Source organism: Genypterus blacodes, unplaced genomic scaffold (genome assembly GCF_046128005.1).
Source record: "Genypterus blacodes isolate CSIRO-AG114 ecotype Tasmania unplaced genomic scaffold, CSIRO-AGI_Gbla_v1 ptg000332l_1, whole genome shotgun sequence".
NCBI classification, from domain to species: Eukaryota; Metazoa; Chordata; class Actinopteri; order Ophidiiformes; family Ophidiidae; genus Genypterus; species Genypterus blacodes.
In genome coordinates, this window is record NW_027467117.1 from 319897 (window position 1) to 386314 (window position 66418).

Consider the following 66418-nt stretch of genomic DNA (forward strand, 5'->3'; position numbering starts at 1 on the left):
CCTTGTTGGAGATCACAGCCGCTGAGCCGAGCGTCTGCACAGAGGGGAGTGCCTTGCTCAAGGGCACCTTGATGGGAGGGGCTGGTTTTTACTTACTCGTTCACTTTCTACTTCTTAACTCAGCCATAGCTTCTCTGTCTCAGCCTCCTGTTTCCTCCTGTTCCCTCCTGTTTCCTCCTGCTTCCTCCTGTTTCCTCCTGTTTCCTCCTGCTTCCTCCTGCTTCCTCCTGTTTCCTCCTGCTTCCTCCTGCTTCCTCCTGCTTCCTCCTGTTTCCAGGTTGTTGCTCGTATCTGTCAGGGAGACCTAGACTCCTTGTCTCCTTCCTCCTGGTCCTCTGACAGCCAGCAGACTTAGAATCTCTCCCTCTTACATTCACACATGCGTGACGCTGTGCTGTGACGCACTAGGACACATAGCATGCCTCCACCCGGGCCGAGGAGTCCTGCTGTGCTATGACTCCCCTCTCCCACTGAAGCACTGTAACAGGTCAGAGCGTCATCGGCCCCCGTTAGAAATGAATGAAAGATGAATAATGACTCATTTGTCTTGGTATGATTCAGTGTGTTTGTGGTGCCAGTGAATGTGAGTGTGTGCCAGCAGAAACCCACTCACACACACACACACACACACACACACTCCTAATTCCCATTTCCGTGGAGTTTAAGCTTTCAGACTTGAATAAATCTCTTCTCATTTCCTTCTGTAACTGTTGCGAATGTTTCCTTATGAAACTAAAGTCGTGTGTGTGTGTGTGTGTGTGTCCGCAGCTTTACAGGCTTAATGTTGTACCTCAGCGTTGAGCTCTACCTGTCATTGTGTTCCCGCTCTAATCTAGAATGAGCTTCCCCTGCACACGCTACAGTGAGTCGCTTAGAAAAACAACCTGGCAGCCGAGTACTTTATACTAAAGCAAACAGACACAACACACGGTGCTTATGTATTCACAGACGCCGCTTCATTTCCATATAAATGTGTGTGTGTGACCTATGGGAGGCTCCTTCCTGCCTCAGATCGGCTCAGTGTGAGCAAACACAAGCTCCAAATCTGAGCAGGGATCCATCGTGTCGCGTTCATCATCATGTGTGTGTCCCGCATGGAGGCTCACTCTGTGTGTGTGTGTGTGTGTGTGTGTCTGTGTGTTTAAGTGCTTTTTGTAGGGACTCTCACAATACTGAGTCACAGCTGCTATTATGTCTCCACTTACTCTCAGGTGCCACCTTGTAACTTTGACGGCAGGAATAGAAAGCGTTTTATCTTCTGGCAGATGGCGACACTTTCTTTCTTCTAGGAGAGAAACGGAGCGATGAATAACAGATTGAATCATAAGTTGTTTATTGAGTTTTGGGGGTCCAGCAGTGCTGAAGTCTGTTCTGAAGCGGTTCTCCTCACTGGGGACGCCTCTGTTCCTCTGGAGGCTTCGGTTCTGATCCAACGTCATATTAGGGAGAGCGGCATGGGACGGCTGGTTGTCGTGGAGACGGACTGATCAGCGGGCAGCGTCATTCTTATGAGTTAAGATCCCGTCTGGAGGAAGGATTGGTTTCCTGTCAGGAGCTGCTGCTGCTGATGATGATGATGATGATGATGATGATGATGATGATGAAGGCCCATGGAGCTCTGGAGCTCTGCTGGCTCGTCTGGCTGCCTCAGTCAGATGGAGACTGCTGTGCCTGAACTTCACAGATGTTTGCTGGTTCCCTCTTGCTTCAGTCAGCGTGTGGATTCATGACTGAAACATCTATTATTAGTAATTCTTTAGCTTTTTCCGTTGAGAACACAAACAAACAAACTAAACAAACCCAGTGGCCCATCTGTGCCTCCACACCCATCTCAGCGCCTCACACACATCAGCACCTCATGATAACACAACTAATGATCTGGATCCTTCCAGCTCTCCTGGGATCTTTTAATTTTAGCTTCAGCAGAACGTCATGTTTACAAAATCCAGCTCCAGGTTTCTTCATCGGAGGATTGAAGTCTTTTTCATTCACCACCTCAGTGCCATCTTCATCACCTAAATGTCCTAAATGTCTTTCTGTCTGTCTGTCTGTCTACCTGTCTGTCTGCAGTGAGCGGCCGGATCATGAGGCTGGTGTGGAAGTCCGTGGACAAGATGAGGTGCTTCAGGAAACGATCCCTGTTCCCTTTCCTCTGCTTCCTCATCACCTTTCTCCTCTTCTTCAACCTCTACATGGATGAAGGCTACGTGCTGGTGAGGAGCTTTACTCAAATCATTTTGACACCAGTGTGAAAATCTCCTGCTGACACTCTGTAATGATTGTGCTGTGTGTGCGACGTGTGGACGATCTGTGCCGTCTGAACCCTGACTGGCTGGTTTGTTATTTTAGGAGGCGGAGAAGAGACAGCTGGGAGAGACGCTGATACATCCTGCAAACTCTGAGCGATACGTCCACACCTTCACAGATCTCTCCAATTTCTCTGGGAACATAAATGTGACATATCGCTACCTTGCAGGAATTCCTTTGCCACGCAAAAGTAAGTTTGACTAAACTCAAATAAATATCAGGAACACAGGACAGCATCTGACTCACTTTACTCAGGGTGGGAGTTTGTTGTTGTTTTGTATCTACTAACATAAAGATCTTATACATACATGTGTGTGTGTTCACAGAGTATCTGACCATCGGTTTGTCTTCAGTCAAGAGGAAAAGAGGGAACTACCTCCTGGAGACCATCAAGTCCATCTTTGATCAGTCCAGCTATGAGGAGCTGAAGGAGATTGTGGTTGTGGTCCATCTGGCCGACTTTGACCTGGTCTGGTGCGAGAACCTGGTGCAGGAGATCACCAGGAAGTTTGCCCACCACATCATAGCCGGACGCCTCCTGGTGATCCAGGCTCCTGAAGAGTATTATCCGTCTCTGGACGGGCTGAAAAGGAACTACAACGACCCGGAGGACAGGGTCCGGTTCCGCTCCAAGCAGAACGTAGACTACGCTTTCCTCCTCAACTTCTGTACGAACCTCTCTCACTTCTACATGATGCTGGAAGACGACGTGCGCTGCTCCAGGAACTTCCTGTCGGCTCTGAAGAAGGTGATCACCTCCAGAGAAGGTTCCTACTGGGTCATGCTGGAGTTCTCCAAGCTGGGCTACATCGGGAAGCTCTACCACTCCAGAGACCTGCCGCGTCTGGCTCACTTCCTGCTCATGTTCTACCAGGAGATGCCCTGTGACTGGCTCCTCATCCACTTTAGGGGTCTGCTGGCCCAGAAGGATGTGATCCGCTTTAAGCCCTCTCTGTTCCAGCACATGGGCTACTACTCCTCCTATAAAGGAGCAGAGAACAAACTGAAGGACGACGACTTTGAGGAAGACTCCATAGACATTCCTGACAACCCTCCTGCCAGCCTTCACACAAACATCAACGTCTTTGAGAACTATGACGCCACAAAGGCTTACAGCAGTATCGTCGATGAATACTTCTGGGGGAAGCCTCCGTGCACCGGAGACTTCTTTGTCATCGTCTTCAATAAACAAACTAAAATCAGCCGGATCAAAATCGTGACGGGAACCGAGGATCGACAGAACGACATTCTGCACCACGGAGCTCTGGAGGTGGGGCAGAAGATGGTGGAAACCAAGCAGGGCAGGCAGTGTGCCTCCTACATCACGTTAGGAGAGTTTAAAGGAGGAAACATTGAGGTGAACAATGTGGACCACAAGATTGGCTTTGACATTGAGTGTGTCCGGGTGGTGGTGAGTGGCAGTCAGAGCGAGTGGCTCATCATCAGAACTATCAGCTTATGGACGACACAGCCAGTCAGTCAATTAACAAAGTAACAAACCAGCCTTTTTCATTGATCTAGATGTGTACGTGTTAATTTGGATGCACTCAATATAAGTTCATTTTGGACTAATGAATGATGGAATATTCAACCGATCCATATTTTAATGGGTTGTTCAGAGATCTATGTTTTTAATGTGATGTTCTGTACTTAATACATTAAATTGGCCGATATGGAGCGTTTATATTTCTGTTCACGTTCCTAAACAAAGAAATCTCTACACAAAATGGTTCATACTTCCTTTTTACTCTGGTTTATAGCATTTTAAAGGTTAGAACACAGAAGTGAACTGTTTCCTGTCGGCCGGCCAAAGTGCTGTTCCTCAGTGAAAGTGTCTTTCCAGGGTCGGACTGATTTAGCTTTAGCTGGTACACATACATTATGCTGTTTACACGTCTGAGAGTGAGGGAGGACGGAGTCAGTGCAGCGTGAATCAACAGCCTCGCAAAAACCATTCTCTGTGGGAGGAGAGAAATGGAAAAAGGATCGGACGGCTCATTAAACAAACGAGATGTGATGTTTCCTGGAATCCAGAACACGTCGAAATGAACAATCATTCCAAAATTAAAAGCCTCATGATGTTCAACCACTATGAATATGGAAAGAAAACAATTAAGTCACATCCATTATGAATGCATCAGCACAGAAATGAACACAGACATGACTGCAAAATCACAATCAAGCACAAGACACAAACATCCAGACGTCTGTTTACAAAGGAACCTGATTCTCTGAACAGGAGTCAGAGTCAAAGCTGCAGCAGCCTGGACGATGATTTTATCATCTCGGGGTAAAGGAGACGTTTATAGCTCACCACTTAGGCAGGCAGCTGAATGTTTCTTTATGCAGCGTGAAATCAGTGAACATCTTAACAGCTTCACACATTATTTGCAGCCTGTGACTCTGGTAGCAGCAGCAGCAGCAGCAGCAGCAGCCTCTCCTGTCTTATTCTGCGGCTCCTTGTCTGTTGTAAAATGCTCCAATTCTTTCATCTCTAATGCTCTAATTTCAGTTTCCACTTATCTTGCTCCTTTTTCATGGTTCATTCTTTGCTGCCATCTGCTGGTAAAGTCTCAGCCTGAGGTTCAGTCCTCAGCTGAACCAGAGATGACGATCTGCAGGAGCAAACAGAGGAATGCAGTCACTGTTTACACTGCAATGTTACATTATTACTCTGAAGCTGAAACAAAGTCTGACTCTGGAATAAGACCACAGACTAGGACAGATAAGAATAGCATCACATTGTAAAGGTACATGACTTGCCTTTTTGATAAAAGATGAATATGCTTTCAGCAAGATAAGGTTAACTCTGAGACACAATAATGCTGGAACAGGAAGGAAACACTAGTTTGACCAGAGAGACGGATGATAATTCAATATTCAACACTTTGCCAGTTGATACATTGTTTTGGATTCACTTGTTTTCATTTAGTTTTCAATCCCACAAGTTATTTTTCTCTAGATTAATATTTCATGCTGTGGTGTGTGATGGACTGGTGGACACTGCCCAGTGCCCAGTGGGAGAGGCTCCAGTCCCCCCATGGCCCTGAAGCAGGTGGGTGGATGTTCCAAAGCAAACTCCTCTCTTCTCTCCCTCTAATCTGCCAGGAGCACAGAGTGACATTTATTTGGAAAAGCCTTTCAATGAGAATCCTTCTTGAAGATGGAGTGTAACAGGTGTCATCGGTGCGAGCTGCTCTCTCCCTCTGGGTGAGCCCCCTTCAGGTACCGGGTGAGCCAGCTTACAGCAGATGGCCGGGCCACAGGCGCAGCCAAACCTCAAGTGAGGCCTTGGACGGAAAATAGAATCTCGTCTCATCCAGAGGACAGAGTGTGTGCACATTCAGACTGGCCCTGACACACACACACACACACACACACACACAGTCTTCTGTTCTGTAATCAGTATTCTGCCTTCAGTAATGGGAGACAGAAAAATCTTTCTGATTAGAATAAACACTTTATAATGCCAATTACAGACACAAAGTGAAGTATTTACTTATCAGAGCTACATGATTACAGCTTAATAACAAATAATAAAACACATAAAGACACTAAATGTTTTTTAATTTTGATTAGAAGACAGACGCCAGCAGGTGTTAACGCTCAGTGTGATCAGTTGATGCAGTGCTGCGCTTCATCGCTTCATCACCACAGCTCGCACAAACAGGTACATCATCGCCTGACGTCATCAATCGGCGGCGAGTGTCTGTCAAAACAAACAGCGGCCAAGTGCGGAGCTCGTGCCGAAGTTTGGAGCCAAACTCCCGCCGCTGATGAGCCTCAGCTCGGTAAGACGCCGCCATCTTAAGTGAACATAAAGATGTGGAGATAGTTGGGCTTCTGTCTTTAACCCGCCCCGTTTGGAACGATTAGCCGAGTGCTAACTGCTGCCAGAGCCCGTTAGCCCGCCGCGGTGGAGCAGCAGCCTGTAGCCTCCATGTTCTTCAGTGTTATTAAGTGTTATGACGTGAACAGAGAGAGAGTGAAGCGTTGCCAGAGCCGCGGTGATGGCGGAGTTCATGTCGGACTGCTGCGACACAAACGTCAGCGCTTTAGCCTCCAGCTACACGGCGACATAAAGCCTGAGTGCGGCCGGGAGGTGACGTCTGTGCGCCGGGCCGCTTACGACAAAAGCACCGGTGTAGATCCGGACCGGAGCCATAACTACAACATGACTTTAAAATTGTGAAATAAGAGGATAAAGGTTGAGGACTTTGATCTGAAACACTGTGTTCAGAGTTTACTGTGTAACAATCTGAGTTATTTAGCATTCGACCCTCCTGGTTGTTGTTTAGTTAAATCGCTGTTCTGGAATAACTGTAAGCATTATTTTGTATTCAAAATGATCTGCAGGTGTTTATGGAGTCATTTAAGTTTCTGTTCAATGCTTTTTATTTGTCAGTAAGCTGCACATTTACACAGACATGTCTTTATTTACTTTAGCTTCAAATCGAGACTGAAGCGGAACAAATGCTTACATTTAAATGAAATAGACTACAATAGAGTATTTATGGACAAAAATATACAACTATATTCCATTTCAACAACACTTGGATAGCTACTATTTTCGTTTTTGATATTTACTTTGATAGTTACTGTCAAGAAAACCGCCGTTTATTTGTTATGTTGAAATGCAGCTCAAAGCAAAGTGACATTATAGTGCCAGTATCAAGATTCAATAAAGTAATAAGGCGTTAAAACTGCAGAGCGCAATGAAGAGTCACATGATTTATAATTCACATGATACTAAGTATAAAGTATTGGACCGGGCGTTGCATCACATGAACTTCTCCATTATTGGTGTTTATTGAGTGAGTTGCCGTTGTAGTTGTGTAACGTTGTACGGTGTCAAAACACACCGCACGGTCATACACATATAGTATTAATATAGTATTAATGTAGGATTGTAGAATAATATGTGTGTTACAAATTCCCCTTTTAAAACAGAGGACACAGTGACATCTAGTGGCGGTGAAGTGAATTGCACAGACGCTCATATTCGCCTCTTCAGTGTCTTAACAGGTTGTTCCCCCCTCCAGGCTTCCCTCCACTGAATGAGGTGAGGTCTTCTGCCTGTGCTGCTGTGTTCGTGCTGCCGTGAGGATGGGCCAGCAGATGTCAGGCCAGGCGGTGATGACCCGTCTGCCTGAGAAGCTGGTGAAACACGTTGGACTCGTGCGGGACAGTGGCTTCCTCACCTACGAAGAGTTTCTGGCCAGGGTGTCTGAGCTGAACGACGTGTAAGTCTGACACAGTGTGTTTGCTCAGCAGGACCTTTAGCAGACGTCCAGCTCGGGGGAGGAGGTGGGAAGAATGTTTGCTTTTGAATTAAAGTGTACATCAACAATATTACATTTGTATCTGATAGGTTCAGGTACATGGTGTACTTCAGAAACATTCTTCCCTCTATCTGTCTAACTGGATGCTTTGTAGCTCAGTGTAAGCTCTCGTGTTTGAAAGCAAGCCTCTGGGGAGCTGTGGTTCTGTTGTGCCATTTGGGACTCAGCCAGTTATTCACTCATGTTGTTCCCCAGACGCTCTGCCCCTGTGTGTGCTGCTTTAAATATAGACTCCTCGCTCTCACAGTGAGGGAGTGGGGAGGGGGCGGGGGGGCAGCAGATACACCCACAGTACAGAACACACAAACATGCAGTGTAAACCTTCCTCTTCCTCTCAGCACTGCCAAGCTGGCGGCCGGACAGCAGAAGCACCTGCTGTTTGAGGTGCAGCCAGGCTCCGATGCCTCGGCCCTGTGGAAGGTGGCCGTCAGGATCGTCTGCACTAAGGTGAGACTGAGGATGAAGCATGCACACACACACACACACACACACACACACACCTGCAGCTGTGGAACACACAGGCCAACACTGACGACTGACCACTCTGCTGTGTTGTGTGTGCTTGAGTGTCAGTGATTATATTCTTGAGTATCTTTATGTCTTTGTATCAGGTTGAGGCTCATAGCAGACAGATGCTTGCCTTCTTTAACCCCTTGTCTGCTCCATATTCACACTATCCTCCTCAGCTCCATGCTCACTCAGATACTAAGTCATGTCACTGCTCTGTAGATCAACAAGGAGAACGGAATGCTGGAAGCGTCCCGCATCATGAACCTATACCAGTTCATCCAGCTGTACCACGACGTCACCAGTCAGGCAGCAGAGATCCTGTCTGCAGAGGGCGCCACTGAGGGCCCGTCTGCCCAGCTGCCCTCCACCGACTCCTGCCAGGCCAGCATGTGGATGGGCAGGTCAGAGGAGCGGCACACACTCACCTGGAGCTCTCTGGAGTTATCATCCCAGTAAGGTCTAAGGTTGTGTTCTTCCCTCCTGTGTTTGTGTTCTCATGCAGAGTGAAGCAGCTGACTGATGAAGAGGAGTGCTGCATCTGCATGGACGGCAAGTCTGACCTGATTCTGCCCTGTGCACACAGCTTCTGTCAGAAATGCATCGATAAATGGTGAGAGCGACTTTAAGATCAATCCTTTTATAAACCCTGTAATGTAATGATGTAACCTTCATCATCATCCTCATCATCAGTCCCTCAGCACAGTGCCCTTTGTCTCTGCAGGAGCGGGCAGAGCAGAAACTGTCCCATATGTCGTCTGCAAGTGACCGCAGCCAACGAGTCCTGGGTGATGTCTGACGCTCCCACAGAAGAAGACATCGCCGGTTATATCCTCAACCTGGCTGATGAGGCGGGGCACCCACACAGGCCTTAACCCTCCACGCAGAAGGGGAGGCGACCTCTTACATGTAGATACACTGACTTTACATGTTGACACACAGAGTGACTGAAGAGAAGAAAGGCTGATCTCCTGTTGGTTTCCTTATTCTGAGTCAGAGACCTGACAGTTTCCTCCTCCTCCTCCTCCTCTTCCTCCTCCTCCGTGTCTCATGAAGCTCCGGCATCCCCGTGTATTGGAGCCCACACACGGTCCGTGTGGTGCATTGTGGGAAATGTGTGTGGTATAAACAGTATCTCTAATGTCTAACTGCAAATTCAATGTTTATATGTTTTAATAGATTGTATGGACTAACTCCACACACACACACACACACACACACACCCAGGTTGATCTGAACCTAAAGCTGGGCGGGGCGGTGGAATGTTATGTTCACATTCTGATGACGTGAACAGATGAGGGAAGGGAGGGATGAAGTTCAGTACTCTGATTCTTCAGAAGTTCGACTCTTGCCTGAATTTCTGGCACAACTTTAAAGCCAAATGTTTCTCCAGGTAAACGTCTGTCCTGTCTCAGCTAGCATGAGGAGCTTTATGAGCTGTGGGATGTGAACCTATAGTGTTCCTCTGGTCCAGGTGAGGCTCTGACACGGGGACCTGGAGCTTCTTGGTGCACAGGACTGAAGGGTGGTTAAGGCTGATTGACCCGCTGTCTTCTTCACTGTTGGACTTAACCACTGCTCACTTATCTTCATCTTTGTACTGTTATTTTTTTACTTTGTCTAGATCTCATTTAAGATGAATTTAAGTTCAATCAGATTGCTGAAGAATTACTGTGGCGTCTTTAATTTCAGATTGAAGTGAAGCAGCGTTACATGAAGTTGTGTTTAGTTTATGTGAATGAGTTCAACGCTTAATCATCTCATAAGATGTGATGATGTAATAATAACCTTAATCAGGATTATACATTTATATTCTGTTGAGTGAAATGATGCATCTTCAAAGTATTCTACACAAAATATAACAGCGACTAGATCACAATGTTTACTTCTCCTGCTCATGTTTGTGATGTGATTGTTTTCTCTTTAGTTCATAGTTAAATTATAATAATAATATGAGGTAATGTGTGTGGGGGGAAAGTGTCATTTTAGATTGTCGTTGTTGACAAACGGCGCTTTGAAGCCTCCACACCTTCCTCTGTGTTTGTGCTCTACAACTGGGAAGTCTCTAGGTTTAGAGCAAAGATGACCTGTGACAGATATGAAACACTAAAATCATTTTAAAGCTGTTTATACAAACTGAAGCGTATGCAGCTATACACTTTCCTCACAAAGATAACCAGCTCCTTCAGATTCCACTGTATGTCTAAAATAAGAGATTAAAGCTTCTGATCATGAACTCAAAACAATGTTTAAGCACAGGATGTATTCAGTCAGTGCTGTAATGAGATGTTTCCGCCTTTAGGTGGCGGTATCTACTCTAATGAAAGTGCTGATGATCGTGAAAACATGAAAACATGAAGAAAATAGAATCTTACTGCATAATAAAGAGAAACTCAATTTTTTGCACCTTGGCTTTTTCTTCTTCTTTAGAACAGATCGACATCACAACATTACTATAGTGTCTTATCAGGTTTATTAAAAGATTAACAAAGTCATACAAATACGGGTGAATTGTTTTTGTATAAAAAGACATTCATCACATTTCTTTCTACGAACACGCGGAGTAAAGCTTGAGTAACAAAAACATCAATGTTGTCTTACTTCAGTGGCGATCATGACGTCATCCCTGTACTGTGTGTGTGCGTGCACATGTATGTAAAACTTCATATGAATGCGACAGTAAGCGTGAGGTGACTGCAGCAGGACGGAGGTGAAGGAGGTACCTGTTTTGAATTACATCCCATAATGTGACTTCTGGCGTTTGTGTAGGGTTCTAAACCAGCCGCTAGGGGGCGCGCGATACTTAACTGCGGCCATTGCTTTGTGAGGCGTTTGGGTACCAAATGTTTACACTGGGTGTCTGTCGGTGTTCGGCACGTTCACACAGTAATAAAAGTCTAATACTATCTCTGAAAGCCTCAAAATGACTTTCCCCAGTCGAACTGTAAGCTCCTGTGCTCCGTGGGTCTGAGGACAAAATGCAAACAAACCGAATTTAACCGAATTTACAGGTGAAAACAAAGCGAGAGAGAACGTAAAGCTCCGTGGCGCGTTCAGGCTCCTACTGACCATGAAAGAGTTGTATGTTTAGTTAAGTTTGAGGAAAAAATATACGTATAGAAAAACAAAAAGGAGCAAAAGCTGAATACTGACATGACTGTGAGTGTACCAGGGGTTAGACAGTGACACTGAATGTGTCACACACACACAGAGAACCCCTCATGGAATCAGCTTTAGTCAAATTGGAAACAACATTGCAAACAAATTGCCGCTGACACAAAACGCTGTGCTGATAACAGATAAGATGGAGACGACCACAACCAGTCAGCCTCCACCGCTTAGCTGCAGCACAGTGGCTTTATCTGCACACACACACACACACACGCACGCAAGCACACACACAAACACACACATTATTAGCACAGTGAATGCAGCTCTTCCTCCCTTCTGAGGCGGATGGTGGCTACCTCTGACCTGATCTGAAGCGGCATGAGTGCACTGAAGCAATTCTTCCTCTCCTCACATCTGTTAAAACAACAACTAAACTAAACTAAACTATACCATTAAAGAGAGGTACACAATAACTAGGAAAGTGGATAAGCATGTCATAAAAGTCAAGTTTTCATCATGAGACACTGAAGTCAACACAAAATGGTATGAAGCCCCTTCTGTAGAGATGGGTCAGGAGGATCTTCTTACCCATAGCTGCTGTCTAATGTGTCTCTTTATACCTGAGGACATACCCAGTTTGTTTCTGCTGCCTTGCTGGATCACTCAGGGAAAACGGGGCTCTCCTCTGCCTTCACTGCCTCCACTAAGAAGCTGAGCTCATTGCACAGAGTCTCGTGACGGTAGGCCATGCGGATTTGGGCCACGTTGGTCCGCCGAATGTCGTTGCCCGCTGGTCCATCCTGCAGGTAGTTGGGACCAAGGAAGTGTTTCTTCTCCTGTGGGTGATGGAGGAAGTGGATGACATGTTTACATATTGAGCTGTAGTTGAATGAAGAGATCAGCACTGAGTGTTTAGACTCTGTGTTGTTGATGGTGAGCTGTGGTTGCACTGACCTGGTGTGAGAGGCCGCTCTGCAGCACACTGTTCCTGGCTATCTCACACAGATCACAGGTGCTCAGCTTCCACAGCTGGGCTGCGATGGCGTACTCCTCCATCAAGGCCTCCTGAAAGCATTCAAAGGAGCAGAAGCCAGTGAATCATTAAGAATGAGATCAGATGTAAAGCAGACTCATTTGTCATTATAGTCAAATCTTAGGTTTGGTCAGGGTCGTGTTGTTCGTTCGGACCTTGGTGTAATGGAACTGCATGGGGTCGTCAGTAGACAGCGACACACACAGGCCTTTGTGGAGAAACTCTCGCAGGGGGTTCTTGGAGTATTCCAGGAACAGGCTGTTGTTGCTCAGTGGGGACATGGCGATAGGGACCTGGGCCAGGTAATATAAGTACTGCAGCACAGGACTCTGGGGAGGGAGGGGAAAGTGTAGACACCACAGGAATGTCAAGGCAATGATCTGCAGTTTGTCTCCACCTTTGCTGGAGGTACAGTGCAGGACTTCACCTTCTTCAGGTTGAGCCCATGGGAGATGTTGTCCGCCGTGAGGAAGGCAGAGACCAGGTGTGTGATGGAGCCGGCCTCGCCACAGTGGGGACGGAACTGGAAAGTGTTCATTCCTCGCTCCCTGGGGAGGCACAGAGAAAGATACACTCTTATCACAGATAATAAGCAAAAAAGGACAATTAGCACCTGGCAGTTAACGGCAGATTCTGGGGCCTAAAGAGATTTGGCGTTGGTTGGCCCTGCTGACTCACTTGCGCAGGTTGTTGAGCACCATGACGTTGGCGTACATGTGGAACAGGTAGTAGCTGTAGGGGGGGTTCTCCCCTGTGGTCCAGGCCTCTGGTTTGGGGCTTTTGTAGGAGAACATGTGGTCGCTGTGTTTGGACTCGTCGTCCACGCTGTCGAATCCTGTCAACTACACAACAACAACAACAACAACAACAGGAACATAGAGATAACATTCATTATTCATCAGTATTGCATGAATCAGTAAGACTTTGTCCTCTTGTGTTTAGGATGAAGCTACAGTTTAAAGCCTGGATGCTGGATGAAAAGGTTTATAGGGGAGTGCTGTGCTTCTTTCATCTCTTTCTGTTTCCTTGGTTCACTGAACAGCTGAATGACTGAAACAACCTGAGGGTGTGTTTGATCCTACCGGCATCAAACACACTCTACCTATTCCACAGCATTGATTATTCTGAAATCTGACTTCCTGTCTGGTATGGATTTACTAAGTTTCATGCTGATGACCAGGTTACCTTTGAAAGAAGCACTTACATATTTCAGGAACACGTGTATCGCTTTGTGCTTCTGTGGGTTGACTGTCGCCTCAAACAGGGGGAGGAAGATGTTCTCCAGCATCTTAGAAAAGTGTGGGATTAACTTCTTTGACCTGAAAATGTCACTGCAAGACAAAGAGACTCAAATCAGTATCAACACAAACATTTAAAATCACAAACATTCTAAATCAGCCCTTGTGGCTTTAGCTGAGCACTCACTAGATTCTTGGGACCTGGATCATCCACCTCATGTTGGGTGAGTGGACCTTATGCTGGATGAACCAGTTTGCCAGGCTGTCCCACTCACTGGCAGAGCGTCCGTAAATGGACAAACGAGGCTCGGCGTGCTGGTACTTGCTCTCCTCCAGCTCGCCGGCCACTTCCTGTAACAGACGCCAAACCACAGACATGTCGGTCATGTGAGGTCATCGCCCAAATTCAAAGAAATCCCTTTGTTGGCTTTGTTGTTGTTATGATTTGTTTCTCAGTACTACACCTTGACGAGGCGTGCAAAGTACTCTCCGTTGATGTAGTTGTCTGTTTTCAAGTAAATCTCTCTCAGCTCGCTGGCTCCCACCGGGTTGTATTTAGAGTTGAACTTGTCAAAGCGATGAAATGTTTGCCTCCCCTGAGAGAAGCATTTTTGTGTTAGAGGGTGAATCTTATTGATTGAAGATGGCGTTTCCACTCGGACAGCCTGATTGTATTGATCTTCATCACATTAGTCATTATGCTGACTCTGCATGCGAGTCCAGACTGAATTGCGTAACACCACATGAGGAGCAGGAACACTGGTAATTGCATCCGTGTGTCAGCCAACACAGGTTGGTGAAACATGTGCTTTAGCTTTGTACAAACAGCAGATTCCCTGTTGGCAGGCACACTCAGTCATTATCTGATATACTATACTTATCAATTATCAATACAGGAATCTGCAGCCTGGATGGAGTTATGGAGTCCAGACCTGAGTGAGGACTTCAGCACTTTGGCTGGACCGGTGTTACATTCTAGTAAAGAAGGCGTTCTTACAGCGTGGACGTCCAGTGAGTCCACGGTGAGGTCATAGGGGTCCATGGTCAGCGTGTCGAACACTTGCTTCAGGGTGAACTTCTCACCGCCTTTCTCCAGGATCAGCCGGTCCGCCTCTGTCTTGTAGGTCGTCTGAATGAATCTGAGCAGATGCTTCTGGTTCATGCAAGCAGCAGCGTGTATGTGTGTGTCCACCTGTGTTTGACACACAACACACACAGTGTCAGTGTGTACGGTGTACACAAAGCAGCTAGCTCTACATGAAACTGAGTCTGACATGAGCAGTGAGGCAGAAGGGAAGCCTGAGGAGTCAAGATCTAGACCAGGAGGATGGGATTTCATTTAGAGATTGACCAAAACATACAAATACTATAAAAACTCTATATTTAAGAGTAAGAAAAGTCAGTTATTATCTATCTACCAACATGGTTTGACCTGGAATGTCAACTTCCTGTTTTGGACATGACAGTTGGAGCGCCAAGTTCCTCTTCTGTTAAACACTGAGGTTTGTTATGAAAGACAGGCGTACAGTGTGTTCAGTAAAACGCTCATAAAATAGCTATAAATTAATATCCAGACAGAAACAGAGGACATGAAGGATCAAATAAAGTTGAAGAGAGGAAGCTGAGGTCAAACAAATCTAGTTTGTACTGTCTTCTCTCTCTATCTGCTCACGTATCTGTGATGAAGACACGACTGAGTGCCCACAGACCGGTTCCATTGTTGTGAAATCCATCTCAACTGTAGTTTTGATACGGTACTTATGCCACCTGCCGACCTTTCTGACGTTGTAGAAGTCTCTGTGTGGAACTCCTTTGAGCTCCTTCAGCTCGGCCATCTCGTTCAGCATCTCGTGGAGGTAGAACTTAGAGCCCAGGAAGTTGAGACGCCGGTGACAGTAGGTCTTCCTGTGAGAGACACCAGACAAGAAGACAGGAATCAAACCTCTCACCTGCTGACTTTATGAGTTTCATGAACACACTCAGGCTCACAGACTCACAGCTGAGAGGCTACAGGCATCAGGGTGAGACACAGACTCAACTAAATACAAAGAGAAGAAGTTATCTGTTGTTAATAAACTGTTTAACACAGAAGTAAAGTAAAAGGGCATGGATTCTGAATGTCAATGTTGAGAGAAATGAGCAGTAAGTCATGGATCCTTCTCCTAACATGCTGAGGACTGAACTTATCTGCTTTTCCATTCTAAATTCAAGTTTTAACAGTAGCTTGAACCAGGATGTAAGTCTTGGGTTGAGTTGTGTTCTCACGTTGGGCCGTCAGCGATCATGGCGAGGACGTGGCTCATGTCGATGGCGAAGGTCTCCAGGTCTGGGTAGGGGAGGCCGTGGGGCTGCTGCTGCTTCAGAGCCTCCACGCTGTCATAGACGTAAACCATGCCGTCCTTCATCTTCAGCTCATAGTTGAGGTCCTCAGGAATCCCCTCCATTGAGTACGGGTCCTCTCCTTCATGAGGGCAGGGACAGACGTCTGAAGAGACAAACACACGTCTGGAGTTATAACATTAAAATGAGGCTGCCTGTGTTTACTGACGCTGCAAAGAGTTTGAATTTGATTTGAATGCACGAGTACCAACCTGACGCTCAGCTGTGTTAACTAAACAATGGAACACACACACACACACACACACTGTAACACAAGTGTTCTCTGCTGCTGAACTTTGGAGATTATGAGATTATTGGCTCTAGACGCCATTTTGGATCTGCACTCATGCACTCATGCTGCAAGCAGGAAGGCTTTACTCCAGGAAATATGAGTGAAATAATGCAACTAAAGGTCAGTCATTACAGTAAAGAGGCCTCTGGAGTGAAGTCAAGTCACTGAGGGAGATCTGAGGCGACTCATAAACTTTTAAACACCTCATGTAGAAAGATTATTACTCTGAACAGAAGAATAGGATGTTAATACAGCATGATTGGCAGCTTCAGTGGGGGCAGGAGGTGCAGTGAAGTGAGACACGACTGGAAGAAACCAAGTCAAGCAGAGAGCAGCTGGAGACGAGCAGTAAGGAAAACAAACTCAATAAATAAATAATGATAAAGATCTGAGATGTTACAACACGCCTCTTCACTGTCCTATAGCTCAGGAAGGATGTGGTAATCTGTCTCTGGCTCCGTGTGTGTGTGTGTGTGTGCCATGGCTGTATGCCCCCCGCATTTGTGGAGTTGTACCTGGCAAAATCTCATCCTCCTCCTTCCACTGGTTGTCTTCTGCTTGGCGGAGGAACTGAGCGGTGGTGCGGTGGAAGCGGTGGTAGGCCAGCCTGGAGTACTTCTCCCTGATGAACAGAGCTCTCAGGAGGCTGTTAGCCGCCTGCTCATAGTCGTCAACCGCAACCTGTAGATGTGAACACATTCAGACACATATCGACTGGTTTAAGTCCTTTACCGGACTGTGAATGATGAATCTATCCTGTGTCTGTAAGTGTAACACCATCTAGAGCTCAATAGATGCTGGTTGAAGTTTATAGATTAGATTCTGCTCAGTGTTCCTTGTTGTTGTGTCCCATAGTGACACTTGTGTGTGTTTGTTTGGAGGCTGGCGTCCATGTTTACCCCGGCACAGTAATCTCCACTGATGGTAACTCTCTGGAACTCTGGGTAGTTCTCTGGGAGGCTTGGTTCAGGCGTGGTTGGAGAGACGGGTGTCATGGCAGCCAGGGGCCAGTCGCCACAGACGGGCTGAGCCACCGACTGAGAACGCTTCATCCTGAAACTCTTCTTCCTGGGGAAACACAAGCAAAGATAAGTATGAGGATCGTTTTGGCTCTGAGAGGAAACACAGAACATAAACAAAGTGTTCTAACCCCACCTCTTCACGCTCGCTTCTGAGAGCTGCTCGGCGATCTCCTTCATCAGCGTCCTCTCCCTGTCCTCATGCAGGCCGATGGGACAGTCCTCAGGCACGGTGAACAGAGCCAGAGCTTCTTTGGTGTCCTCCTGCTGCAGGGCGGAGGCGTACACCTTCTCTGCAAGCAGACGCACCTTCTCATCTTCCTCAGTCAGGGAGACCTTTGGGAAATGCCGGGGAGCCTCTGAATGATGAAGAAGAGAGAGAGAAGACATGACATTTAAAGGTTTAGTCAAAGATGGTGGAGATGGAGTCGGTTTAGATTGATGAAGACTTTGCAGAGATCTTCATCTTCTGATCTCGTGTGGATCAGACCCTAAGCATTCTGGGTAGGTTTGGTTGACTAACTCTTGAGTGCTGAGTGGTGATGAGATGTGGCGGCGTTAGAGGAGGAGAAACATTATCCCAGTGGTGACAGGAAGTCAAACTGGCAGCAGGATGAAGAGGAGGCCTCAGAGATTGAAGGTGAGCTGACTGACTGACTGATGACCTGAGCCGGACCTGTTTTGCAACTCTTCCTCTTAAATCAGAGCAGTAAACACGTCTAGAGTGGCCGAGTCGGGTTTCAGTGTCGGCCACATGTGGGGACGTTACAGTAAACATGATGAAGATGAAGACGAGGCTGCAGGCTGGAGTCTCACTGAGGCTGAGGAAGACACGCAACCCAGAGGGTGTGTGTGTGTGTGTGTGTGTGTGTGTGTGTGTGTGTGTGTGTGTGTGTGTGTGTGTGTATTCTTTGCATCGAGCTGCAGTTTTTTTCAAAGCATGGTTTGTATCCTGACCTGATTCTGGCTCATAAACAACAACACTATCTTCTGTGTAGATGTGTTGTGATTCTGATCATCACACCATCACAGCTTCTATTAATAAAGGTGTGACTGCTAATGTGGGTCACTTGGCCAAACACACACACACACACACTGACACACTGCTGCTAATCTGCACTCCCACCAGAAGCTCTCATGTAACTGGATCCATGTAAGAGCCGGTGTTCGCTCACAGATGACACCGTTCCATCACACTGGATCGGTTGTAGACTTTTCCTCGCCAAGAATTTTTCCGACGCCATCATTCCTGACAGCATGTGTGTGTGTGTGTGTGTGTGTGTGTGTACAGTCTGCATGCATGAACAGCTGCCCAGACTCATGCTGACCTTGACCTTACATCCCAACCCCAAACACTGAGCCTGACCTGCATGAGTCTGAGTCTGAGTCTGAGTGTGAGTCTGTCAGCACGGCACAGATCAGTGTGCGGCCGTACTTCACCTACATGCTCATTCATCACTTTACAGGATCTTTGAAATCAACACATTCAACATTCTTAGTTCTCAGCCCATCACGTATTTGTGTTTCACGTCTTTGGTGTGAACCTTATTGATGGCGTGGGAGTGGAGCGGCGTCCCCTCAGAGCCTCTCAGAGCCTCATGCTTCCTCCCTGAGCCTCACAGTGTGAAGCATCATAACACAGCAGCTCAGTCTGAGGTGGTTGCTCTGTTTGTCTCTTACCTTGAACAGCTTTGTGGCTCATGTCTGGCTGTGTGTCTCTGTCTGTTGGTTCTATCTCCTGGTCCCTCAGCTCTCATCTGCCTCTGTCTCCTAGGCTACCGAGCTCTCAGCTGTGGCTCCGGTGTGTTACTGTCTTTGACACTGTAAAGACTCCTCAGGTCTGTGAGGTTTGCACTCTGTCTGCCTGTGCGTGTGTGTGCGTTCCTGTTTATAAGCTCCTGCTCCTGTGTGTGTGTGTGTGTGTGTGTGTGTGTGTGTGTGATGCAGCTGTTGGTTGTTGCTGTCTTGAGTGTCTGTCCCTGTCTCTATTTTAGGGAGTTGACAGCGACCTGTTGACGGCTCGTCTTATCCAAGCTGGCATGTCACAGCTGGCAGCTAACACGTGAGACAATACACATCTCTGTGATTGGTCGACGCGGAGCAGCGTCGACCAAATCGTGGGCTCTCTGAGGTCTGAACCAGGAGGGGGAGAGGCTGGCTGCTTCTGTGTTTCCTGCTGTGGTGCAGTTTAACTCAAGCCTCAGTGTGAGAGAGCAAAAAGCTGTTTAGTCATCATAAATAAGGTGTGGCTTTGAGTTTGTTACATCATCTCCTAACTCAAATATTGACTCGGGTCCGCACAAATATCACGGCTTGTGAAAAAGTAAACAGAGACTTGTGAATAAGGTTCTTGGTATTTAAACACAGTTGCAGGCGTCGCAGCTCTGTGTGCACAGTAGAGACTCAGTAGAGCTGCTGTTGTTGTCGTTTTGGGGCAGATACACACTAACACGGTGTAATAATCCACCTGGTGACTGAGAGGAGAGCAGCTGCTGTCACTCACCTTTCCCAAAGCACGGTGTGGACTGCTGCTTGAAGAGCGGAGTGTCTCTCCTCTTCATGCTGACGTTTGGTGATCTGGAGGGAACAGGGAACAATCCACACTTTAATCATGTCACTGTAATGACTCAACTCTCCTTAGGTCATTCATCCTTGGGGCATTTATGATGTCATTGTTGTCATCAGGAGCTGCTTTGGTGATATCAGGTAGGAAACAGGCAGCGAGTCTCAGCCGCCGTGTTGGTCTGAGTGTTTCCTGTTGTTTCCTGCTGCAGGCCTCAGTCGAATGTCCACACAACACTCACTGTGGTGTAAAGTGCAGCCTACTACAGTACACACTACAGTACACACTACAGTACGCACTACAGTACACACTACAGTACACACTACAGTACGCACTACAGTACACACTACAGTACACACTACAGTACGCACTACAGTACGCACTACAGTACACACTACAGTACACACTACAGTACACACTACAGTACGCACTACAGTACACACTACAGTACGCACTACAGTACACACTACAGTACGCACTACAGTACGCACTACAGTACACACTACAGTACACACTACAGTACACACTACAGTACAAACTACTGTACACACTAAGGTACACACTTCAGTACACACTACAGTACACACTACAGTATGCACTACAGTACACACTACAGTACACACTACAGTACACACTACAGTACACACTACAGTACGCACTACAGTACACACTACAGTACACACTACAGTACACACTAAGGTACACACTTCAGTACACACTACAGTACACACTTCAGTACACACTACAGTACACACTACAGTACACACTACAGTACACACTACAGCTCTTCAAATGATGAAAATGAAAATGGACACTCGAACGCTTGGATATCAGCTCAGAGTGTTTTAACAGCTGAGTGCAATGAAATGCGACTCAGCATCAGGATGAAGAGAGAATCTGCATCTAATGAGGCACTGAAGTCACCAATAAGAGCAGAGATGCACATGTGACATGAACATACAGACTGTAAAGAGAACAGAGTGACAGCCTGAAGAAGTCATTTGTTTTTTGTTTCTTGTGCTGAAATGCAAATAAAGTCTGACAGCTGATCTGCAGTCTCCTTCAGAGCAGAGTGTAAACACTAGGACATGTAAACATTCCCTTTTAAGGAAGTCTAATGTTTAAGAACTGCTGCAACCATGACGATGTATAGCTGCATTCTGACTGATCTCTTCCAGTTTAGATAGGGTTTAAAACCACCTTATCTTATCTCTTCTTTGGTTGGTGTTTCCTTTGTGACTGTGCGTGTGTGTGTGTGTGTGTGTGTGTGTGTGTGTGTGTGTGTGTGTGTGTGTGTGTGTGTGTGTGTGTGTGTGTGTGTGTGTGTGTGTGTGTGTGTGTGGGTGTGTGTGTGTGTGAGCGAGCGAGCGTGAGAGCGACACGCCTCATAGAGAGAATGTACATAAAGGCAGGATTCCATTCGGCTGTTTTTCTGGTCTCTGCCCCTCTGTCCGTCCCTCAGGAGCCCCTCTATACAGAGTCGATGACGTAACGAGCTGCTTTCAGGCCAAATCTGGGCATTTAGTTTGAGAGTCAGGCCGAGCTGCCTCTGTCTGAGGAGAAGCCCGGACAACAAGTCCTGTCTTGATAAAGACATGGAGTGCAGCGACCTGCAGCTGAAGCCCCGCCCTCCTCTGCTTTACCCTCTAGCTCTGCAGCTCTATGTTTGACTGTAGAGTCATATAGCAGAGGCTCTATACAGAGGGATTAAAGGTTTAGATACAACACAAGCAGAGATCCAGTCTGCAGAGAACAACAAGAGAGAGGAGGAGGAGGAGGAGAAGTTCAAGTAAACAACAGGACAGAGGCAGATAGACAGGTAGACAGGCAAGACAGGTATAATTTATTCATCTCCCAGGGGAAATTAAAGCTGGATGTTCTTCCAAGAAGTAAATCCTGGAGGAGGTGTAGATGAAGGTAGACAGGAGTGTGTGTGAAGGTGTGGAGGTGTGATCAGTGTGTAGCTGTACAGTGATCAGTGTGTGAGCTGTGATGTTTCTGTCTCTCTCTCTCTGTGTGTGTGTGTGTGTGTGTGTGTGTGTGTGTGTGTGTGTGTGTGTGTGTGTGTGTGTGTGTTGGGTTGAGCTCAGTCTAATCTCCACCAGAAGAAAACACCGTGACTCAGAATCCAAACAGTGACTCCCTGGAGACCCGGGCCCAGATATGTGTTCCCACGGGAAAGAACCAGAGACAAGAGAAATAATAGAGACAGAAAAGAGTCTTTGATCAGATAACAGACGACTGAATACTTTTACCTCCAACCTGACACAGCAGCTTTAACCCTAACCCTCCTGGTAAAGTCAGACTGAGCTGTTTGTGGTTGAGCGTCTCCAGTTAATCCTCACTAACAGCAGACAGACAGGAGCCTGCATGTGTGACACGTGTACTAACACTAAGTGTGTGTGTGACAGGTCGGTAACTAATGAGCCTCACAGATCAATCAAAGTACATACTAACTTCATGATGTCGTCTGTTCTGCACTCAGACAAACATCGGCCGTCGACTTCATGAGGAAGTCACTTTGACTTTTACCTGTGAGTTATTTCTGAAAAGGAGGAAGGAAGTGCAGAATCTGTTCATATTCAATAGGAAGCAAAGAGACACAGCGTTCTACAGCTGTAAGTGCTTCAGCCGGTGGGCCTGTAGTACTTTAACACACATCCACACACATCATAAACACATCATAGACATAGAAACCTTCAGTAGAACCTGACAGACACACACAGATCAGATCAGAGGAGAAGAGTGGAGCCTGAAGCATCCCAGCAGTGTACTCACCCTGTGTTCACCTCTGTGTGTGTGCGAGAGGGCCAGTGGACAGGAGAGCAGGCTTGTCACAGCAGAGTGTGGAGGCATGCAGGCACACAGACAGGTTAACTATTTCCCTGCCGCTGAGGTAAGTCTGTCAATGCCAAAGGCGGAAGTCACACAGATGAAAAGTCGTGCGAAGACGCGTCGGCTTCACACTGGTTTGCTGAGTCGATCTGATCTGCTAAAGGGAAACTTCCTGTGGCAACGCAGCTTCCTCACCACGCTATCTAAAGGCAGAGGAATCTATTTATAAACCACTCGTTTCCTGATTAAGAATGAACGTGCAGCTCCATTGTGCCGCCCACAGCAAAGGAAAGAGGCAGTGAGCCCTTTGGCCTGTGAGAGAAGAACTCCCTACAAACCCGCTGCACTTCTCTCTTCTCTCTTCTCTCATCCCCCTCTTCCCTTCCATGGTGTGTGTGTTCTTGTCTAAGTTGAGCTTGGACACACAGTTGCTTTGGCTGCATCAAATAGTGCAAATGTTCTTAGATAAGCAGTGTTTCTGAGGACACACACTTAAGGAAGACCTGAATAATCATAATAAGACTTCGATCAATTCTGCCTCTGTGTGTAATATAGACACAGGAGCAAAGATAAGACAGAGAGGAAAATGCTGCTGTAAGAAGTAGAGCTGTGTCTTCAGACCTCTCCTGCCTGCTGGACTCACTGCAGCACCCCCTGCTGGGCGCTAAGGGGAACTTCTCCTCTAAATGATTCTGTGCCAGGTGAACTCTCTCATCACTTTGTTTTAAACTTTAGAACAGAGAGTTTTTTGGTTTGAGGCCTTCAGGTTCAGGTTTGTCTCAATGCTCCCTCGTACCGCCATGTGTTTCCTCTTCCTCCTCTTCCTCATAGTTAATGATCCTCTGAAGGCCAAAAGAAGAAGATGAGAGCCGTGCTTTCATCTAAAAAAATTAAATTCCACGTTTGCAAAGTTATGGAGAAAATCACTTTGATGAGCCTTTTATTCTCTAATGATCCAGATTAGCTTTGCTGACTGAACTTCTTCCATCTCAGGACAACATGGCCGCCCTCCGCTTTGCTCCGTGTCAGCAGAGGTGAAATTCCAGAGCGATGAACGTTTCTATCCGGTTCTTATCGGCGTGTTTGTGATTCCAGCTCGCCCTCTCTCCCTCTCTCCCTCTGTATTTATCCAAATTGGACGCTCTTTGCCGGGGGGATCATTTATTCTGTTGAAATACTGTGATTACACAAATTCAGAACATATTGACCTGGGGCTCACTTCACTTGACGACATGTGTTCCTCTGATGCGATGCAGCTGATCACAGTTATATTTAGATGGAATGTGCGGCGCTGCTTAACAGTGTAGTTTATAAGGAATCACACAGGACGCAATTAGTTTACTCAACATTTTGTCAACACACACACACACACACACACATGCAATAGCTTTAGAATGATGTCACCAAATGACCACAAAATTCCTTCCTTGTTTCATTTATTTATTGATTTGTAAGATGAGACGTTCCAAGCAGCTGAAATCTATGATCTGATTTATTAGATATGTTTGTTTTATTTGCCACATTTACCACAATGGAACATAAATTATGTCACTTTAGTACGATTTCAAGTAATAGCAGCCGATGTTATGACTCAGCTGTGATTTATTACATTCATATAAAGTTGATGATAAATGTCAAAGCCAGAGATTCAAAGATCAAACGCTTCGTTAGCATAATAACGTTACAGAAAGTGCTTTGTTTTGAGTCGACTCGTGTTGTTTACATGTAATGGAGCAGTGAGCCGCTAGATGGCAGCACAGCGCTTCTTTAGTGAGAAGCAGCGGCTCATTGAAACAGAGACTAAACTATTTGACCCTTTACGTGTTTGATCAGTTAACACATCGCCTCCTTCCGATTGATCTACATTTGCTGCATGATTGAAGACATAAAGGTCACACTGATATGATTACACAAACATACATTAGATTAGATTACATCACACTTAGATACAGGACAAAGTCATTATTATTTACACTTAAGATACTTCATTGAAGTTTACAATCACAATGAGACATAAAGTGGAGTTTGAATGTATAAAAATATAGTAGTATTATAAGTTTAAATATAAGGTAAAGTAACTTCATATATTTCTCTATATACAAATTGATTTTCAGCTTATTTCTGATGCTCTTTATGATTCACTGCTTTAGTCAGGAATCTGTGTGTGTGTGTGTGTGTGTGTGTGTGTGACAGTCCAGTAATTTCAAATATTTGAGATGAGTCCTGTTCCAGCTTGGCCCTCCTCCTCCTCCTCCTCCTCCTCCTCCTCCTCCGTCTCCGTCTGTGTGTAATGGGGTTCATCAGTTCATCGAGGATCGTCTCCTTCCTCTGCTGCCAAGTTCACCTTGGAAACGGAAGAAGATCCGTACATCACTCACTGGTTGAAGCTGACGCAGACACACTCTTGCGCTGCTTCCATGATGGGAATCGCGTCCAAGTCTTCCCAATCTGTCTGATAAGTTTCCTCTGACGGGCCGAGCCGCTCTGTCTGATAGTAAAGCTATGGAATAGAACCTCTGAGTGGAACTTATCTTCATCTGCTGCCTGCAACGAGCCTCCAGCAGCCTCCTCCTCCTCTGCCTCCTCATCCCTCTTCATCTCAGGCCTCTCTGGGTGGGGTCCGGTGTCCGCGGCCTCCAGTGATCCTCCTGCGTCTCCCCGTCCTGAGGCCCGGCTGAGCGGAGTCCGGCAGGGAGCGTCTGCGGCGCCCGTAGCCCCCAGAACCGATCTTATCCCCGGGAGCTCTGGCCTCTTTTCTGACGTCGTTAAAGATTTGCAGGCGATGCAGCAGGTCCTGGTAGTAGCAGGTAACCAGCACACAGCCCATGGACTTGGACGAGGCCATGGGGGACCTCCTGCTCCTGGAGTCCAGCTGAACACTGGGAAGGGAACGGAAACATTTCTGTTACATTCTGTCTGAACTTGCATCATATCCAAACCATCACAGATCGTTCAGGTCTAGAGATCATCTGTGATCTTTCTTCTTACCTTTGGGCGCCCGGCTCCTCCGGCTCCTGCGTCGCCTCAGCATGGACTTGCTGGCAGATCTCTCTGACCGCCTCCAGGTCCTCCTGCAGGTCTCTCCTCACACGGCTCTGCGGCCACACTCTGAACCTGCCACATAAGGAGAACAGCGTCTGTGTGAAGGAGGAGTGGAGGTGATAGACGTGTTGGCAGGTTGTGATGGAGCTGCTGGCTCTGCTGTGGGCTCACCTCTTCTTCTTCTCCCCTGTGGCTCCTCTCACCAGGGGCAGGAGCAGAGTGAACACACAGCAGCAGAGGAGCGTCTGCAGGGCTAATCTCATTTTGGCTGAAAGCTCCCAGTGGTGAAGACAGAAAGATGAACCTGGGGGCAGGAGGGGGTTAAGATGGGACGAGAGGAGAGATCAGGTTTAGTCTCCTTCACCTACAGAGGATTCAGCAGCACCATAAGAAGAACGCTTGGATTACACAACTTCACTACAATATCAATTGCTTTGTATCATGAATTATCCTAACATCCTCAATCCTAACATCCTCAATCCTTACATCCTTAATCCTTACATCCTGACATCCTAACATCCTAACCTGCTTACCTCCATGCATCCTTAAATCCTTACATCCTAACATCCTTAATCCTTACATCCTTACATCCTTAATTCTTACATCCTAACATCCTTAATCCTTACACCCCTACACCCTTAATCCTTACATCCTAACATCCTTAATCCTTACACCCTTACACCCTTACACCCTTACATCCTAACATCCTAACATCCTTAATCCTTACATCCTTAACACCTTTAAATCCTTACATCCTAACGTCCTTACCTCCTTACATCCTTACCTCCTAACCTCCTAACATCCTTGCATCCTTACATCCTAACCTCCTAACCTCCTAACCTCCTAACCTCCTTACATCCTAACATCCTGGCATCACTTTCCTTCTCAGCCCGTATCGTCCTTCAACCCTTTGTGCCAGATTATCAGGATTATTCTAAACATTAGTCCCTGAGAAACTTAAGATAAATCCATCTTGTCTTTAAATAATACTCCGTCTGATCAAAACGATCGCCTCAGAGTGGTGTCAGATGTTTCCTACCTCAGGCTCTCAGGTCAGCAGGTGTAGCAGAGCCCAGCTTGGTGCTTTCCTCAGGCTGAAGGAGCTTTACCATGAGTGGAGGTCTGGAGTTTACACTGCTGACATGAGAGGCTTTATAGAGGGAGGGAGGGAGCTGTACCTGAATGCCAGACCCACTGGGAGGGACTGTGGGACAGTTCATGTCAACCCCATCCACCCCACATGTAGACGTTCAAACCAGAAACATGCAGGGATTCTGGTGAAGTCAGCTCTCCAGGAACGCTGCTGTTTACTGGAGCAAAGAGTCCAGGATCGTCTGGACTCTTTGCTCCGCAGCTCTGACTTATGAGATGTTTCCTCTGCACATAACCAACCTGTCAGCCTGACCTGTCTGTCTGTGAGAGGTGTGTGTGTGTCAGACTGTAGCCAGGGTCAAGTGGGCAGAGGAAAGGTTCTGCTCCTTTTGATGGAACGGTGCCAGTGGCTCACACCTACGTCTGCACACACACACAGCTGGGGATTCGAACAGAATACAGCTAAGATTAGATCCTCAGGGGGTTTGTGGAGCGAGCTCTGTGTGTGTGTGCGTGTGTGTGTGCGTGTGTGCGTGCGTGAGTCACAACAAGTATTTTGGAGGAATGGTCACATGAGTGTTTTTTGCTTCTTGCTTCACTCTGAAAGAAATTCCAGAATGATTTTAGCCTCCTCTTCTTGCGTCATCTGTGTGTGTGTGAAGAAGTGTTTATACGGGGCTGTTGTGCAGTTAATGGCGTTGTAAATTGAGCGATGCGCCTCAGCAGTAGAGATGGTTTTATTGAGGCCCTGTAAGGAAAGAGTAGACGTGTGCCAAGCTTCATTTGCATGTTGTATGTGTTTCAGTGTTTCAGTGTTTCAGTGTTTCAGGTGAAGGCTCTCTGCCCCTTCAGCCTCCAGGTGATGCTAATGGCTGAAGGACGTCAGTTGTCAAGGAGACGCCTGTCTTGATGGCTCAGAGTCAGTCATCTGTGAGCTCTTAATGACTACAAAAAAAAGCAAAGTGTGTTTAAATTTGTTTTCCCCTCCTTGCTGTTTCCATTAAAGAGCGCTGAAGCTTTAATAATGGAACACTGGAGTGAGCGACCTGTCACAGCTGACGGCTCACACTGAGGGAGAGACGCACACACACACACCGACTCACAGGGAGAGATGCACACACACACACACACACTCACAGGGAGAGATGGACCGGAACAGGAGAGGAAGCATGCAAGCTCACTAAACTCACTAGGGATCCATTCAAGTTTAGTTAAGTTAAAGAATGACATCACACTTCTGAACAGATTCTGATGTAAATTAAAGTGTGTGTGTGTGTGTGTGTGTGTGTGTGTGTGTGTGTGTGTGTGTCTGTGTGTGTGTGTGTGTGTGTCTGTGTCTGTGTCGGTGTCGGTGTCTGTGTCTGTGTGTGTTTGTGTGTGTGTGTCTCTGTGTGTGTGTGTGTGTGTGTGTGTGTGTGTGTGTGTGTCTGTGTCTGTGTCGGTGTCTGTGTCTGTGTGTGTTTGTGTGTGTGTGTCTGTGTGTGTGTGTGTGTGTGTGTGTGTGTGTGTGTGTGTGTGTGGTGACCTCTGCAGTCATTATCAGAATGCTTTATGGATGTTCTGGCCCGATCCATCATGAGGTCTTATGTGTTCATGTCTGCGTTCATAAAACACGCTGATTGTGCGTCACGCGTCGTAACTTTGAATTCGAGCGCTGGTGTGAAAGAATGTAGCAGATAAGCTGCGGTCGTGCTTCTCTCAGCGTGATGTTTCCTGAAGGAGCTCCTCTCACATCGCCCTCTCCTCCTCACAGTCCTTCTTCTTCTTCACTTTATCTGAAGTGAAGGCCACAGGCTGGACAGTTTGTTCTTCCTTCATATTGATAAACCACACTGATCCATCCACACTGCTCCGTCCATGAGCTGCTGGGTTTGTGCCCTGACTCTCCCTGGAGTCATGAGAGTCTGTGTGTGTGATGAAGGTGTCTCTTTGTCTCTGGGGGAGGTGTGGCCAGATTGCATGATGACGTCATGATTGTGTCCAGAAACAGTCAACAGAAAACATCAGGACTTTACAAATCTGTGGTAGAGGGAAAGCACATTGTGTCACAATAACACAAAGATCCTGGAAGCTGTTTGTAGTCAACATCTTCCTGCTGGAGTGTAAAATGATTGATTGACAGTTATGCCAGTGTTAATAATGGATCATTCTCTGTTCGATGCCCAAACCTTTGACTGTTTAGTCATTCAGAGGATTCAGGTGACTTCATAGATGTGTGTTGCTCATTCTCACATGACTCTTTGTGGAATTGAGCGGTCTTTTCTTTCAGTATACAATTTTTATTTTAACCCCTGCATCACCTGGGTTTCTGATAGTCTGAACAGTCGAGTCCATTCCCTGCTGTCTCGTATTGACTCACACGGATTAATGTGAGAGCTGGCAAATTCATATTGCCACCATCATCATCATCATCATCATCGTCATCATCATCATCATCATCATCATCCTCACCATCCTCCTCCTCTAAGCATTCTTATCAGATTAGTTTTCACATCATTTTACAAAACCGGGAGGCACATAAAGCTACGCAGCAGTAAACGAGTCGTGCATATGGATGTGTGGACAAGTACACAGAGGGTTGCCATGTCAACAGGAGGCCCCGTTCACGGGCCAAACTGTGATTCAGTGATACGTGTTCTAACATGATCCCTTCCAGTTGTCTTGTTTTTGCTCCGTTCTTCTCTGATGCTGCAGAATTTCAACATTCCAGCGCCGAGGCGAGGCGAACACACGATCGCCATCAATCTAACAAACGTTGTTGTATTCATGTCCGTTAGCCAGTGGACATTTTTGAGATGTTTGCTTCTACATTGCATCGTGGAGAAATCAAGACAATATGGAGTTCTGGTGTGGAATGGAACTGTGATTGATTTCCACAGTCAGGGGGTCGGCGTCCATCTGAGCTTCGGCACAGGCACGCACACATTAGGAAGTATTTATAGATGCTCGCCGCCTATTTATAGTTTCCTGTTATTTATGACTGCTGGGGTAGAAGAGGCCGCAGATACAGGGTTTGATTAGGTTTGCATTCCTGCGATGTGGAGCATCAGAGCTGTGAGAGGGAGCGAACACTGAGTGGACATGAGTCAGGCTGATATGCATCACTCCAAATGTGAGGCCCAAACATTCCTGCTTCTCTTCTTCTTCTTCTCTCTAAACAATGGAAAAACACAGCCTCTTGTTTTTTTTTGCGCCTGGAAAAATACCGCATCAGATATTTTTGCCATTTCCAGGTGGAAAATATCAACGTTCCCGTGAGGAAGAGGAGGATTAACATTTCCCTGACTGACCTGGATGGAGAGAGATGTTTGAGCGCTCTAAGACGCGTCTCTCTCTTTATGAGTGACGTTATTAATTGGTTGTAACTTTGGGAGAGGATTCAGTTTTCTGTGCTCCTTGTTCAGCCAACGCACCTGGAAAACACTTAGAATATGAAAACAATAGACAGCTGTGAGCGATTAGACTGTATCTAACATCTGCACGCATCACAGGCTTCATTAGGATACAGTATTTGTTGTTTTGTTGTGGAAAATGGCTTCACACACACACTTTAGTTTTTGCTTTTGCTGCTCTTTGTTGTTAGTAAATTAAATTGCAATGAACTGAATACTTCCTAAAGCCAGAAACCAGAGAACCAGGAGGCAAACGTGATGTCAGCAGGTGTGACCGTTCCACTTATCCAGCTCAGCTTCTACCTTCTTATCCTCGAGTTCTCTCAAGATCTCATCCATGTGTTGCTGTTGTTCCTGAACACTCAGAAGGAAAAGTCTCCAAGTTTCCGATTTACACCGAGAGAGACCTGCTAGTCCAGAGAAGTTTGCCACGGGAATTCCAGCGTGGTGCGATGTCTCAACAGCTGCCCTGGGAGAGAAGAGTCCATCAGAGCCGGACCAGGCTGGACTGCACCCTGTGTCTCTCTGCCAGCAGCGCTCATAAGCTGCTCTCTAACCCTGATCTCTCTATCAGAACATGTGTCTTTTGTTTTTCTAGCTCTGCATACGACCGGGATTACTCGCATTTAGTTTGGTCTTATCCGTTTCATTTTTCATTTTATTATCCGCTGCTCACAGTAGATTTGATTCGGGCTTGAAATGTTGACCCGAACCCAAATCTGTCAGCCAAGATTGATTTCTAGGTCCAACCTGGCCTGACGCATCCCATGATGTTCTCATTCTGAAGCGGAGGAATTCATTTTCGTGTCTGGCCCGGCCCAACACGGAGCGGAGAGTTTGTCAATCCAGACCCCCGAGTCTCCGGCTCAGCATCTGTCTCATCACAATCTAATCAATACAGGAAGTCTGACTCTAAGAAAGGATTTCACTCCCACTGAATAGACTCAAGTCAAGACATTCAGGTCACATTCATCACTACCTTCATGCTGTGAATAGAGTGAAGGCTTCAGTAATGAGCGGTTGATTGATTGATCCCTCCAACGCCGCTGTAAACCTTCTTTTCTGTGAAACCTCTAGGGAGCCCTTGAGCAAGGCACTTAAACGCCAACTGTTCCAGTCGAGCTGCCCAGTGGCCAGCAGCTAAAGCTCTCGTATGGAGACTCTATGTGTGCCTGAAATCCAGCTCAATCAATCATGTGAATGGGAATAACAGCGCCCACTCACACATTAGGAGTGAGGGGGCGGGGTTAACAGCTATTATGAATCTTCTGTGTGTGTGAAAGACTCATGGAGTCATAGTCATTAGTCATTATCTTTACTGAAGAAAATGTGCCGTGATTGCAAAACGCTGAACATTTTGCCCCAAAGTTTGAAGCCTGAATGTCTGAAACATGTCTGAATGCCTTCTGTACCTGAAGGTTACAAGCAGTTTGAGTGACAGCTAAACCTTACACTCTTTGAAGCTACCAGTTGTTTATAAACAACAGGTGCAGCCATTTAAGCAGAGACACAGCGCTGTCTGAATGGTGTCTGTAGGTTTAAGTATGCTGAAGGAGTTAACTGCCTATGGAAGCTAGCAGACAGTGCTGTCGACACGTTCTGTCTACGCGTTGCTCCTTTGTTGTGTCGTCCTCCATTGTTCAGCGGCTGAACCGGCAAATTCTCACTCACATGGCAAGTAATCATGCGTATTGATCCACAACACTGTCACCACCAACCCACAGTGTGAGTCACAGCATCGCACAACGACATGCAGAGAGCAGAGAAGGCTTACGGGACACAGGAAGAAGCCTCATTATGTTAAATCTGTCCTCTGACCTCTTTATTCAGGAAGTCTGAGTGTTTACATGTAGGCACATTCAGCCACAGAGCAGCTTCACCAGAGGGACCGACGCTCTGTCCTCCCTCAGCCGCTTGCCTCTCTAACCTCTGTGCACCACTCTAGGATTTATGAATGTAATTACACGTTCACATTTTTCTGCCTATTCAGCTTCTAACATCTGAAACACGGAGGCTGGAAATTTATAGTTTTTTCTCGGAAGTCTGTGTGGTGGAACAGAGCAGAAAATCAAACTCCTGGTCTGTGGAAGTAAAACAGACCGAGCTTCCTCCTGCTCTGAGTGTGAGCAGAGGACATCAGTGACCTGGAGGATCACACCTTCAAGATATTTGGTGCCTCATTCCTCCTCTCCTCTCCTTCTCTCTGATGGACATCCCTCTGATGGACCTTCCTCCCGTGGCCCATAAACGCCTCGCCAAATCACCATGTTTACTATTCTTATCCGCCCGTAGTGAGCGCTCTAATTACGATTGATGTTTCCTGCACCGTCACATTCTCCCGCCCTGAATCATCCTCAGTCACGGAGGCATCACACGCTGAACAGTCACAGTCTTCACCACCGATGCTGGGCTGATAGCGGTCGGGGAACATAACAATCTGGTTTCCCCCCCTCCGACTGGTCATCACTCAGCCTCAGTCTCCCTGCTGAGCTCCGTCTGGCGCTGTTGTTGAGCTCCATGATTGTCTAAGTCGTCATTAGGAGAGGAGGTTTGTCTCACTCTGCTGCCAAAGGATTACTGTCACGTTGTCCTCGTTAGGACTTTAGGGTTAGGAGACAAAGAGCTCCGGCTCTCTGTTAGGATAACTGGATCAGGTCCTTGTTCCAGTAAGAACAGATTGAACATATCTACACACACACACACACACACACACATGCAGGGGAGCAGGTATGTTGTGTTTGCTGTCCGTCTGTCACAACAGCAGCGTGGATTTATGGCTGCAAAGACGACGTAGAAACATCCGAACCTGTAGGAACATCTGAACCTGTAGGAACATCTGAACCTGTAGAAACATCTGAACCTGTAGAAACATCTGAACCTGTAGGAACATCTGAACCTGTAGAAACATCTGAACCTGTAGAAAACATCTGAACCTGTAGGAACATGTGAACCTGTAGAAACATCTGAACCTGTAGGAACATCTGAACCTGTAGAAACATCTGAACCTGTAGGAACATCTGATCCTGTAGAAACATCTGAACCTGTAAAAACATCTGAACCTGTAGGAACATCTGAACCTGTAGGAACATCTGATCCTGTAGAAACATCTGAACCTGTAAAAACATCTGAACCTGTAGGAACATCTGAACCTGTAGAAACATCTGAACCTGTAGGAACATCTGAACCTGTAGAAACATCTGAACCTGTAGGAACATCTGAACCTTTAGAAACATCTGAACCTGTAGAAACATCTGAACCTGTAGGAACATCTGAACCTGTGGAAACATCTGAACCTGTAGGAACATCTGTAGGAACATCTGAACCTGTAGGAACATCTGAACCTGCTGGATAAACCTGCAGGGAGGATGGAAGCTGCTGTTGCAGACCGGCCCTGCTGACTGGAGGATGTGTTCTCCTTAAAGCCGACTCTCTAGTATTTTTAGTCTGCCTTCCTGCTGTGGGTGAAGTTCAGTCTGATGCATGTAAACAATGCTCTAGGAGGAGTCCAGCTCTAAACTTGGCTCGGTCCTGTGAGCTCAGACGGTTTCCAGTGAAGAGGAGGAGCTTGATGTGCTGGCAGGAGCAGAGCGGCGGTCCAGAGGGGGTTGCAGACACTTGTGTTTTATATTTGCGCCTTGCCACACATTCTTCTGTGTTCACGGGGGAGGAGAGGGATGAGACGCTCTGACTCTGGAGTCTTTCTGTCTTGTCACGTAAAAGCATTCCACTCACGGAGACGGAGGAGGAGGAAGAACTAATCCTGTTAGTTTAAACAGGAACGCCACAATGAGGACACGCATCAACAAATCAAACTCAGGTTTTTTCTGATGAAAACACAAAATGTAAACAAATGTTGGACATGAAACATTCAAACTAAAAGTTCATGTTGTAACTTTGAACTGTCAATGTGCTGAAATGTGCAGGAAGTCCACACACACACACACACACACACACACACACACACACACACAACCTAATCAGCATGCCGCAGAGTGGTACTCAGAGTGAAGGAGTCACAGTGCTCCTCCGCAGACGAGTCAATACAGACTCACCACTGCTTCTTTCTCCGTCCACTGAAGCTGGAGGATGCGTGCGTGCGTGCGTGCGTGTGTGCGTGTAGGTGTGTGTGCATGTGTGTGTGTGTGCATGTGTGTGCGTGTGTGTGTGTGTGTGTGTGTGTGTCAGACAGCTGGCAGAGGAAAGAGTCTGCAGTAAATTAATTCAGTTGTCAACAACACGTCCCATCATGTCCTTTACTTCCTGTCTGAACCGATGGAGACATTTCTGGATCATTTGTAGCTGAAACGTGATGTTTCAGCTTCTTCTTCTTCTGCTGTCTGAACCTTCTGACTCAAAGCTCCTTTAACTTCAAGCTCAATCCATGTTCATCTCCGTCCCCCTGTGGGACCACGACCCACATTCTGAGACACTGACATAAACAAACAGGTTTTTAATCCGGTTCAGACGGATCTGGATCAGAGGGACAGCCTCTGGTTCAGTGCTTCACTCTGGGTCAGGACCCTGAGATGCTGGTTGGGCTTCAGCTGTGTTCAACCTTCACCTCCATCTGTGAGAGGAATGTGTTCTATAATTATTCCCTCTCTTATTATTGATCAGCAGATGAGCGTGCTTGGGTTCCAACCTGCGTGTTCTGACAGTGAGTGAGTTATTATTAGTGTGTGTGTGTGTGTGTGTGTGTGTGTGTGTGTGTGGAGGGGGGGGGGGGGGGGGGGCTTGACTCCATTCACAGCAGCAGATGAGATGAATGATGTCATTTCAGTCATTTCTAAAGGATTTGAGGATTTTCATTGATCTGCTGTCACTCCAGTATTGATGAGCCTGTTGTGATGTGGTAAGAGTGAAGAGTTCTCTCTCTCTCTCTGCTCCTCTTCAGGCTTAGGGCCGCACATAAAACAAATTCCTGGGGCTCAGACTGAATGTGAACATTGTGGTGGACCGAGACGCCAAGACGGGTCGGGATCTGCGGAACTACCCCGGCTCTGATTCAGGTGTGTGTCCAGGTATGGGTGAGGTCATGTAGCGACAGTGTGTTTGTATCCATAGTAACGTCTGACCTTTTAGTTTGTTTCTGTGCATTAGTCAGAAGATATTTATATCTGGAATGAAGGATTGTGAAAGATGGGTTTGATTTCCCCGCTGAGGCCTGGGGCTCGGCCTTCCTGTGGGTGCACACACACACACACACGCACACACACACACACACACACACGCTCAGCCTCAGTCAGATGCGCTGATTGGAGCCAGATCCTTTTGTCCTAAATTCCCGTCTCCTTGCACCCTTGAACCTCACGAAATCTCTAAACTCAAACCTTCAGTCATTGGTTTGAGTCCCACATTACACAAATCCAGCTCTAATGTGATGTTGTGAAATGTCAGGCGATGTGGAGAAACACGTGTCGGCGGACGGGAGGGAGGGTGTGGGGGGGGTCGACACGCAGGTGAAGGGAGGTTGAAGGTGAAATTCCGCGGGGCAGAGCCGAGCTTTACAGTACGAGCGTCTGACGCTGGTGAGAGCCCGAGCGCTGCTGCGTCTCCTGTCACACATCTGTTTGTGTCTTTGGCCCCTGCAGGAGTCCTCTGGGGACCCTGCTAGAGATTTATCATGTAGAGATGCAGCGATGTGCTATTCCTGTCTGCTGGCTCTCTAACCAGATGCTCCTCTGAACTCATACTCCGCTCCTATCGCACCCCTGGGCTCCATGAATTGTCATATGTGATTCAGCAGAGGAAGGTAAATGTGCTGCAGACCTTTTATTAGACCCAAAGGCCCCTCTGCTCTGTAAACCTCCACAGGCCCCCGGGGCTCCGCCACAACCCCGCTCACCGTTAAATGCCCAGAATTCCTACAAGTTTGGAACACTATATATTTTGAATTCCTCAGACACTTTGTATCTCCGATGCTCCGGGACTCCAGGGAGCAGTGAGACCCCTGAACCCCCCCCCCCCTCCCTACTGCCCCTTTAAGCACGCACACGCACACACACACGCACACGCACACGCACACACACACACCCACACACCCACACACACACTCACCCCCTGCGATGGATTCCAGATCGGGAATTTAATGCATTTGTCTTTGGCGTCACCTCTCAGGAATGCAGAACGCGTGCCACAGGCCTCATAACCCTGAGCTGATGAGTGTGAGGATGTTTGAAAAGAGAGAGGGATGATGGGATACAGACGCTGCTGGGGGTTATGTGGATGTTTGAGGGCGGAGGGAGGAGGGGGGGGGGGGGGGGGGGGGGGGGGGGGGGGGTTGATGGAGCGCATCCGGCGCGGCACTTGGCGTTAATGACAGGCCATCTTGTTGCATAAAGCAATGTTAGTGCAGCTGTGGTATGTGCTGCATCTGGACAGCAGATCTTTGGGAACGTATTTTGCGTGTGTGTGTGTGTGTGTGTGTGTGTGTGTGTGTGTTTGTTTGGTGTGTCCCGTCTCACTCAAATTAACGACTGTTGCACGATACGGAGGGAGGATGGAGTGAATTAAAGTTGTTGGGGATCAGATGGGGCGGGGGGGCCATGGGGGGCCGGGGGGGGCCAGGGGGGGCAGGAGGGGCCGGGGGGGGGGGGGATTTAGATGTGGAAAGTTTAGAAGCAGCTCTGTTCTGCAGTGTTTGGACGCTGCCTTTGTGTTCTGGCAGCTCGGCTCCTTCACGCTGGATCTGCTCAGGTTAGGAGGCTCAGCATCAGGGTGAGTGAAGGTCGTGACCTCAGCAGGATGAAGTCCTGCGTGACAGCACAGAGCCGAGCCGGGCCGGCGCTCTGGATCCATGTGAAGGATCGGTTCTGTCAATACTGGCATGCAAAAGGGAGATTTAACAATCAGAGAGTGACGTTCTTTAAATACACACACACACACACACACACACACACACACACACACACACACACACACACACACACACACACACACACAGGGAAGGACGGGCCGGTGCAGGTCGACACGCACCCACACACACACACACACACACACACACACACACACACACACACACATTTGTGCGTGTCGACCTGCACCGCCCCATCTCCTGTCCTCTGTGTGTGTGTGTGTGTGTGACTCTGGACACACAGGTCCAAACTCTCTGCTGTAACAGAATCAAATCTGTCAGAAACCACGAAATCAGGAGGCCGAACTTTAACCCTGTGTGGATCAATGTGATCTGAGTCCCAGTCTGACTTTAACATGCTTCATACATGACATCTCAGTGATTGACACGTGTGTTTCATCTGCACACTGAAGCAGAGTATTAGTTGACTTTGTGTCTAAATGTATTGATCAGGTGTGTGAGGTCGTGATGGCGATGCTCTGGCCTCAGCTTCCTGTTGATCTGATGATTGTGTTTCACTTGAACTCCCATCTCTTCTTCTTCTTCTTCTTCTGTCTCTTGTTTTGATGCTCCAGTGTGTATTAGAGGTCAGAACGACACGATACTGATGATGATCTGATGAGAGGCGGGGGGTCAGGGGGGGTCGGGGGGGCCGGGGGGTCTTGGTTTGTTGTGGAGAGAGGAATGTCCAGACGGTGAAGTCATGGAAACAAAGTCACGGCTCTGTCCCCAGATGATGACACGTTCTACTCCAGTCTGACAGGAAGCGTGACTCTGCTTTATCCCCTCTCCTCCTCCTGCCGACACACGGGGGCGCTGTGTGGTGCTGCAGTGCCCCCTGGTGGAAGACGTCAGTCATTACCTTTAAATTTAGCATTGTCAAGTAGTTTGTTTCATTCTCTGTGTTCCTTCAGTGGAGCTTTAAGAGTGTTTGAGCTTCAGGACGGAGGGAAGAAGGCTTTCTGACCAAAGAACAGGCGGCAAAGACGAGGTTACTCAGACAGGAGTCACAGGAGTCACAGCTCAGTCTTTATACAAACACCAAACAGAAAATACAAACGACAGCGTTCCCTCAGGACGCTGCAGGTTACAGTATAAATACTCTGTAGTTAGTTCCTGTGTGAGGCCCTCAGGCTGACACACTGATTACAGGCAGGTGAAGTGTAAGGGCCAGATACTTAAGAGGTCAACCAAAAGGCACAAACATTAGAGTTGAGAGTTAGAGAGTTATACCGTCACGTCCCCTGTGTTCTCCTGTGTGAGAGACGAGTGTGTCGCCGCTGAACCAGCTGCTCTGTGCCGCACAGCTGGAGTCAGTGAGCAGACACACACTTACAAACATGACGTCAGTACAGACAAACATTTACCAAACATCATGACACTTTAAAGTTCTCTGCCACACTCTGCTGCCCTGTGTTTACACTCAGTCACCACCAGAGGGCAGCAGACACCAACCGCACTTCAGCTGCCAGATACACAACTCTCACCGCCGTCTAGCTGAGATTGTGCCGACTGACTGAAGCAGTGACGCTGTAAATGTGTCTCACAGCTCCAGAGCTCAATCCAGAGGAGTCACACAGTTATTGATTAGTAAAGATAGAAAGTTAATCGTAAGGTTTGGAGGTGAGAGGATTCAGATGATTAAGGTCGAATGTAAACAGAGTAGAATGTTCCGGGTGTTAAGCCGAGTTAGAGAGAGATGTTGCCTTGGCAGAGGTGTGCCTGCTCCCATTAGAGTTACATGTCTACCTTCCTGTATGTTCATGTTGGATGTGCTCTGTTGTGTTGTGGCTCTGTTGTGTGACATCATAGTGTGTGGTCACTTACAGCCGTCTGTAGCTTTAAGGATTCTTCTGTAAGTAGAAAGCAACGAGTGCTACAGGTGTCGTTCTACTTTCTACCGGCACATAAACTCTTTAACGCTGCTGCTGCTTTATAAAGACTTTGATTAGGGCATCGATCTAACGCTTGGATTTTACATTGGAATTTTTTTTTAAGATGGCATCTCGGCAACATCCTGGCAATTTGTGTTCTGCTGATATCAGATACCAGAGAATCCATTCAGTCAGTAGTTAGGCGTCGGAGCTGGAGCCTGGCTCTGGTTCTGGTTCAGGAGGGTGGTCCTGACCCGGGTCTACTGGCTCTGCTGGGTCTGCTGGGTCTTCTTCTCCTGCCACGCCTTCTCCCTCAGGCTGAGCTCCGCCTCCGAGAACGCGGCGGGGCCCCAGTTGGTGATCAGCTGGCCGGCCTTGGAGCCTGGAAGGAGGGAGGGGTTAAGAGAGCTGGTTCACCACAGAGGAGGAGGAGGAGGAGGAGGAGGAGGAGGGAATACTGAGGAAGAGGAGTAGCTTACCGGGCTGAATGAGCCTCAGCAGACCCTCATGGTGATCCACTTTGTGCTTCCAGGTCTTGGTGTTGTTGGTCGCGTCCTCTAGCTTCTTTATCACCGTCTGGCTCGCGTCAAAACACAGGGACAAAACACGCAGTAGAGTAAGAAAACACTCACAGGATACACACTAACACACACTTCCTGTTCTCTCAATAAGTCTACAAACCTGCAAACTTTAATTTAAACATATTGTGCTGTTTCTCTCCATGTAACCTCTCCCTGTGTGTGTGTGTGTGTGTGTGTGTGTGTGTGTGTGTGTGTGTGTGTGTGTGTGTGTGTGTGTGTGTGTGTGTGTGTTGCTGACCTGGTATTGCTCCAGCGCCCCCTGCCTCTCCTGCTCCAGCTCGTCCAGCTGCTTCATGGCGGCCTGCAGGGCGTTCTCCTTGGCCAGGCGCTCCTTCTCCAGCTCCTGCTTCTCAGCCTCCGTCTCTGAGATGGCCCGCTGCTGGCTCAGGTGGATCTTCTCAAGCTCCACCCTCTTTGTGGCCTCCTCCTCCAGCAGCCTGGGTCACATGGGAGCGTCGTCATGAGCAACAGGAAGGATTTTGTCTTTGGCAGTTACACATGATGTCATAGAGCTCAGAGTTGTGGTTCTTCTCCACACTTTAAAGGTCAAACTCCTCAATTTCCTCTGTAGGATTAATTAACAGGGAGATTTGGTTGCACTCATAGGTAACATGCCAAGCAGTAAACACATGGTTCAGTCATGTATTCTGTCCAAATCATTAATTGACAAGCAAGTGCAGGAACTTGACTGCAGCACAGCTCTCCGTCAGCAGATGGCGCTGTTTCCCATTAACGGACTGAGGTTTCCTACTCAGCTTTTGTCATTGTACTTTTGTTGCAAATCACATTTACAGATCTTTAATTTGTGCCTGTTGGGTTAACAAGTGTGTCAGTAACTCTCATGGTGACCTGAACTCTGACCTCTGACCTCTGACCTCAGCCTAAACCAACACAGAGTGTAACTTTAACATGACTGAAAGCTTTAAGAGAGACAGACAGTGTTGGTTTGATTTCAGTTAAAGAAGGAACACTGAGGACAGAGGGCTGTTCTGGATGATCGGTCCTTTAAACACTTAAAGGTTCTGATCCTCTTGTAGCTCAGAGGTTCACTTTAACAGAATCAGGTGGAAAATAAATGTCAGCAGAGAGGAAGGAGGGAGGAAACGTGGTGTATAAAAGGAACTAGACCTCTGTGTGTGTGTGTGTGTGTGTGTGTGTGTGTGTGTGTGTGTGTGTGTGTGTGTGTGTGTGTGTGTGTGTGTGTGTGTGTGTGTGTGTACTAAATTAAGATCAGCACATTCACACACAAACAAACTTTACCCCCACAGATAAGAGCCAGACTCTGCTCCTGTGCTTATATGGGCTTTCTTTCTTTACAAGTTCTTTACAGCCTGTTTACACTTAAACATGCTCACACTTTACTGTTATATGGAACTTATCTGTGTTTGTTATTTTCAATACTGTGTTCCTTGTGCGAAGACCCGTGAGTCTTCAAGAGCTTTCACGCTCTCAAATGTTTGCTTTGCTGTGTAACTTCGCTAAGGCCTGTATGTTTTTAACTGTGGAGGCCCGTGTGTCTTTAACTGTGAGGAGGCCCGTGTGTCTTTAACTGTGACGAGGCCCGTGTGTCTTTAACTGTGGAGGCCCGTGTGTCTTTAACTGTGAGGAGGCCCGTGTGTCTTTAACTGTGAGGAGGCCCGTGTGTCTTTAACTGTGGAGGCCCGTGTGTCTTTAACTGTGAGGAGGCCCGTGTGTCTTCACTGGCAAACATTCACGCGTTGTTTGCTTTGCTGTGTATGTAACTTATCTGTGTTCATGTTTCTCATACATGTCAAACGTTCAATGAAAGCTCAGGGTTTCTGCTTTCCACGAATGCTCAGATCTGAAATTCCACTTCACTATTCACAAATTCTAAGGAACATAAAATGGCTCCTATTTGAGGGGGAGGAGGACAAAATGTCCCTAATGTCTAATGTTGCTGTCAGTTTAGCCAGTTTAGTGAACCGGTTTTTACTGCAGCGTCCTTCCAACCTTCTGACTGAGACTGAGCAGAGTTTACTAAAATGGATATTAATGAAGTGCTTCAGCTGAGCTGAGTAAGTCCATCATGTGATCTCCCTACATGTTTACAAGCTGCTTCCTCCTCTAGCTGCTGTTTCAGGTAACTGCCTCATGGTGACGGCTCATTGTTTGTGCATTCAAAGTGTGATGTGACATTAAGTCAGTTGTGTTCACAGACCGTGCCTGCAGCCTGCGCACCATCTCTTCATCCTGCCTGGCCCGCCGCTCGTCCTCCAGGGCGTCCTCCAGCTGCCGGTACATGTCCTCCAGCTCGTGGACCCTCTGCAGGTACTGCTCCAGCTCGGTGGACTTCTGAGCCACCTCCTCCTCCATCTGCTTCCGTACCTGTTCAGTCAGAAGGTAGAGAGTTGTCATTATGCATCAGGACTGTAGTTCCTGAGTGAGGCCCTCTGAGATACAAAGGCTTCAGCATTCACCAAGCACTTGAGTGTTTGTGGGGCTTCAGCCTAACTTGGTAGCAATGTTCATGAATGATGAGAAAGGAGATAATGTTGTGTTTTCAAATGACCTTTAACCTTTGCCAAACAGAGACACTCTGGATGCTTGTTTTGTCTGAAGTACGTTTGTGGGTTAAATGTGAGGAATGTGGTGGAGTTTGGTTCTTTGATACTGTTTCCCTTGACAAGGCTGAGGATAAAGGAGAAGCAGGTGCTGAGGTCTCGTTTCACTGTGGTGAAACGATGAATGACTTGAATTTGTGTCACAGACGGGAACAACATGATTCATGATGTTAACCCTTATGTGACCCTCTCTTCCTCCGCTGTGGGGAGGGGGGGGGGGGGAGAGGATAAGTAACGCACCATTTTCTCTCTCTCTAGGTCGGTCTTGTATCGGTCCTGGAGTTCAGTTTGGGTCTGGAGACGCCGCCGCTCTTCCTCCGCCGCACTTGTCGCCGCTTCTTCCAGAGCCTGAAACAAAAGCAGACAGAAGCTGAAATCACAAAACTCCAACCAGACAAATCCCTTCTCTCTGTTATGTGTTGGGTCTCTGTACATGCTCCTGTCTGTAACGTGCACTGAGAGAAACTCACAACAGAAATAAAGCTGACTTGATTCTACTCAGGTAGGTGTGTGTGTGTGTGTGTGTGTGTGTGTGTGTGTGTGTGTGTGTGTGTGTGTGTGTGTGTGTGTGGGTGTGTGTGTGGGTGTGGGTGTGGGTGTGTGTGTGGGGGTGTGTGTGTGTGTGTGGGTGTGATGGGTCTTCACGTGATGTGAATGCATGTAAATGAGGGAAAACACCTCGGTGTGTATTTCAGGCTGGGGATTTCACAATCCACTGTTAGACGACGACAAAACCCCCGACCTGAATAAACATAAGAGAATCTGTAACCCCTAGGTTTTTAGATAATACACTTCTATCAGCTACTGGAGATGAAAACAAACCTGGAGATGAATTGAGAAGAAGAAAATAGAAGCTGGTGCTAAATATTTCTGACCATCACAAACAAACCTAGTAAAGTATATTTAACAAACTGACTCCAGCCTTTTCTCGTCACACAGACAGGCCAGGGACTCGTACCAACAACCGTCTGTGGCAGTGATCCAAACCTGTGCTCTTATGAATGACAGAATGTAACTGTGTAACGGTGTGGGCGCTGCTTCATGTCTGCTTCACAATTTGAATTCTATCAGCAACAGGAAGTAGCCACCAGGAAGAAAGTGGAACTGCTTCTGCTCCCCAAGACTCACAGACAAAATGTGACGTGTTAAAATGTGTGGCGCTCCAGTTTGTCCCCATGTGGACCGATGTCACCCAGCTGTGAAGTGCCTGCACACTGACGGGCCACCGCTCACAACAGGTTCATGTGGAGACACGGTGCCCATTGTGTGTGTGTGTCTGTGTGTGTACATGTGTGTACATTGTGCATTCATTTAAGCAAGTATGTAAGACAGGACGGCTTTGCACCTCAATGGTAGATTGTTGTGTATTCAGGGAGAGCAGAGACGTCCCAGACAAAGACTCACTGTCTCGGTCAAACCACCGTCTGTCCTTGTCCCCTGCTGCTGCTGCTACTGTGTGTGTGTGTGTGTGTGTGTGTGTGTGTGTGTGTGTGTGTGTCTTCATATGACTGCACTGTGGTTTGACTTCAGTTAAAGGAGATTGTCAAGATTGTTTAGAGCAAAAAGTTCTTAAGTAATCAGAATGACATCATCCTTTCTCGTGTAGGAAACACACTCGTCGTTATCATGAAGCAAGTGCTCAGTCACTGAGGATGAGTCAGGTCGAGCCAGATTATCTGGTAAAGCGTGCAGTCAGTCATGACAAAGGTCTTTGCCTCCACAGCCACAAGCCACATTCCTCTGCTGGGAGTGGGCGTGGCCAATCATTAGTGGGAGGAGCCAACGTGTGGCTCAGACGTAGTTGGTATTAATAAGCGAGTAGTGCAGGTGACCTACTTTGTTATCAGGAATGAATCTGTGTGTGTGTGTGTGTGTGTGTGTGTGTGTGTGTGTTTGGTGATTCTCTGGAAAGGTTTCTGCTTCTCTGGTGGTTTCCAACATTAAAGATTTCCAGGGAAATGCAAATAGGGGTTCTATTCTCTTTAGGATCAGTGAATTGCAGAGGTCAGAGGTCAGGGATCCAGGACACTTAATCACTCAGTACATTTACAAAACAATGGCAGCAGTAGCTTTGCCTTTTCCACGTCTCCTCCTCCATGTGAACAGGATTCACCTGGACTCTGTGGTCGTAGAGGCACAGGTGTCCGTGTATGTTTACATATCAATCACATGTTGGAGCTTCACACTTTTCTTCCTCAGTTCTTCTGCCTCATGTTTACTTTCTGGTCTTGCCTGTATTCATACTGAAGAAGATAAGAGGAGATGAAAGGAAAGAAACTCCAGAGCCGATTTAAATTTAGCACACTGGTAAAACCTGCAGGCCCACAGAAGATAATAAAAAAAAGACAAAAGGTTCCAGACTGACGACATGACAACGTTTGTTTGTGCACTTCACCCTTCCTCATTCTCTCTCTTCTATTCTCTTCCTCACCTTCCTCATGGCCTCCAGCTCGTCCTGCTTGGCTTCGTTGGCCGTCTGCAGCTCACTCATCCTCAGCTCCAGCTCCTCCTGCTCGGCCTGCTGCCTCAGACGCTGCTCACGTCTCTTCTGCCGGGCCTCGCGGTGCGGCGCCGGCCGGCCCAGCCTCAGCAGACTCACACTGGTCTGGATAGCTGCAGAGAGAACACACACACACACATATGGTGTCCAGCATCTCAGGACTGTTACACTGTGAAGAATCCTGCAGTTAAATATAAATAATCTAAGTTCTTGTAATAACTTGTATTGATTGATTTAAAATGATACTGAAGAACCACGATTCAAAAGTCCAAACACAATGAAGAACAGATGATTGAGATGTTTTCCATAAGATATAAATAACTTTAGTGTGTGTGTGTGTGGGCGGCGGCTGTAGGATGGCTTGAGTGAGGTCATGCAGAGAGGAAAGTCACTGAGGCTCAGCAACAATAGAACCCCATCAGGATCTGCTGACTCAGCGGAGCAGCGACTCACCCTGGATCCACTCCTGCTTCTTCTTCTTGTCCGACGCACTGATCTCAAAGCTCTTCTGGGAGCATTTGATATATAAGAGGTTCTTCTTCCCTTCTTTGTCTGGTAAAGACTGAAAAGAGAAAATGAATGAAGTCAATCTTTATAAACTGAAACAGAAGCAAACACAACTTTCTTATATCTGGTCTACGACTGATTCATCTCTCCGTGGTGACTAAGCTCCTGACACATTACACACTTTCTTCTTCATCTAGCTGTGCAGTGCTGAATGTTTACAGTTAGGATGGAGGTCTTCTTCATCCTGTAACATTTACTCCATCTTAGGTCATCAGACTGTGAGCCTTCTTCTTCGTCCCTTATCGTTTCCGTATCCCAGCTGGTAGTCGGGGGTTCGTACCTCCACACAGCAGTTTCCGTCCAGCACGATGTCGCCCTTCTTCTCCGTCAGGTCCTCGCCCATGTAGTAGGAGATGGAGTCTGGTTTCAGCATGAACCAGCGCTCCGTCCAGTTCTTCCTCTTGTGGCCCTTTTTCATCATGAAGCCCTGCAGGGAGAAGGTGAGGTGGGCGTGAGTGTGAAGTCCTGCTGTGTGTGTGTGTGTGTGTGTGTGTCTGTGCGCGTGTGTGTGTGTCTGACCTGCTTGAGCACGTCCATGATGAGCTCCTGGTAGACCTCGTTGATGCCCATGGACAGCGCCTGGCGGTCCATCCCCTTGCTGAAGTGTCCCGAGCCCATCAGGCTGATGAGCGCCCACACACTCAGGCACTGCTGCTTGGCGTTCAGCTCCAGCCTGTAGTCCTCAAAGCGCTCCTCCACCCAGCTGCCCCCCATGGCCTCCGTAAGCTTACGCAGGAAGTATTCAATCTATGCAGGGCCACACACACACACACACACACACACACACACACACACACACACACACACACACACACAGTTACACGTGATCTGATCTTTGTCAACCTTCAGTATTTTTCCTGACACTGATCGGTGACGTCATTGTTTGGCGTGTTCGTTTGGCCGACAATGAATCCTGCAGCGTTTGTGTAAGAACAGGAAGCTGTGAACTTCCTCTTCTGCTCTTGGGCAACAGTCTGGGTGTTCCTCTCATAGAGTTAGAGTGAGTGAAGCCCCACATGTACACAATGAAATGACCACACGCCCAAAAGACCCGTTTAGACCTTCAGACCGTCATCTGTGTGTGTTTCCTGTGAGCGACTGAGGATCAGACCTCTGCATCTAAAGAGAGTAAAGTGTGTTGTTGACTCTCAGAGGTGCTGCTGTGTTTCCCTCCCTCCTCCTTCCTCCCTCCCTCCTCCCACCCTCCCTCACCTCCTCGGTGACCATGATCAGGGGGTAGCAGTCCTCAGACAGGAAGTTGAAGATGCACCAGATCTTGAAGGCGTCGTCGTTGGTGATGAGCAGCGACGACTGGTCCAGATTCTTCCTGGCACACAGCGTCCAGCACATTCTGTTGAAGTCCTGACGGTCAAAGATGTCCTTCACCTGTGGGGAGGCGAGGACAGAGGACAGAGGACAGAGGACAGAGGTGGTGAGGTGGCGAGACGCAGACGCTTTACCAACAAACCTGAAGCTGGGCTGTGTGACCTCAGAGCGTTTCTCTCTTGAGCTCCTGCTTTATCAAGCTGAGCACGACTGTGAGGCACATTGTCAATAAGAAACTCCAGGCTGAAGACAGGCTGCCAAATAGTGCTCCGGTCCCCAACACACCACATGCTGCATGCACATGAGGCTCAGCTCTCATGTCTATGTTCTAAAGTGTGTTTGTCACACACACACACGCACACACACACACACACACACACACACACACACAGGAGTGAAACAGCGAAGTTGTCCCGTTCTTCCTCTCTGACCTTCAGATTCCAGAGCCAAAGTGGGAGTGGAGCCCTTGAAAATGTTCAATCGGTGCCGTGGAGGGGGAAATGTTTTCCTCTCGCCGGTGAACAGCGGCGTCGCCATGGAGACTCCTGGCAGGCTGGCAGTGCAACCCTGCAGATCTCCTGCTGGCAGCGGTCCGAGCCCACCCATCATCGCCCTGACAACGTGTTCCCGACCTTCGCTCCAATCAACAACTGAACACTTCCAAAGATTTACAAAGATAAATCCGACGGGAAGAAACGTGAGCGGAGTTTAAATCCCTGATAGATGACGAAGATGTTAGAGATCAGTCACAACATCACAACATAGCTGCTGATTGAACCTCCTCTTCATCTTCTGCCCTCCTCACTGTCCACACATCAACCAGGGTCATCATTCCATATGACAAAGATCTTTGGGGGGAAATTTACATCCAGCCTACATCACTGCCTTATTGGACATCAACCTTCATGTAAATCTACTCTAGGTGAGGTCAAAGGTCACACGTGATGCAGGCTGAACCTCTGATCCTAACAGACTGTGATCCGATCCTCCAATCACAGAGGAGTCATCTTCACTTTAACCTCTGCTGCTGTTTCCCTAAACGTTTAACAAACTATGGCCTCTCCTTCTGTGATCACTACGCTGCAGCATGAGTGTGTCTCTGCTGTAACAATGGCAGCCAGGAATGACAAATATGGAGCTGTAGTTGTTGTGTTAAGGAGCAGGTGACTGAGCTTCACTGTGTCACTCGCTCTCTCTCTCTCTCTCTCTCTCTCTCTCTCTCTCTCTCTCTCTCTCTCTCTCTCTCTCTCTCTCTCTCTCTCAGTGACTCAGCGTCCCAATAGTCCAGTGTTTCTCCAGTGGAGGAGCGTGTTGAGGAGTTGTGACAGTGTGTTTTGTTGTGTAGAGAGCGTGTCTTTGTGCGTCGTGTCCGTGTCATGCTGGCCCGGGTCTCTGCTCCGCTCTGTCCCTCTGGCTGGTGGCCTCGCCCCCGTTTCTCCCTTCACCCCCTCCATCACTGTCACCCTCTCATTCACTCCTCCTCCACAATGGGAGCCTTGTCAGCGCCTCCTCCCTCCTCTGTTCATTGGGATTCACAGACCAGAGGCAGAGAGCAAACAGCAAACCTGCAGCAGCGACGCAGCGAGAACAGGAAGCAACACGGAGAGAAGCAGGACCGCTGAGCTAACATCTATCAGATCTATACTTTATATACTTTATATACTTTATATACTTTATATACTTCCATCCTTTACATCCAGACATGAAACACTGCCTCAGGATCAATCTGGGAGGTTTTTGATGAATGTTTGAACCACCAGCTGCTCTGAAGCTTCACTAGTGAATGCACACACACACACACACACACACACACACACACACACACACACAGTAGTTTCGGTGGAATTCTACGCTCCATCTAACCACAAAGTGCTGAGGTCAGCACATGAACAGAAGGTCATCTCTCTCTCTCTCTCTCTCTCTCTCTCTCTCTCTCTCTCTCTCTCTCTCTCTCTCAGCGAGGATGAGGGACACACACACACACACACACACACACACACACATGTCCACACTTCCCATCTTAATTAACAATTGACAACATTTGTCTGATTTGATACTGAACATTTCCAGGATTTTTTCTTTTAACCACCAACTCCTTTGTCAAATCACACACAGACACACCAATACACACACACACGCACACAAACACACACACACACACACACACACACTGCATCCATACATGCCTATAAACACATTTCCCTGTGAGTCTGGGTGGAGTTTCCTGAAGGTTGAATGTTGGGAGTGACGCCCTCCGTCCACACAGGGGGGGCGGGGGTCTCTGCTTCATGGGGGTTAGGGTTAGGGCTCTGAGGGGGGGCCCTCAGTCTGGGTCCCCCTCAGTCTGGGTCCCCCTCAGAGCCCCAAAGCAGCGTTTCCTCCACCAGCGCAGCGACCGTTAAAACTCGTCACGCAACTTTGTGTGAATCTCTCCACAGCTGCAACAGGAAGTGGAGACGCAACCAAGAGATCCAACGTTTCATCCAAGAACATCCAGAGTTACACACTGACAGTTTCACACACACACACACACACACACACACACACACTGAAAGTCCGGACATTTCTTCAGATCAAACGTTCAAAATGGCTCAGAACATTTTTAAAATAGCAGATTTTCCAAAAGTAGTTCTGCATTTCCTTTGATATGTTTATGTTTTATGATGTTAACATGTTTTTATATGTTATATTGATTTAGAAGCTTAGTGAAGGTGACATTCATGTTCATAAATTGGATATTCATTAAATACTTTATAAATGAGTTCACTACTAAACTAAATCTACTTTGCTACTTTACTCTTTTACGCTTTTGTGTTTACAAGCGGCTGCATTCCATTCCTACCTACCTACCGTTCCTAAGTTCATGTTGTGTGTGTGTGTGACGTGGTGCTGCAGCTGGACCTGTTGCGTGACCTTTGCTGACCTTGTCCAGGATGAACTTGTTCAGGTAGGGCATGTATCCCTGCGTGGAGACGGGGCCTTCGTCGTCGTCTTTGAAGTGTTCCTCCAGAGCCACGGGGTCGTGAGGGATCTTCATCACGGTGCACAGGTTGTGTGACAGAACCTGCAACACAATCAAGAGGATCCACTCACAAACGGGGAACTGGTGAAGCACTGATGTCACCAATCAGGACCCAGCCACTCTAATAAGCTTGACTCCATTGTTCCTGTACTTCTGCTTCCACCCGTGTTCTTCATCATCATGCTGCTGCTCTACCGTGTCACGCCTGTAGAGCAGCAGACATGAGGTCACAGGAGGAAACGTTTAAAGGTTTAATCATGGATCCACATTCACACTAAGATGTTGAATTGGCTCAATCCCAAATCGTCCACAGGTTAGAGAAACAGGTTGATCATCAGTCAGTCACTTTAGCAGTGGGACAGCTCTGTGACGCTCTGTGACGCTCTGTTACCTCCTCATTTAAGGAATTATTGATATAATGATCTACTCTATCTGTTTATACATGTCTGATGGACTTCCTGTTGTATTAAGCTTGTGTTTCTACTGGAGAGAAGAAGAAGAAGAAGAAGAGGAAGAGGAATGCTGATGAGGGGAGAAACCTGGAGAGTCCGTCCTGTTCTGTTTAATAACACATGAGCCACAACATAGGCTTGATTGATAAATCCTGAGCTTCGCAGAGAAGCGATCCCGTCTCTAAGCGACGCAGTTCTGTTGCTCGCGGCTCGCGGCTCGAGTGTGTTCGGGTTTTGTGTTCCACAGTTTCTTTATAAACTTAGATTTGAACTTGAATTTCCTGCTTCAACAGCTACAACAACACACACACACACACACACACACACACACACACACACCGGAGCTCGTTACCTTCAGCTGAGATTTGGAGACTTTGCCGCTCTTGTCCAGGTCCAGAGCGGTGAACGCGTGCCAGATGGACTTCAGGAGCTCATCCCGCAGAGCCATGATGAAGAGGAGGAGGAGGAGGAGGAGGACAAACTTCTCTGCTCTGCCCCGACTGAGATTGTGTGTGTGTATGTGCGCTCAAAGTGACTCATCGGGACACATTGGGGACAGAGTCACGTGACGCGCAGTAACAGCTCGTTATTAAAGAGCTGCAGCACCGCTTAGCGAGAGAAACAAGAGTGTGTGTGCGCGTGCGTGCGTGCGTGCGTGCGTTCTCGTTTTTCTGTTCTCTCGTTCTTTTCTTCACCTCCTTTTCCCCTTTTCCTATTCTTTCTTTTTCTTCACCTCCTTTCTCTCCTTTTTCTTCACCTCTTTTTTCTCGTTTTTTAATTTTTTCTATTCTCTCCTTATTTTTCTTCACCTCTCCCCCCCTAGAGGCTCCGCGGAGGTACTGCAGGAGTGAGAGAGCTCAAATTTCAGACTTAGCCTCCAGGCTGGATGGTTTCATCTACTCTGCATTTCATAGTAACCATGGACCATGTCTCTGAACGGCACAAAGACACGAGTTTGTTATTTGCCCCTAGTTGGCCCTTCGTTTGCTGAAAATTGCCTGTAGTTTCCTGTAATTTGCCTGAAAATTGGTCCTAATTTGCCCGTAGTTTGCTTGTCATTTGCAAGAAATTCACTTGTAATCTGCCTGTAATTTTGCTCAAAATTGCCTGGAAATAGCATGTAGTTTTCCCGTAGTTTATCTGGCATTTGCACGTAATTGGCCCGTAGTTTGCTTGTTTTTTGTCCGAAATTTGCTCGTAATCCGTCTGGAATTTCGCTGAAAATTATCCGCCATTTTTCGGTATTTTGCACGAAAAGAGTTGCTTATGTTTTCATGTTGCTTATTTGCCCGAAATTTGCCCATAATTAACATGTAGTTCTCCCGTCGCTTACTACTTTTGGGCAATTTTCAGCTAAATAAGAGGCAAACTACAGGCTTACACAAGGAGGAGACAAGGCAAAAGATGGGCAAATTAATCTTGGAAATTCTGTAAAAAATTTGTAACAAAATGTGTAAAAACTGTAAATAACTTCGTACAAAAGGCAGAACCTTCTGACAGAACTCTGCTGGCTCCCTCTGTGACACTCAGACTCAGACAGCGTGTTGTGTTGGCGTGAGAGTTTATTAAAGAACATATGATACAACAGACATGTGTTAGATGTTATGAGAACAAAAAGACTCAACGGTCTAAACGGTCATTTTGAAGATGAAGAGATGGCAGAGGTCCAACAGAACAGGACAGTGATTGTTCTAATGCTACAGGCAGGGCTGAAAGAAGTTCAATCTAACATCACAGACACAGAGGAACGCCTTGGGTTTGGTTCTTCCAAAACAAAAAAGGGATCGCTTTCCTTCGCCGCACGCTCCGTGTTCCACACAGGGAGACAAGAGGAGTCCTGCTGCACGGGAACAACAACCAATGATTCTAAGAGCCATCAAACCTGAAATTGACCAAACCCTGAAGAACACAAAACTTCAATAGCAGCAGGTTTCTTCTTTTCTTTTCACTCGTTGCCTCCAAAGTGCTCCATTACAAACACAGCAATAACAGTTGGCAGACCCCCCCCCCCCCCCTGTACCCAGCGTGAGGCGTCTGACGGGCAGTAAGGTGCACACGTTGAAGGGAAGTACATTCAAACCGACGAGAGCTTCACTAATCCGCCGCCAACGGGCTTTGTTGAAGGAAGTGCAGGTTGATAGACGGAGAGAGAGAGAGAGGGAGAGGGGGAGAGGGGGAGAGGGAGAGAGAGAGCCATGTGTCTACGCTTCTTTGAGGACTGAGGGTCTAAAGGTATTTATTACCTTTGGGGGGGGGAGAACAAACGTTTTTCAGAAGAGAAGTCCACTGGCGACCGGGCGGAGCCGTGTGCCAGAGTGAGTACGGAGATGAGTAAGGGCGCAGGTGACGTCACCGGGGGGTGCCGGGCTCTCCTGAAGCCGCGGCTCGCTCTTTAAGTACGCCGACGTTCGGCCGGAACATTCCAGAGTCAGTAAGGTCCATGATCCGGCCGAAGTGCGGAGGTGCTGGGGCGGCCGGGAGCCTCAGTAGATGGTGAGGCTGACCGAGCGGTTCATCTTCTTGCCAATGAGTCTGGAGGGTCTGGGGTTGGACTGCTGCACGGTGGAGCGGGTCAGGATCCGGTCTGTGGACAGAACCTTCTCCTCCGCCGCGGCCCGAGCCATCTGGGCCTTCTTCAGCTCCCTGGAAGAGACGGGAAGGTTAGTTAATATGAAAGCAGGCAGAATACAAGACGGTACAACACAGAGAAGGGAGGGGGAGGAGGGTATGAGGTGACATCATCTCATTAACAGAGGGTCACAGGGAGGTGAAGAGAGAACCAGATAGAGCAGGAATGTTGTTTTCTACTACAAAGAGATCAAGCAGCAGTGGAGTCGTTTCCTGAGTGACTTTAAAGAGGAAAGTAGCGTTTAGATTTACCTGAGAAACTAAACACAAACGGCTACTGTGGTGCAATTAAAGTGTGGTGTGAATGCTGTGTGTGTGTGTGTGTGTTGCCGTGGCGATGTGTACTTACTTCTGCAGCAGGGCGTTCTTGAACTTCTCGGCATTGAGCTCCACCCTCAGCTGGTCGGCACTCATCCTAGCAGCAGTGAGGAGCACCGGGTGTTTGATGAGGTCAGAGGTCGACGGGCGCCTGGAGGGGTCAGGGTGGATCATCAGCTGAAACACAAGAAGAAGAGGAGGATTACAAACTAAGAACAAACAGGAAGTTGGGTTTGTGTCTGTAAACAGTAAAGTCTCTGGAGGATCATCTAGTCCAGGACCTGAGTGAGAACTAAACCCAGATCAGCTGTGTTGCACTGCGTTACCTTGAGCAGACTGATGAAGTCCGGGCTGAGCACCTGGGGGATGGCGGGCAGTTTGCCTCGGCGGATCTCGTGCCACTTGTCTCCGTTGGTGGGCAGAGGCTCCGCCCCCGAGGCGCTGACCACAGTGAGGGCCAGAGCAAAGATGTCTGCCTTAGTGAGGTTAGTGTAGACCTGAAGACGGAGCAGAGAGGAAGTTAGTGACCTCAGCTGAAGCTCGGCCCAAACAGGAAGGAGTTCTTTAGAAGAAGGACCACACACCTCTTGTAGGACCTCGTTGGCGAGGTAGCGGCTGTCGCCCTCCTCCACCTGGGGGTTGTTGACTCTCGTCACGTGACCAAGATCACCTATTTTGTAGACGACGCTGGTGGTCAAGCCCTCATCGTCGTCGTCGTATTCTTCACAGCTCGCTACAGACTTCCGTGAGATGAAGATGTTGCCTAGGGACAAAAACAACAACAAAACATTTAGATCCTGATGGGGGGGCGGGGTTAGGGTTATGTGACTCCTGTGTGTGTTGCTGTGACTCACTGGGCTTGATGTCCATGTGTACCAGGGAGGTGGAGTGGATGTACTTCAGGCCTCTGGCCACCTGCAGCAGCAGATCCTTCAGCTCCAGCTCAGACAGGTAGCTCAGCCGCCGGTAGTTCTCCGCGATGACGTCCGACAGCGTGCCTCCGTTGCAGTACTCGTTCTGGATGAGCATGTGGTCGTCCTCCGCCCAGGCAGAGTAGTACCGCACCACGTGAGGGTGCTGGCCCAGGACGGCGTGGGCGTAGACCTCCCTCAGGGCGTTCTGTCTGCGGGGGGGAGAGGAAGGGAAATTAAATTAAATGACTGTGCATGAGGTTATTAGTCTCCTCTCAAACCTGTTGCATCACTGTAAACCTGAGAGCTGCTTCGTCTGTAAAGCTCCACTTACTCGTCTACTGATCCTGCCAGAGGTTTCTTGGACCTCTTGATGGCGTAGATGCAGCCGTCCAGTCTTTTCACACACTTGAACACGGCTCCAAACTCTCCGCAGCCGATCTTCTCCAGCTCCAGGAACTCGGAGACGTACCGTGACATCATGTTGGTCTCCATCATGGTGATCCTCTGAGGACAGAGAGGACGGACAATGTTTACAAACGCCACATTTCCTATTCACGCCGCTTTGGCACCTCGTGAAACAAAGACGTGACACTGTTTACTTTACAACGGAGACTTAGCATCACAATGGAAGACAGGCTGCTGATGCAACCAAGAACCAGAAACACTAATAAAGACATTGTAGCTGTCCTGAAGAGTGAGAGTGAATAGTTTTGTTGCATTACTCAGTAAATGCATGGTCATGGTACCTTAGACGGAGGCAGGATCTCCTCCTCCCCCTCGCCGTCACTCGCCTCCATGTCTTCCCCACATGAGCTGAAAAGAGAGACAATAGAGGATGTTGTTACAGATTCCATCCAGGAGGTGGCAGCACTGAGGCCCTTCAAAAGCACATGGCAGCCCTCTTCAGTAACCATGAGGTTTTGAATCAGAGCCAAACCCCCTGAACTTAGACCTGACTATTCAACGGCTTTAACGAACCTGGTTACTACAGCAACGGCCTTTAATCTGCCTTCATTCAGATAACAGGAAACCTACCAAGACGCTTGTGTTTCTAGTTCTCTTATCCAGCATTAACTTCACTACTGTTTGTACACAGATAAAGTTTAGGTAAATGTGAAAGAACAAGAGTGAGGATCAAACAGATCCCAGTCATTTGGAACCCGACTCTACAAACAAGAGCTGCTGTGCTTCAAAATACTAAACCAGTGCTGTGGCATTTCAGCGACTCTTCCTCAGTCTAAACTGTAACAGATGAAGTACATACTCATTCCAGTGCGCCCGCTTCCTGTTGTTCCTCTGCTGGGTGGCAGACTGGATGAGCAGGGAGTCTGGGGTGAAGGGGTTGAAGTTGACCATGGGGGTCTGCTGTCTCCGGGCGCTGCAGTCCGCTATTGACTTTCCTGACGCCTCGGCATTCTTGAACAGGGCGACCCTCCTGCTGGAGGAGCCCGGGCCAGAGCCCCTGGCTCGGGACAGCAAACTCTGGAAAAGAGAAAAATACACAGTTTGTTAAAGCAGAGAAGAATGTGGAACATCAGCAAAGAGTCCGGATTTAAAGGGCAGAGGAGGAGACGAGTGAAAGTGTTTAAAATACAAAAAACAAACAATAACTTTAATAAGTTTAAAGGGAGCAGTTTAAATGGGAGTTGTTGTTATGTAATACGGTAACCTGTGATCACACATGTCCAGGCATAGCACCAGTACACCTGGAACACAAACTATTACACAACAGTACAGTCCTGCAGTAAGTGGGTCACTGGGTCGTAACTGACGCAGCGAAGGTAACTCGGCCAATTCAAACTAGAGAAGCTGACCTGACTGAGTTTTTGAACCCAAAACCGGTCCAGATCACATAGAGCCAGTTTACAGTAAAGTAAAGTATCAACATAAGAGCTCACCTGGTGTTAATAGTTGGATATTAAGTGAAATCACACATTTACATTAAAGGTATTAAAGCAAACACTTTTCCTCAATGAAAACACACCAGCAAGTTGTTTAGATTTGTATTAAGATCCATTTGTTATTAACTGACCTTTGGTGTGTGCGGCGTGTCAAACAGCCGGAGCTTTCTGAAGGTTTTGTGCGGAGGTGTGTCGGGACAGTCCGGGATCGGGGAGCTGGATCCTTCCCCGTCATCCTGGGCGTAAGACCGATCCGGCGAGCCGCTGTACAGCCGAGAACTCTTCATCGGCGACGGCGAGCAGTTTGGGTAGGCGACGCTGGTCTGGGAGCGCAGGGGAGTCGGGGAGTCGAAGCTGTCCTCGTCCCACAGCTCCACGTCGTCGTCCCCGCCGGACTGGTTCAGGGGGCTGCTGCCCTCCAGGAGTTTGTCGGTAGTGTCCCGGCGCAGTGGCATCGGTGAATCTAGCTCCGTGAATCCGGATTCGGCTCCCGTGCTGTTGTTAACGTCCTCTATGGGCTCGTCCTCCCCGTCGCTGGAAGTAAACTGGAGTTTCTGGCGGATCGGTCGGCTGCTGGGGGAAGCAGATCCGTGCCGATGGCGGCTGTAGCTCGACATTTTGGGATTAAAAGCCGGAGTTCGTCAACGCGAAAATCACTCGGTTGGACCCCCGGGCTGTTGTAATACCGCAGTATCACGACTCAAACCGAACCTGTAGGCTCCCAGCTACCTTTAAATAAAGGTATTTCGACGAAAAGTTCAAATAATCAAACGTTAGCCGACATCCCACAAACTGAATCCAACTCGCCTTCTTGACCCAACACGCCCATCCAGCGCCGAGAATGGCTCCCAAACAGTTCAGCCCGTACAGCAGACGGCTGGAAACGGTGCCAAAAAGAAGTTAAACGCGACCGCTGTCCGCTCAGGTGAAGTATCGGTATCTGTCACACCTTTGCCAATGGCTCGCTGATACACAAACGCGTCTTTCCGCTGTAAAGTCACTGTGATGTTTACAAAATCCCGTTTGAACGAGTCGAAGAGTGGGCTCTTCCTATCACGCGCGTGGCAGAGGACTTCCCGCGACCGTTGGTCATGTGCTCCTGGGCAGCCAATCAGAGCGCTTCCCGACATTTTGAAAGATGGGCGTCCCAGAGGGGGGTTTTGAGGGGGTGACGTCACCGCGAAAATCCGAAGCCTACAGAATTTGTGGTTAAGACCCGCCATGCGTAGCGTTCAAGAGCCAATTTCAAGCCCTATGGTGACCACAACTTCAATGAGTTTACTTTAGGACGCGTATAATCATTTTGATAATAAAATAATGTCAGAAAAAGCTTCGCCGCTGTCAAATTCAACTCTTGCAGTGCCTCGCGCGGCCACGCGTGAGGGGCGGGGCTTACCAAAAAGTGCTGTGGGATTCAGAATGAAGTGACGTCACCGGTGGAAAGGCAACAATCTGGCGCGAACGCATGCCTCTCATGTTGTTAAAGTCACACAATGGCATTAACTTCCGAGACAATGCCTCCATTATTGAGAACACAAGAACAAAGCATTGACCATACAAACTAATTAAAGTCAAAGCCTTCTATCTCTTGTGTGATATAGCACATACTTAACACCGTGATACATGAGAATGACGAAATAAAGGTAAACTACAAAGTTCAGTTTCAGCCCAGACCACAACAAAAGAACAGGTTTTCTACATTCTAGAAGAAGACTAACACAGTTGTATCAATTGCTTCCACATTATTCATCAGATAGATAGGATATGGGAAATTGGAACATTTACACCCACATTTGTTTGGAAGCACATTTTCTTATGACCTTTAAGAAACCGCATCATTTTTTTTAATCTCCAATACATTAATCATTCAGCATTCACTATATTAACTTGTATTACTTAAGTTTTACTATGCATTGTTAATTTTCCTTAAAGCAATTGCCCAGTTTGGGATCAATAAAAGTATCTACGTATATCAGTACTAATAAATGATTGTTGTGACAGGGTTATTCATGTTTTTCAATTTCACTTTTATGCTGGACTTCATCCACAGACATTGTAAATCTAATTTGAGGGACGATATTTTTTACTCAAAATTGTGGCAAACAATATAAAACAAAGTGGATTGGAGTCAACTGATCACACAATATTTTTTTATTAGAAATAGCATTAGCTGTACAAGGACGTGCACTGTGCACCATAAACATTAGAAAGCATTTCCCCTCTCCGTTCTGGTCAGGGTCAAAATAGCATAGCTGTAGTCCAGTTATTGAAATTCTATATACAAATAAAAGCTAAGTTTTTTTGTGGAAAAAAACATGGAAGACATGATTTATCTTGTTTGTAAAGTCCAATTGAGATAGTTTTCAGTCTCATTCACAGTCCAACATTCCGTTTGATTTTTGCCATCAATCCTCCAGGCCTGGCGACTCGCCTTGTTGTATTCTTGATGCTATTCTAATGGCTTCCTCCAGCGAAGGCTGATCACTGAGCTGGAGGGAGAGAAAAAAACAAACACTTATTCATGCACTGATAATCAATTAGTCGATCAGTACTTTACGGCACATTAAGTCATGCGACGTGTCATCAACACTGATTAATCTGTGTACAAACTTCTTTGTTTGTTTTTCAGGCTAAACAATGGTTCATTTACATTGGTGTGATCAAAAGTAGCTCATACTGAATATTCAGTGGCAAAGACTGGAATAATGAATACTAAATAGAGAGTTTCCTTTAGGACTTTAGGACAATTGTTAAGTTAAATTAAATTGTGCTTATGATATATAAAAAAAAAAGTTGCTAGTGTCATGCTTTAGTTGTGGTGACTGAGATGAACCTTCACAGGCACGTAATGATGTAAAGACCTTGTCAGCCAACGATGAAAATGCTTGTTTCTAATGTAAAGTTAGTATAGTAGTAGGTGGACATATTCAGTCTTTCCACCTGCATCCAAATCCACCTTCTATGCACCCTACCTACCAGGATGTCCATCTAAGCATTAGAGCAAACAGCTAAACAGGGTGTGTGGACTGGGGAGGGATTAACTGGGGTGAGACCAATTAAAGGGTGTTTGGTATCAACTGAAACACTAATCAGTATAAAAGATAACAAACAAAACAAAACACTAAGCCTGAGTTTCCATCACAAGCGTCAATAGAGAAAAGCAGCAGAAACAAGAGGTGGTAGGAGGCGTTAGAGGCCCTGTGGACAAGGAGCTGAGACTTCTCTGCTTCATGCAGTCATGAAGATCACAGATGGAACTCACTCCACCAATTCATTCACTCCTACTAACCTGTACAGCAATGTGAGTGCCGTTGGAGGTGGCCAATAACGTGACTGGATGAATATCATCCTGTTCTTGTGTGTAGGCTGCCTCCTCCACAGTTTGGAACGAGGCCATGTCCGGCGTCATGATGGCCACCTGAGGGAGACAGAAACATTTTAGTCCATCGAGACATCTCGTCTGTCGGGGGTACTGCGTTCATTTATGGCATCTCGTGCCGTCACAGAATGCCCAGTAGACATATGGAGGCCCACAAACAAGGCCTGAATGTTCAAATGTCCAACAGCCAGGATAGAAATAGCCCCGCAGCCAAACATCCTTGTTCATATGCCGTTAGTTTAGCTTCTAACATTTCAAGTCGAGGTCACTGGTTGCAGGCATTTGTTTCCTAATCATAGTTACTGTGTCCCCAGAAACTTGACTGCTGTCCAGGAGCAGAGCACCTTCATCACCTCCACAAAGTCGTCCTTATAATCACAACATTTCTACAGGCCACCTTGGAACGCTTACCTGTTCCTCTGAGCCATCTGTTGTTACCATAGCAACGGAGTGAGCACCTTGCGTTGTCAGCTCATGGGCTGGGATGGTAATGGTTGTGCCTTCTTGGGTTACCATGGTGATTGTGCCACCCATAGCTTGCAAATCTGCATCAGAGATGCTGACCTGGTGAGACACAAAACAGAGGAAACAACAGTTACTATGGTAACAATTATGGGATACTAATGCAGATATATGAAAATGGTCTGATTGTGAATTAACATTTTCATTTTAAGTATAGCACAAATATCTGTCCAGCTAACAGGAAGCCCCTTTATGTGTAAACTGTATCAGAGACAGACATGAGCAGATGTGGATGTAAAACTTAGATCTAGCAAACACTCATAGTGAAACATCCTCTTCCTCATTTCCCCCACCTGCTCTGAGTTGCCAGTTAAATTTCGTGTAACATTACAGTTGTTATATCAATCCAGTCAGAGGACAAAAGTTCAGTGTTCTCTTTGGTGTAGAGCAGCAGAGCAGCCTGCCTCTCCACAGCTGATTTGATAAGAAGCCTTTGATCTCCTGTAATTTCATTTGCTGGAATCGTGCTGCAGCATGAACGGCACAATGTAAGAAAGCTCACAGGCCGCAGGCTGCAGCTCGGAACGGCTCATCTCAACTCATTTATTCACCCAAACTAATTTCACTGCAACTTGAACCCCTTCGGATCCCGGAACACATCTTTACTGTTGTTACATTACCTGCTGTTGAGTTCCGTCCTCTTGCGTTACCAAGGCAACGTGTTGCCGTCCCACCATCTCTACACCCTCCACAGGAACCTGGTCTGTGTCGTCTGCTTCTACCACTGCTGCTGTGTAGCTCACATTAGGGTCATCGATGGCGTCTGGATGAAGTGCAGGTGTTTGTTTACGTCATCAGCCAGCATTCATGTCATCCATACAGCATTTAAATATATATTCTATATATGTGACCCACCTGTGGGGGGTTCAAAGTAGGCCTCCTGCTCCTCCTCGATGGGCTCCGTGTCGTTGTGTGCTGTGCGTTTGTGCATGGCCAGTGTGGAAATCTGCTTGTACGTTTTGCCACAGTGGTTGCAATTGTAAGGTTTACAGGGTGTGTGAACCACATGGTGCTTGTAAAGGCTGGAGTATTCTGTGAAGCGCTTCTCGCACCCAGGCACAGTGCAAACGTAAGGTTTCTCTCCTGGAAAGTGAGGAAAAAATCGATCAGAGAACTTCCCACAATCACAAAACCTTCCTCTGCTAGGCAATGCAAATGTAAGCTGCTCACCGGTGTGAATTCTCATGTGGTTTTTGTAGTTGGTGGCACTTGCGAAGGAGCGTCCACAGCTGGGCTCAGAGCAGTAGTACGGCCGCTCTCCGGTGTGTGTCCGGATGTGAACTTTGCGAATGTTGGAGGTGGTAAACGATCTGCCGCAGCCATCAACAGGACATTTGAAAGGCTTCTCTCCTGCAGACCAGAGGTGGGACACATGAGACACTGGGTCAAAGTTCAGGTTTCCACTTCTACATCTCCACACTTTTTGGACCAGGATGTGCAAATTTGATCTGGGTGCTGAACAGACGAACTTTGTTCCAGACTTACAGTACAAACAAGGCAGGCTTAGGACTGAGTGGGTAACTTCCTGTGTGCAGTGCTGTACCTGTATGAGTTCGTGTGTGCTTTTGGAGGTCTCCAGAGGTTTTGAAGGACTTGCAGCAGTTCATCTCCTGACATCTATATGGCTTTTCACCAGTGTGAGTGCGAGAGTGACTCTTTAGTCCATACCCTGAAAATGCCATGAGAACAAAGATTGTGATTCATATTCATAAAGTCTTTTTACAGGTTAACCCTTGGATTCCTGCTTCATTCTGGTTCAGCCATATAAGGAACAAGACTTAAACTGCCTGTTAGAAAGAAAGCCCACAGCCGTTTGGTACCTGTTGCAAACTTCTTCCCACAGCCAACAAACTCACAGACGTACGGTTTGTCTCCAGTATGGGAGCGCTCGTGTACCTATGGAGACACAAAACACTCATTTATAGTTTTGGGTCACCACATAAAATAAACACAAAGATGATGTGCCACAATGTCAACAAAAGCTTTTGTAAGAATTCCAATCTACAGCTGAGATTCAGTTTCTGAGACTAAATTAGTAGCATCCAACATTAAGCAGCAGAGGAGAGCACACACAGACAGACACACACCTTGAGATGGTGAGCAGTCGTGTAGAGCTTTCCGCAGCCCTCATAATCGCAGCGGAATGACTTCTCTCCTACATTTGAAACCCTTCCTGACCTGCTGTCTTGACCCTGCAACACAATCTGAAACAATACGACAAATTCATTTAGAACCATTTGGTAAAAACCAGAGAGACAAATGAAAGGTCATTCTGTATGAGGACACTTTACCCGCATGTGTACGCCATTGTCTGTCTCCACTTTGCCAAAGGACCCAAAGGAGTTCTCTATATTCTCCACCTGGGAAGGAGAAACCAAAACCAAACATGCTTTTGTGTTTGACTGAATAATAACGTTCATATCCAAGATACTGTAGAACCATCCAAGACAAAGATAAAACAAGTGTGACATGATGTAGTACCTTGGTAGTGTACTGCTCCAGCACACTGATGGTCTCGGGGTCGATGGCGGTGGCATCTGCCTGCAGGTCTGCAATGGTGCCATCAGCCTGGATGGCCAGGATGGTGTTGGACTGGGGCATGTGTACTGTGTGCTGGATGTAGGCGGTGCTGCCGTCCTCCAGCTGCACCTCCTGCAGGCCACTGTGGTCATACGCATCTGGGTAGGATCAAAGAAAGAGAGGGGACATGAGCTCAGAAACCGGGCTCAGGTTCAATGGGACACACAAGATGGCCGTTTCCACGATATGTCTGTAATCAAAATATTTATTACTTTATACAACTCACCCAGTTACAAGGCACATTGAGTTAAGATAGAACTGTGTTTATTTGCATAAACAAATTAAAGCAAATCCTATTGTAAGTGCTCAGAGCCCGAAGCAAAACCACATCCAAAGACAAGTTCTTGCCATTGAAATGTTACCTTTGGGTGTGTGTATGTAGGCTGTTGTGCCGTCCTCCAGCTGGACCGTCTGCCCATCCTCAAGCTGCAAACTGTCCCCTCCTACAACAGCAAACACATCACACATTAGTACCTCATACATTAGAACCCAAATACTCCATGACACTTCCCATGATTTCTCCTCTGTTTTGGTTTGTCTCTTACCTCCTTTAGGCATGGTCACGTGTTGGACGTAGGCAGCAGAGCCGTCTTCCAGCTGGATCACCTGGCCGTCCATAATCTGTCCGTCTGCGAAGGAGGCTTTGGTGTCATGCTGGATGTATGCAGTGGAACCGTCGGCCAGAGTAACAGCCTGCAGGCTCACTGTGTCCATGCTCTCCATCTGATCAGCATCTGGGAAATGATGACAGTCAACGTTTGGACCGTGGTGCCTCCAGAAGCCACAGAGAAGTTTGACTAATCCCAATCTTCAGTATCCTTTTAATACAACCTTCAATTTGTTTACCAAATAAACCAGAGGGGGCGTGATGAAACATCCTTCTGGATTCATCTCACTCAATGACCATGCTTCATTTCTGAATCTATCCATAGTTATCTTAGTGTTGACACATATACAATACAGTTTACTGCGTCCAATATATAGTTCACATAACAGACATTATAAGATTGTTAATTTTCACATTTGACTTCTGAACTTGTCTTCAAATGTTCGTTAAGGGCAACAACAGAAGGAAGTGAGGGATTATGACGCACACAGATTATTAAAGATGTGAATTAATCAATAATGCAGCCAGTTGTCCATGTTGACAGGGTTGTAGTGGGCATTAAGAGGATGAAGACATGGAGGAAGTGAACCCTCCTGCTGGTTTATGATCTCACCTGCCACCGTCACCGCCTCTGCCAGACACAGAGTGACCGGCTGCCCGTCTGCGTCATGAAACTCCGCCATTCCCTGGGAATCCCGGTTGATCTGGGCCAGGAGCATGATTCAGCTGCTGGGAGGACACATGCAGGACAATCGGTTTAACACTACACTGGGAACCCACGTTTCAGGAAGAGCACACACACACACGATATAAACACACACAGGCCGATGATGCTGCCAGCTGACACGATGTGACAGCTAGTGACACTTGTTACATGACGCGATGGAAGCTTAGATACGTGTTTGCCACATTACAGACACATTATCCATCACAATCTGTAGCGTTTCCCATTAAATGGCCCCCGTTTGTTGTACTTTAATCAGCGCCGCTAACAGACTGCTGCTGCTGGGTTCTCACTGCGGTCTGCTGCGCTGTTTTGGCGCATTTTAGTTGGATAGCTCGAGTGGCTAGTTAGCTGCTACGTAGCACAGCGAACTGACAAGTCTTAATGTGACATTATGAGCTGCGTGTAAGGGAGCGTGTGTTTAAATCAGAGCGCTGTTAAGCTACAGTAAAGGCCGAGACTCGAAACCTTTAAGCGTCTGACAGCTGAAGCCGCCGTGACTTGTCAGAAAGTAGCGACGTTAGCCACAATGCTAATAGCGCTGCTAAACACGCCAAGCAGTTGTGTTCCGACTTTTAAGTGGCTGACAATAAACGAGTCATTTCGTTCAAATGTTCGGCTTAACTGCAACACAGCGGGACAAACTTCGCATTAACCGTCTAAAGTGTCTCCCCGGGGCCGGGGCGCTAGCTAGCTGGCTCCATCAAGCTTCCAGCAGCACAAATGTAACTAGCAGCGGCAGTTAGCCAACAAGAAGCGGAATCCATGAGCTCATTAAAGATAACAGAGGCGTAAAGACTCAGGGGTGAAGCTTTATTTGAGTCAAGGAGAAGAAGTCCGTATTCTTCCGCATCCCCGCTGCCGCCCGTCCCTCCTCTCCCAGAGCCGGCTGAGGGAATAATGCACACTGGGTAAAAACCAATTTATATACTAACCTCCGAAAAATTTCCAACAATTCCTCCTGTTCGACCACCATGCAACACTGCAGGAAACGCTGAGCGCCGCCACACACGGGAACATGTATGACGTAAACACCCTACAAATACTGACCCGCCCACTTCCGAAAGGAAACACGGTGATTCGTTAAAGCGATGGCCTGTTGCGTATTCATTGGTCAACCTGTACGCCAATCATCCACAGTGCCACGCTTGTATTTCCATTATTCACGTTCTCGGGCCCCTGATGGACGCCATTCCGCGTCGGTTTTCGTATTGTCTCGGCTTTTTCCTTGTTATTGTGCCGCGTCGTCGTATGTTATATACACTGACGTATCGACGTGATACAGCAGTTAGCTGACTGTTGCGTTTCCACGCTATTACGTGTCACCCGGGCCGACATGTCTCATAATTCTGTAATGTAAACAGCGGTGTGTGGGAGATTTGTCGGCATCCATGTTGAAAACAAGGTGGTGTGGGAAACAGGGGGAATGTGGGCAATGCAGTGAAGAGCAGAGGGTTAGAGACTACACATGGAGGAGTACAGGCGGCAACACACCAACACACACTGCAACCACACACAGGCACAGACGACGACATGTTTACAAACTGACTTTTCAAACATTGCAATTCTGTGTCACGAACATGAACTGATTGGTATTTCAGAAAGTTTGAAGATGTATAATTTAGTAATGTATGTTTAATGTGACATCATTGTAACTTTGCTAGTTTGGATGACATCATTGCTGTAATCTGTTAACTGGATGACACTTAGTTAATTTATGTCATGACTAGTGTTTATTTATGCAGCATTAAGGTCTGATGGTGATGCAAACGATATCGGGAGCTTGACAGGTTTCTGAATACAAATATTTGAATGTATATATGACTCGACTGTAATTTTGTGTTTTCTAATTAAACATTTAAAGGGAAGTTGCATCTTCTTGTCATGCGTAATTATCAACTCTTTATATGAGGTCATTCATTCACTAACTATTCTCATAGTAATGAAGTGAAATTCCCAACTGATATTTTCAACATCAGGGAAATCCTTTTGGAACATATGGATCATATATTCTTTCTTTAAACAGTGACTAAAAGAAATAGAACTTCTTCTTACAACTACATGCCTCATTGGTGAAATTCAGATTTGTTACTTCACACACTTTCATCTTCCAGTGAAGTGAATTGCAGATGCATTGATGGCACGTTCAGGCAGTTCCTGCTCCTGTGGCCAAATAAGGAGGACAGAGGACAAAAAATGATTCTAACTGCACACCAGACAGATTTTAAAGACATAACAGGTTTAGCTGAGGCCTCATTGTTGATTAAAGAGAGAAATCCTTACACAGCAGCAGAGAGTCCTCGTCTACGACCATAGCAACACGGACGTGACGGTTGTGTTAGGTAATGCACACTTGTCAGCTGATTGGCAGGCACCCACACCCCTCCAAACGCCTGGCCGGCCCTGAATGGCTCTCCATGGGAACCAACATCAACAGTGAGGTGAAGTTTCTGTCTGCAGCTGACTGTGGGCGACACAGGCAGGGGATTTGTTACAACTGTAGGTAACGTACTCACTGAGTCTTTACTGCTTACCTCAGAGACGTGTGCCAGCTAGTTCAGAACAGACAAGCAGATATATATGTGTTTAATTTGGTGTTTGAGTGACAGAACAGACACTTTTTTCTAATTATTATCATTGCCAGTGAAGGTAAGACACTGTGTTAATGTGTATGGAGTCATTTCATGATTAAATACTGTCTTGTCTTCTGCCCTGGCCTCGCTCTCTCTCTTTGTTTTACAAGATCAGAAATAAAGTAAAACATAACTTCTTATACAATGCATTATGAAAAACAAGGGCAACACATGACTGTAACTACAAGAACGTACATCTGCAACCTGACAAAATGTTTTGAGTACAGTGGAAAAAAAGATAGCAATAGTTCAAAACTGATTGTTGACTTTTCGGTATTCGATACAAGTCAATGTTTTCTGATT

The 66418-nt window shown here is 47.2% G+C and overlaps 7 protein-coding genes across 14 annotated transcripts; 2 read left to right on the forward strand and 5 right to left on the reverse strand.

Annotated features, from left to right (window-relative positions):
- The first annotated feature begins 2083 nt into the window (after window positions 1-2083).
- On the forward strand, window positions 2084-3807 carry LOC142988499 (alpha-1,3-mannosyl-glycoprotein 4-beta-N-acetylglucosaminyltransferase C-like). Its single transcript, XM_076137693.1, has 3 exons — window positions 2084-2213; window positions 2350-2497; window positions 2634-3807. Exons 1-3 carry the CDS (start codon window positions 2085-2087, stop codon window positions 3800-3802), a joined length of 1446 nt encoding a protein of 481 aa, XP_075993808.1. The 5' UTR covers window position 2084; the 3' UTR covers window positions 3803-3807.
- Window positions 3808-5989: 2182 nt separating this feature from the next.
- Window positions 5990-10558, forward strand: rnf141 (ring finger protein 141). Of its 6 annotated transcripts, none has more exons than XM_076137670.1 (6): window positions 5990-6098; window positions 7350-7550; window positions 7988-8096; window positions 8379-8560; window positions 8662-8769; window positions 8881-10558. In XM_076137670.1, the coding sequence occupies exons 2-6, from the start codon at window positions 7414-7416 to the stop codon at window positions 9029-9031; spliced, it is 687 nt and encodes a 228-aa protein (XP_075993785.1). In that variant the 5' UTR covers window positions 5990-6098; window positions 7350-7413; the 3' UTR covers window positions 9032-10558. The 6 variants fall into 6 exon arrangements, with proteins under 6 accessions (XP_075993785.1, XP_075993787.1, XP_075993788.1 ...); XM_076137672.1 differs by having other exon boundaries at window positions 6006-6098; window positions 7333-7550; XM_076137673.1 differs by having other exon boundaries at window positions 6019-6098; window positions 7322-7550.
- A 429-nt stretch (window positions 10559-10987) lies between these two features.
- On the reverse strand, window positions 10988-22834 carry ampd3b (adenosine monophosphate deaminase 3b). The gene is made up of 16 exons (XM_076137669.1): window positions 22570-22834; window positions 19732-19805; window positions 17365-17587; window positions 17109-17277; window positions 16725-16890; window positions 15804-16023; window positions 15314-15443; window positions 14536-14730; window positions 14003-14134; window positions 13726-13889; window positions 13505-13631; window positions 12979-13142; window positions 12728-12848; window positions 12456-12629; window positions 12222-12332; window positions 10988-12103 (listed from the first exon to the last, which is right to left on the reverse strand). The coding sequence occupies exons 2-16, from the start codon at window positions 19787-19789 to the stop codon at window positions 11927-11929; spliced, it is 2331 nt and encodes a 776-aa protein (XP_075993784.1). The 5' UTR covers window positions 19790-19805; window positions 22570-22834; the 3' UTR covers window positions 10988-11926.
- A 1590-nt stretch (window positions 22835-24424) lies between these two features.
- On the reverse strand, window positions 24425-26793 carry admb (adrenomedullin b). The gene is made up of 4 exons (XM_076137680.1): window positions 26708-26793; window positions 25840-25972; window positions 25615-25740; window positions 24425-25505 (listed from the first exon to the last, which is right to left on the reverse strand). Exons 2-4 carry the CDS (start codon window positions 25929-25931, stop codon window positions 25226-25228), a joined length of 498 nt encoding a protein of 165 aa, XP_075993795.1. The 5' UTR covers window positions 25932-25972; window positions 26708-26793; the 3' UTR covers window positions 24425-25225.
- An 11219-nt stretch (window positions 26794-38012) lies between these two features.
- On the reverse strand, window positions 38013-50456 carry swap70b (switching B cell complex subunit SWAP70b). Its single transcript, XM_076137685.1, has 12 exons — window positions 50262-50456; window positions 49359-49499; window positions 46322-46495; window positions 45629-45856; window positions 45390-45536; window positions 44996-45104; window positions 44474-44655; window positions 42283-42390; window positions 41640-41806; window positions 39699-39897; window positions 39359-39455; window positions 38013-39261 (listed from the first exon to the last, which is right to left on the reverse strand). Exons 1-12 carry the CDS (start codon window positions 50355-50357, stop codon window positions 39140-39142), a joined length of 1770 nt encoding a protein of 589 aa, XP_075993800.1. The 5' UTR covers window positions 50358-50456; the 3' UTR covers window positions 38013-39139.
- A 1226-nt stretch (window positions 50457-51682) lies between these two features.
- Window positions 51683-56845, reverse strand: wee1 (WEE1 G2 checkpoint kinase). Its single transcript, XM_076137698.1, has 9 exons — window positions 55802-56845; window positions 55034-55251; window positions 54516-54582; window positions 54101-54273; window positions 53710-53978; window positions 53440-53618; window positions 53182-53352; window positions 52887-53032; window positions 51683-52552 (listed from the first exon to the last, which is right to left on the reverse strand). Exons 1-9 carry the CDS (start codon window positions 56285-56287, stop codon window positions 52393-52395), a joined length of 1869 nt encoding a protein of 622 aa, XP_075993813.1. The 5' UTR covers window positions 56288-56845; the 3' UTR covers window positions 51683-52392.
- Window positions 56846-57732: 887 nt separating this feature from the next.
- Window positions 57733-64521, reverse strand: znf143b (zinc finger protein 143b). Of its 3 annotated transcripts, XM_076137689.1 has the most exons (15): window positions 64418-64521; window positions 63372-63487; window positions 62697-62885; window positions 62514-62594; window positions 62053-62249; window positions 61863-61931; window positions 61659-61775; window positions 61392-61467; window positions 61115-61240; window positions 60742-60921; window positions 60427-60654; window positions 60192-60334; window positions 59461-59613; window positions 58960-59088; window positions 57733-58159 (listed from the first exon to the last, which is right to left on the reverse strand). In XM_076137689.1, the coding sequence occupies exons 2-15, from the start codon at window positions 63475-63477 to the stop codon at window positions 58076-58078; spliced, it is 1878 nt and encodes a 625-aa protein (XP_075993804.1). In that variant the 5' UTR covers window positions 63478-63487; window positions 64418-64521; the 3' UTR covers window positions 57733-58075. The 3 variants fall into 3 exon arrangements, with proteins under 3 accessions (XP_075993804.1, XP_075993802.1, XP_075993803.1); XM_076137687.1 differs by having other exon boundaries at window positions 62514-62885; XM_076137688.1 differs by having other exon boundaries at window positions 62514-62885; window positions 63372-63484; window positions 64418-64501.
- Window positions 64522-66418: the final 1897 nt, after the last annotated feature.

What these genes read in the sequence shown, in the direction of transcription:
- ampd3b (XM_076137669.1), bottom strand. Translation starts at nt 19,789, where the DNA reads ATGAAGAGGAGAGACACTCCGCTCTTCAAGCAGCAGTCCACACCGTGC. An exon ending in GTGGAGATTACTGTGCCGGG is followed by an intron (nt 16,891 to 17,108) that starts GTAAACATGGAC and finishes TCACATCTACAG; the next exon opens with GTTGCGGTTGACGACTATGA. An exon ending in ACTTTGCACGCCTCGTCAAG is followed by an intron (nt 13,890 to 14,002) that starts GTGTAGTACTGA and finishes CGTCTGTTACAG; the next exon opens with GAAGTGGCCGGCGAGCTGGA.
- swap70b (XM_076137685.1), bottom strand. Translation starts at nt 50,357, where the DNA reads ATGGCTCTGCGGGATGAGCTCCTGAAGTCCATCTGGCACGCGTTCACC. An exon ending in TGATCATGGTCACCGAGGAG is followed by an intron (nt 45,857 to 46,321) that starts GTGAGGGAGGGT and finishes GGCCCTGCATAG; the next exon opens with ATTGAATACTTCCTGCGTAA. An exon ending in AGCTGGAGGCCATGAGGAAG is followed by an intron (nt 42,391 to 44,473) that starts GTGAGGAAGAGA and finishes CTTTTGTTTCAG; the next exon opens with GCTCTGGAAGAAGCGGCGAC.
- wee1 (XM_076137698.1), bottom strand. Translation starts at nt 56,287, where the DNA reads ATGTCGAGCTACAGCCGCCATCGGCACGGATCTGCTTCCCCCAGCAGC. An exon ending in CTGGCAGGATCAGTAGACGA is followed by an intron (nt 53,979 to 54,100) that starts GTAAGTGGAGCT and finishes TCCCCCCCGCAG; the next exon opens with ACAGAACGCCCTGAGGGAGG. An exon ending in CCAACGAGGTCCTACAAGAG is followed by an intron (nt 53,353 to 53,439) that starts GTGTGTGGTCCT and finishes CTCCGTCTTCAG; the next exon opens with GTCTACACTAACCTCACTAA.
- admb (XM_076137680.1), bottom strand. Translation starts at nt 25,931, where the DNA reads ATGAGATTAGCCCTGCAGACGCTCCTCTGCTGCTGTGTGTTCACTCTG. An exon ending in ACAGGGGAGAAGAAGAAGAG is followed by an intron (nt 25,741 to 25,839) that starts GTGAGCCCACAG and finishes CTTATGTGGCAG; the next exon opens with GTTCAGAGTGTGGCCGCAGA. An exon ending in GAGGAGCCGGGCGCCCAAAG is followed by an intron (nt 25,506 to 25,614) that starts GTAAGAAGAAAG and finishes TTCCCTTCCCAG; the next exon opens with TGTTCAGCTGGACTCCAGGA.
- rnf141 (XM_076137670.1), top strand. Translation starts at nt 7,414, where the DNA reads ATGGGCCAGCAGATGTCAGGCCAGGCGGTGATGACCCGTCTGCCTGAG. An exon ending in GCCAGCATGTGGATGGGCAG is followed by an intron (nt 8,561 to 8,661) that starts GTCAGAGGAGCG and finishes GTTCTCATGCAG; the next exon opens with AGTGAAGCAGCTGACTGATG. An exon ending in CAGAAATGCATCGATAAATG is followed by an intron (nt 8,770 to 8,880) that starts GTGAGAGCGACT and finishes TTGTCTCTGCAG; the next exon opens with GAGCGGGCAGAGCAGAAACT.
- LOC142988499 (XM_076137693.1), top strand. Translation starts at nt 2,085, where the DNA reads ATGAGGCTGGTGTGGAAGTCCGTGGACAAGATGAGGTGCTTCAGGAAA. An exon ending in TGGATGAAGGCTACGTGCTG is followed by an intron (nt 2,214 to 2,349) that starts GTGAGGAGCTTT and finishes TTGTTATTTTAG; the next exon opens with GAGGCGGAGAAGAGACAGCT. An exon ending in AATTCCTTTGCCACGCAAAA is followed by an intron (nt 2,498 to 2,633) that starts GTAAGTTTGACT and finishes GTGTGTTCACAG; the next exon opens with AGTATCTGACCATCGGTTTG.
- znf143b (XM_076137687.1), bottom strand. Translation starts at nt 63,477, where the DNA reads ATGCTCCTGGCCCAGATCAACCGGGATTCCCAGGGAATGGCGGAGTTT. An exon ending in CCACATGAGAATTCACACCG is followed by an intron (nt 60,655 to 60,741) that starts GTGAGCAGCTTA and finishes CTCACTTTCCAG; the next exon opens with GAGAGAAACCTTACGTTTGC. An exon ending in CTACTTTGAACCCCCCACAG is followed by an intron (nt 60,335 to 60,426) that starts GTGGGTCACATA and finishes CACTTCATCCAG; the next exon opens with ACGCCATCGATGACCCTAAT.